This window comes from Lycium barbarum, chromosome 6 (genome assembly GCF_019175385.1).
Source record: "Lycium barbarum isolate Lr01 chromosome 6, ASM1917538v2, whole genome shotgun sequence".
In the NCBI taxonomy this organism is placed as follows: domain Eukaryota; kingdom Viridiplantae; phylum Streptophyta; class Magnoliopsida; order Solanales; family Solanaceae; genus Lycium; species Lycium barbarum.
Genome location: NC_083342.1, coordinates 99,211,480 through 99,283,568, shown reverse-complemented (window position 1 = coordinate 99,283,568; position 72,089 = coordinate 99,211,480). Strand labels below are relative to the sequence as shown.

The window sequence follows — 72,089 nt, the reverse complement described above, 5'->3', positions numbered from 1 at the left end:
CGACACGTGGCTAAGTCGTATTAGAGCACATGGCAGAAGGTGGAATGTTTCAAGTTGTCTAATTTAATTCGAGTAAGGAGCCTCAGAGACATCCGGAGTAAATCCACAAAGGCATAACACCAGCTCATTACTGGGAGAATAACGTTATATGACCGGTACGGATACAGAGCAAATGTTACGATTCAGCATTAAAACAATAGTTATTGCCCATTATTATTCATTATTAGGATGTAATCACATGTTAAGAGCTTATGTACTTGTACTATAAACGGAGCTTAACAGCCCAGGGAAAAGGCATCGAGTAAGAATCATTTTCTACTCATTATGTGCTATCCAGTCTTATAACTGGAGCTATTATTTGTTACATCGGAGGAAAGCCCACGAAGAATTTGCTCCAAGGATCCATAAAATCCTGGCTTATTTATTCAATTATAACTTATATAACCTTCAATATATTTTTACCTGACCGATTATAATAGTTATTACTGATTTTATTCCATCCATTTATAACAAAACAAATTATGAATCCTTTAAACCACAAATAAATTCATCTGTTCTTTTTTTTAGGGTAAACGGTTTGGCTCCCACCATGGGGCTAAGGATATAGTAATATTATTTTGTTGCTCTAACCATTATACTTATCACTTTTAAATCTCCGTTACCAGGTAAAAATTGAACATGACAAATACTGAAAATCAAGATTATGGAGTGTTGAACAATTCAAATACTCAAGAAAGAAATCAAACAGTGGGAGATGACCATACAAGGAACGAGCAAGTCCTAGAATCAGCTCACGGGTCCAAGCACACTGGAGATGACAACATTCCCAGCGATGATCATGAAGAAGAAGTGGTTTAAAAAGCGGATTCGGGAATAACAAATATACTAGAGTTGTTGGAAAAATAGCAAAAAGCCATTGCAGGTTTGCAACCAGGGAATAACTATACTACCCGGCGTTAATGTGGAGGCAGCGCACGGAAAGAGCAGTGGTGAAGCCCGAGACAATGTTGCAGCACCTGAGGTGATGTAGTACTTGGAAACTCTTTCTAGCCAGTTGGAGAAAAACGAGAAAGAATTGAACAACTGGTTGGATCGGTGTGAAAAGAGTTCAAGGCATTCAATTTCCGGATAGATCATATCCCGGGAGCCCCGCCAATGTTAAAGGGACCAGATTCAAAAAGATATGTGCAGCTTCCAGCACAAGACCTAAACTCATTCTAAAAATGTTTAAGATGCCGGATGCCTGGGACTACAGATCCTCAAAAGCACGTGACCTCATACACGTGTGTTGTTAAAGGAAACGACATGCAGCCAGATGAAATTGAGTCCGATTTGCTCAAGAAGTTTGGTAAAACCTTGTCAAAAGAGGCAATGACTTGGTATTCGTTGCTTCCAGAACACTCAATTCATTTATTGATGCCTTTATTAAAGCTCACGCCGGGACAAAGAAGGTGTCAGCAAGGAAGGCGGATATATTTAAGATTGCTCAAGGTGATGATGAATTGCTTTGAGAATTCGTTATCCGATTCTAGAAGGAGCGTATGTCATTACTGGCTGTCCCGGATAAATGGGCAGCAGAGGCATTTACTAAAGGTTCAAACCCTAGAAGTTCGAGCGCTTCATTGAAGTTGAAAGAAAACTTGTTGGAATTCCCTGCCACAACATGGGCGGACGTTCACAATACGTACGAGTAAAAAATTCAAGTGGAAGATGATCAGTTCGGATTGCCTGCTGGTACAACTTGCCAAAATCGCAATTACGATAAACCAAGAAGGAATGTTGATTCTGGTTCCAGATTTGGAAAAGAAAGATAGCAGCCTTATGGTCATTCAGAGAGGCCCCGTCTGGGGACAAATGGAAGTCGGGGTAACTAGATTGAGAGTACAAAAAGCGGTTCCGAAAACTGATAATTTGGGTTGAAAGTTACTTCGGTTAACAGTGTAGAGAACCCAAGCTTCATGGATTTTTGCTTCAACGTCGATGCAGCTGGTCCAGTTGTGGCTCTCGAAAAGATTGGCGATATAAGATGGCTGAACCCATATGAACGGATCCCAGTAGGAGAAATCCAAATTTATTTTGTGACTTTCACGGGACTCATTGGCATCGAACTGCATATTGTCGGCATCTTAGAGATGAGGTCGCTCGGTTGCTTAAGAATGGACATCTGAAAGAGTTCCTGGATGATAGAGCCAGGAACAATTATGGTAAAAACAAAGGTTCAGGCAGACATACTGATACAGACGAGCCAAGTCAGGTGCTCAACATGATAATGGGAGGAACCGAGATTGCAGGGCACCTTTCATGACTAAAAGAACTAAATTCTCTATAACACGGGAAAAAAGATCTCGAAATTTTATCCCAAATGAAGCAATTGTTTTTACCGATTAAGATGCGGATGGCGTTACTCTTCTGCATAATGACGCCCTGTTAATCTCTGTGATGATTATGGATTGCCTGGTTAAATGTATCCTGATCGACTCGGGAAGTTCAACAAATATCATTCGATGGAAAGTGGTGGACCAATTATCAATGCTGGATGGACTAACACCATCATCCCAGGTTCTCAATGGGTTTAACATGGCATGCGAAACAGTGAAAGGAGAGATTATACTGCCAATCAATGCAGGAGGAATTCTCAAACATACCAAGTTCTATGTCATTGATGGCGATACGAGTTATAATGAAATTTTTGGAAGTCCATGGATACACGATATGAAGGTTGTACCTTCAACATTACATTTGCTTCTCAAATTCCCAACACCGGATGGGAACAATCAGATTCAGGATTAGCAATCAACAACAAAAGAAATGTTTGCTATTGAGTCACGGGAGAAGGAATAACCAAAGCACGAAAAGATAGGAACATATTCGGCAAAAAGTGAAAGAAGGTAAAGATAAGTCAAAATAGCAATTACAACAGGTCAGGTCAATAGCTGCTTAGGTCGAGGATTCACAAGAAGGGGAAGTTACTGAGCTGAACATTGAGGAGTCTGAAGAGGTAGAAAATTATAGGGTTCCAAGGTCATTCGTAGTACTAGATAAATCAGACACTATGAAGTCCACCATAGTGGCGCTGGAGCAAGTTGTACTCTTTGACCAACAACTAGAAAGAAAGGTATACCTGGGCACTGGATTGTGTCCGAAGCTTAGGCTTAGTATTATTAAATTTCTTAAAGATAATTTTGATTGTTTTTCTTGGTCCCATTTAGATATGACAAGGATCTCGTCGGAAGTGACGACCCATAAGCTTAGCTTAGACCCAAGGTTCGCTCCGGTAAAGCAAAAGAGGACGCCCGTAGCTAATTACAAGAACAAGTTTGTTAAGGAAGAGGTAACTAAACTCTTAAATATAGGGTCTATTAGGGAAGTAACTTATCCTGACTGGTTAGCAAGTGTGGTAGTAGTACCTTAAAAAGGGAAATAAGATAAGGATGTGTATAGATTTTAAGGATTTGAATAAAGCATGTCCGAAAGATTCATTTCCTTTGTCGCACATTGATCGAATGGTTGATGCCACAGCAAGACATGATATACTAAGCTTTCTTGATGCTTATTCTGGATATAATCAGATAATGATGAACCCAGATGATCAAGAAAAAACTTCGTTTATAACTAAGTATGGTACTTATTGATATATTTGCATGCCTTTCCGTTTAAAAAATGCGGGGGCTAGTTTCAAACTGTGGAATTGAGGTCAATCCGAATAAAATAAAGGAATCCGAATAAAATAAAGGCAATAGAAGAGATCCAGGAAGTCTTGGAAGATGTAAAGGCGGTACAGAGATTAACCGGAATGTTGGTAGCCTTAAGCCGTTTTATATCTCGTTCCTCCAAAAAAAGTCACCGGTTTTTCTCGTTGCTGAAAAAAAAAAAGGATTTCGAATGGACACCGGAGTGCTAGCAAGCTTTAAGGGAGCTGAAGAAATATCTATTGAGCGCATCATTGTTGTCTAAACCTTTGGAGGGTGCGCAACTCCTAGTGTATTTGGTTGGGTCGAAGTAGCGGTCAGTGCCGTTTTGGTCCAAGAAGATAAAGGTACACAATTTCCTATTTATTACGTTAGCAGGGCATTATCAAGTGTCGAAACCAGGTATCCTCATCTTGAGAAATTAGCTTTAGCATTAATAACTACCGCTAGGAAATTGAGACCTTACTTCCAGTGTCATCCTATTTTGTGTTGTAACAACATATTCGTTAAGGAATATATTGCATAAACCTAAACTCTCGGGTAGGTTAGCAAAGTGGGTTGTTGAAATTAATGGTTATGACATAGGGTATAGGCCACGAATGGCTATAAAGTCCCAAGTGTTGGCTGATTTTAGCCCCGTAATGGTGCCTAAAGTAGAAAAAGAGTTGATAGTCTCTTTTGGGCATTACCTGGGGTCTAGAATTTATTCACAAACAAAGCAACCAATGTGAAAGGGACCGGATTGAGTATAGTTCTAAAAACTCCCAACGGGGATATAATTAGACATGCAATTAAAACTGTGCAGTTAACTAACAATGAAACCGAGTATGAGGAAATGATCATAGGTTTGGAGTTAGTTCGAAGCTTGGGGGACTGAGGTCATTGAGGACAAAAGTGATTACCTCTTGGTGGTCAATCAAGTGCATGGAATTTTTTATGTGAAAGATGACGAGATGCATAAATATTTGGATAAATTTCAAATACTGCTGCGCCGTTTCAACGAATGGACCCTGGAGCATGTTTCGCGGGAACGGAATGTAGAGACAGATACTCTGGAAAACTTGGGATCTTCAACTGACGCGGATGGAATCAGTTCGGGAAAGGTCGTGCAGTTGCTGAATTCGGTGTTGGATCCTAGCCATGATGAGGTAAATTCTACCAGCTTGACTTAGGATTGGCGAAATAAATATATATATTATCTTTGTGACGTCAAGATACCTGATGTCACGCCCCCAAATCTCACCCTAGACGTGACCGGCATCCGACGTCATGAACAACATCGGAAGAACCTAAAAGATGCAATAACAACATTTGAACCCGCCAAGTTCAATATTTGCCTCCAACAGTTTATAAAATAAACGTAACAAATCATGAATATATGAATTAAATCAGTGGAAGTCTTTATTCTTCAAATACTTAGTCAAACGTAATAACGTGCCCGAGAGTTAATCAATAACTCAACAACTACCCACAAGAATGTATACTATGGAGCTTCTAAGATAAAGGAATAATAGTTTGACTCGTCAGGACGCAGCCCGGAAAACTAATAATGAATAAACAAATAAATAGGGTATCCCACGAATGAATGTGTGGGCTCACCAAATTAGCAACAACAACTAGTCCTTCTTATGAGCCTGAAGTATCAAGAACCTGCTCTTCTCTGTTATCTAACATACCATAAAAAACAACAAAGGTACGCCTGAGTACTTCATACTAAGTGAGTGCCTCGGGGACAACAAGTAATATAAAAATAGAGTACAATAATACGTAAAGAAGTCAATTCTGAAAACCGTATGAAATCCATGTAAAAAAAGTTATTCAACTGGTGTATCTCAATAAGCATTATCAAAACCGATTAGGAAGCCTCTTGTCAATTACAACTGTCAAATATGCCTTTTAAATTGATCAAGATTGTCAACAACAGTGCCATGAAATAAGAATATCACACATGCCAATACATGCCCAAGAATCAAGCACATCGAAGGGGTGACCGTAGAGGTTCCCTTGTCACAGCGCACCACACCGGAATATGAAATTCAACGGTGGCTATCCTTCCTCTCGAATAGCTAGGCATAATCACACCGCAGGTAGCGAACCAGGAAGTGGCCACTCTTCCTCCCGGATGGCTAGGCATTATCACACTAGGATCCATAGTGGCTACCCTTCCTCCCGAGTAGCTAGGCCAAACACAACAACAAAGTTCATAGCATAAAAGTCGATTCACAATTTGTCTCAAAGTATGTCACACCATCAATTAGCATTAAAGTTCATTATTCCATATCGTAAAGATAAATCATTTCAATGAATGTCTTCAAAACGTTTACACTTCTTTAACCAAGATTTATATGTCATAATTCATCATGAAAACATTAATACCAATCCTTAGCCATCATTATTGATTATCTCTTATAGAGGAAAAACGATTATGATTTCATATACGTATATAGAGGATAATACAATTAAGGTTTAATGTAGGCTTGTCCCCTCACACACACCAACCATAATCAAGGCAAGGAATAGAGTTCAAAAGCCTGAAAAGTTCACCTTTTTATTCAATAAAGAACTTTTAAAAAGAGATATACATCCAAAACAAGTTTCCAAAAAGAGACATACCTTAATTCCCGCTCAAGCGTACTTCCCACAATCCAAAAATTATACTACAATAGTTTTAGATAGGAGAGATTAGAACTCTAACCTATTTCCACCCATAAACCCTTCTTACTAACGAAAGCTAGGGTTTTCATGACTCGAACGTGTTCTTGAACACTTCATGAATCAATCATGGATTCTAATCCTATAGGATAACCTACACTAGTCTAAACCCTTTCAATAACATCATAAAAGTCAAGGATCATACCTTATTGAAGGAATATTAACATCTCCTAACGTCCCTTTCTTCTTCTCTTTCTTGGTTTTCAAGAATCTAGGATTTTTGGAAGATGAACTAGTGTTAATTTGATGTTAGATTGATGTTGAAATGATGGGAATTTATCAAGAACATACCTTATATGTTTTGGGGATGTTTTAGGGTTGTTTCCTCTCAGAAAGTCGGCCAAAACGAAGTAGGAATGAATATAACGAAGTTAGGACTTTATAAAATTCGGGAAAAATCGCTTCAGGCATAAAATGGCCTGGTACGTCGCCTGGGGCGCCGCCCAAGGCAGCGCACACAGTGTATCCATTTCGACGGCGTCAAAATTTTGAGTTTCCTGAACATTTGGTCTAGGGCACCAATCGGGGCGCCGCGGACGCCTAATTTTCGCACTGCACAGATGATGCTCAGTAAAAAGGGCATAACTCCTAGCACAGAGCTCCGTTGGAGCTGGGAAACCTACTATTGGAAAGGTATTTCAAAGATGTAAAACTTTCATTAAAGAAGTTTTTCCAAATTCTCAATAATATTTCATGAAAAGCTCCCAGAAGACAGACCTACCAAAACTTAGCGAGATTAAGAGCCCTTAAGAACTTCACTAGGTGGTTTGACTTCAAAACAACTACCTTCCACCCGAATTCATCAAGAATGGATTCATATAGATAAAATATCATCTTAACACTAGATTTTTACACATCATACCTAGTTCAAGTTTACGGGGTGTTACACCTGATGATGCGAAAAAAATCCAGGGTAGTACGCATAAAAATGACTCGGTATTGCATGGTAGATGGAAAATTGTACAGAAGGTCCTTTTTACGATCCATTGACTAGATTCCTAGGACTAAGTGAAACAGATTATGTGATGAGAGAAGTGCATGAACGAGTCTATGGGAATCACTCGGGAGTAGACTTGTTAGTGAGAAAGTTGATACGAGTAGGATATTATTGGTCCCAGATGGAAGAGGATGCCAAAGTATTTGTTCATAAATACGACAAGAGTGTCAATGCCACGCTCCAATGATTAATCAGCCCACGGAACCCTTGGCCTTTTATGAAATGCAGGATGGATATTATGGGACCATTGCCTACAGCTCCTGGTCAAGTTAAATTCCATCTCATTATAACGGATTCTTTTTTCAAATGGGTAGAAGCGGGAGCTTATAAGAAGATAAGAGAAAGTGAAGTCATCGATTTCATCTATGACCACATCATTTGCCGGTTTTGAATTCCAAAGGAGATGGCCTGTGATAACGGGCCGGAGTTCGTTGGCAGAAAGGTGACAGAGTTCTTTGATGGGCTGTAGATTAAGCGGATAACATCAACTCCTTATCATCCAAATGCGAATGGACAAGCCGAGTCAACAAACAAGATAATCGTACAGAGTTTGAAGAAGCGGTTGGAGTTGGCAAAAGGAAAATGAAGGGAGTTGCTACCAGAAATATTACGGGCACACCGGACAACTACGAAGCTTAGTACAGGAGAAACTCTATTTTCTCTGGTGTATGGGGGCTGAAGCCTTGATACTAGTAGAAATAGGGGTGCCATCTCTAAGGTATACTTACACAAGTGAAGAAGAAAATAACAAAGCAACGCTGGTTAATTTGAACCAGTTATAGGAGCACAGAAAAATGGCTCTGATCAAGATCGTGGCTCAAAAGCAAAGGATGGGCAAGTATTATAATCGCCGGATGATAACGTCCAAATACACTCCTCAAAGAGAAAGTGTACACGGTCGTATGCAATATATTTACCCAACTATGAGTCGGGGTCGATCCCACAGGGAACAATATGCTAGGCGATTAAGAAAGTAAGGAACTTTCACCAACTACGCTAAAGCCAAACGATAAATAATATTTTGGGTTTTTGAGAAAATTATAACTAATGCGGAAATGTAAAATTACCTAGAAAGCGAGTAAAATGATCAATGGCCACAAGCATGGATAATAGGATATTACACTCAAGTAACGATCCAATGTATTTCACGATTTTACAACTAAGAACGGGTTTATGTCAATAGATAATGATTTCTAAAATCTCATTGAAAGTCTTCCAACCAAATCAATGAATTTCACTCTAAGCTTTTCCAAGCCTTAGAGTGTGATATTAGGCACAATCAATTTAACCTCAAGTAACTATCCTCTTCCGAGCTCAAGTTATTAGATGAGTTTAATGACCCAAATTCTTGTTAATTAATCTTTCCCAACCTAGATTTCCTTTTCCAAGCTCAATCTAAGTAAATGGGTGAGTCCTAGGGTTAGCTAATCCCTTTGGAAACATTCAAGAACGAGATTAATTAAATCAACAAAGACCCACTTCTATAGCAATAAGAATCATTCAATACATAAGCATAACAAGAGTTTCAAACCAAACTTTAATCAAGAATACTTTCATAAACGAGATTCAAGTCTAGAAATGAAATACTACACACTAAAATATTCAATACAAAACAAGGAGTTGAAGAAAGGTTTAAGAATTATCTCATTAAAGTGCTCCAATCTTCTCCTCCAATGGTGTAGGTGAAAACCCTAGCCTCCAAAACTTGCAAAATGACCAAAGATAGAAAATGTTTTGCCCTAGCCTCTCTTTTGTAGCTCCCCCCAATTTTTCCAAGTCCAAAAAATGTCAAAATCTGCCCCCATATTTCTGTTTTTGCAATTCTGCCCGTTTTTGCAAAACTGTCCACTTTTTGACAGTTTTGCAAATCTGTCCCGTTTTTGCAAAACTGTCCAGTTTTGACAGTTTTGCAAAAATGTCCAGTTTGACCTCTTTTTGACTTTCTTTTCACTTGGTATCTTCCGATCACTCATTTCAGCTACTTGGCTTGTTTTGCTCTATTTTGTTCCATTTTGGTCCATTTTGATCCATTTTGCTCTTTTATGCTCTTCGGGCATCTTTTCCTACAAAACAACATAAAAACACAAAAAGTAACAACAAAAGTGCTTAAGGAGTCACAAAAGCTTAAGGAATTAGCGTCGAATATCGCGTAATTTCACGACTCATCACCGGACCAAACTCAGGTATTTCCAAGTGGGAGATTTTGTCCTATGGAAGGTAACTCTTAATACCATCGACCAGAATGCAGGAAAGCTCAGACCAAATTGGGAAGGGCCTTACCCGGTAGCAAGCATAACGGGAAAAGTCTCATACCAATTGGAAACGGAGGATGGGACCAAATTGCCTAATAATTGGAACATCACTCATTCAAAGCGGCATTAATGCTGATAAAAGACACAAGATCCCATTCAATGAATTCTGAAAACACGTGTTGCACTCTTTTTTCCTCAGATCGATTTTTGTCCCAGAAAGGGTTTTTTCGGCAGCGTGTTATCTCTTTGAAATGATGGGAACTTGTTTTGGGAAATTGCACTGGGGACTACAAAGATGAGACGTTCATTATTCAAGTTCTCAATAATTTTTTAAACAGAGGGGACTATTGCCAATTGTTGATCTGGAGGAAAAAAATCATAATACCCGGAGAAAACTTGGCAGCCCCTTTAATGATCTTAGTTTCGGTTGTATTTGAAATTGTAAATTGCAATAAAAAGTTGTAAAGCCAATAAAAGACTACGATTTCGTGAAAAGGGGAAGCTCGATTACAGCTCGTTTTTTGCGCAAAAATAAAAATACCTGAAATGAATGGGAGACTTCCCATTTCATAAGCATAAATGCAAGATCCATGTTAGTAAGAACGATTCGGAAGAATTCAAAATTCCCATGCAGTTGAAGCCCATTCAGGCCAAACCAAAACATTGTAATCAACAATACTATTGTCTTAAATTTAGGCCCAACCATAAGGAAACAAAACGCGTACTTAAATTTTCGGGGATATACTACTCTCATCGAGATAAGTTGCATCAGAGATGGCAAGATTGTTTGGTGGGGGAGAAAGAGTTGGGCTCGAAGGCTCATTTTTTTCGGCCTCAGTATCTTCATCATTGTTTTAGGCATCTGCATATTCATCATCAAGATCATCGGAGTCAAAGTTCGGAGTTGGAGTCAACGCGGCCGAGGCTTTTATCTCAAGTCTTCGGCCTTCTTCAATTTTCTCATTAAGGTTGCCAACTCCCTGTTTGACTTGTTCAAGGGTGAATCTTCAAATGTTCTAAATAACGAATTTACCATGAAGAATGACCCGGGACTCTTGACCTTTATCAGAGGCATGAGCTTCGTCCCGCTGGAGAAGAGCTTCATCACATTCAGTTTGAATGACGTTGTTTTCTTTTATGCGAGCATCTCGTTCAGCTTTTAGCCTGTTTATCACCAAGGTTTGTTGATGTCTTTGCTCCTTCCACATAGCAAGTTGAAAACTGTGTTCATGCTCCATCGCAATCCTTTCACCATCAGCGGTTGAAAGCTCAGTGTTTAGTCTCCGGACTTCGACATCTAAGAAAGATTCATTCAGAATATTGAGCTGCAGAGCTCTATCCTGAGAATCAAATACAAATTGAAGCCTGACAAGATGTTCCTAGAGCCTATCGGCCTGCTGGCTGTAAGATTCCTTGTTTTTCCTCATTTGCTCGAGATCTTGGTTGGCTTTTTGCAGGGAAGCCTTCGTCTGTTTAAGCACAGCCTTCAAGGATGGGATGTCACCGGTCAGCTAGGAGTCCCTTCTGTTGAGCTCTAATTTATAGAATTCTATCTCGCGATTCTTGTCCTCCAGGTTGGCATTTAGTTTTTCAAAATCATCAATGCATCGCTTCAGACCTACACCACCTAGGACTAGGACTAAATAAAGAAAGAGGTACGCGGGTCAGGAATTGTCATTGAAAGAAAGCTAATAAAGCAGATAAACGAATTGGGAAAATCTTACTCGAGAAGAAGCATGTAAACCTTCATTAAAAAGACACTTCCATGACACTCCGACCATTTTGTCCTTGCCCGACTCCGAGACTAGAGAATTCAAATAGTTGGCAACACCAATAGGCCTCGAAAGAGGGCTAGTATCCTCACGACCGTTATAGAAAAGGTTCTCACTCGGTTCGGATTGACACTCGGAGCAGGTAGAATGCCTATCAAATAATCCTGGGACGAGGTATGATCTCATGGCGTATGAGCAGCTGGTCCGAGTGATAAAGGCCTTGTTGAGGAGATAGGTTCCAAAGATCTCGAAGGTTTGACTTGGGGACTTCTTGCAAAAGGGGTTTCACCAGTAGAAGCATCAGCCTCGAAGTAGTGATGAGTAAATAAACAGCCGGATGAACTTTCGGCGAAGATCTCGGCCTGTCCCTCTTGGCCACTATGGGATCATCCTCGGTTTCTTCATCATCATGAACAATGACAGTATTAGAAGCTAAGATGGGTGGAAGAGTCGAGATGTTACCAGCCTCGGAGGCAGTGTTTTCTTTGGAGTTCCTCATCTTTTGAGAGGAGTAAAAGAAGTCGGTGTAGTAGCAGCTATTTTTGATTTTTTGGAAAACCCAGGGGTCTTCTTCTTCTTTGCCTTCTGAATAGAAGAGGAATCCGCGACCACGGTAGCCTGGGCAATTCTCTAATTAGAAGTTGTAGGATCCAAGACGGGGTCCATTAGAATGACCCTCGGTAAGACAGTTCCTTTGAGAAGACCTGAATGGAATTTATAATAAAAGTGAAGGATAGTACTCAAAAAAGAAAGGAAGTTGGAGCGCATCTATTAGAGCTGAGACTCACTATGATTTTTGGGTTTCCACTGGTCGCGAGAAATCTCTTTCCAGGTCTGGGATCGCGGCTTGAGACATCGAGAAGAGCTTACACCAATTCAGGAAAGCGCAAATCGGTGGGTGGCTTGGTTTTGTTGGCTTTACAAGCTTGAGAAAGAAAAGAAGGTGAGTACACGTAAAGGCGAAATATAAAAAGGTGAGTGCTTACGTGTTGGATTCCACACTTCCGGGATGGGCATGTCCAACTCGTCGACGATCTTTGTTGTAGGAACAACAACAAATCTTTCTATCCATCCTCGATCATTATCATCGTCCAAACTGGTGATTAGTGAGGATCGACCACGCTTGGACACAATTATGACTCCACCCCTGAAAATTTTAGGGGCATAAACTCTAATGAAGTCGTCCAAAGTAAAAGGCTTATTTGTTTTATTAGCCAAAAATCGGATGCAGGCTACGACCCTCTAGACAGACGGACCAATTTGACCAAGGCAAACATTGCAACGTTTGCACATCTTGATAACCACCGATTTGATTGCCGGATCTAAACCAAATGTGAACAAATATATTTACACATTGGAAAGAAATGGTTTGTGTTTGGTAATGACATCTTCAGGATCAGGGATGATGATGTTAGAAAGGTGTCCCCATTTGCAGTCGGCACGAACCGTTTGGAGAGTGTCATTAGTGATAGAAGAGGGATAGTTATCAACCATTTCACCTTTATCACTTTGAGTATTTACTTTCTTGGAAGAAAATTCATCGTTGAAGTTGAAGGTAATAGGGATAAATGAATAAAACGACTCTTTCGCCGGAATTAGGGAATTATCGACACTGGCGTTATTGCCGCTGATCGGCGGTAATGAAGCCGATGAAGGAGAAGCAGCAGATGCAGATGAAGGTCTGGGTTTAGCCATATTTCTGGATGATTAATGTATAGATTCAAGTAAAATTGAAGATGAATAGGCTTTAACGTGAGAGCAAGAAGTATCTTTGTGATGAATGAAAGAAGCTTAAAAGAAGGGTAAATGAGATTAAGATAAACTTCTTGAAATTTTATCACACGGACTGTCATGATTACGAGTTGATTCAAAAAATCTGAACCGCCAAGTTTGGCCAATTCGGGCAGGACACGTGGGAAAAATGGCAAAATCAAAGAGACGTACATCACATCAGAAGTCAAAGGAAGTTTTTTCCCGACATTAAGTTGTGATATGTCTAGTAACGTTTCAATTCCACTCCCCGGGATCACTTATTTACACCGGAGAGTGGAGGGACTATATGTATACATGTCAAAATATAGCTCGACATGTGGCAAAATGGTATTAGAGCACGTGGCGGAAGATGGTGGAATGCTGCAAGTTGTCTCATTTAATTCGAATAAGGAGCCCCGGAGACATCCGCAGTAAATCCACAAAGGCAATAGCACAGGTTCATTAATGGGAGAATAACGTTATATGACCGTTCCGGATACGGAGCAAACTTTACAATTCAGTATTAAAGCAATATTTATTGCCCATTATTATACATTATTAGGATGTAATCACAGGTTTAGAGCTTATGTACTTGTACTATTAAAGGAGCTTAACAGTCCTAGGAAAAGACATCGAATAATAATCATTTTCTACTCATTCTGTGCTATTCAGTCTTTTCAATTAGCTATTTTGTTTGTACTTTAATACCGGAATAATTCTCATCTTTTTATAGCCATAGCTATTATTTGTTACACCGGAAGAAACCCCACGAAGTATTTGCTCCAAGGATCCATAAAATCCAGGCTTATTTATTCAATTATAGCTTATATAACCTTCAATATATTTTTACCTGACTAAATAAAAAATATAAACCCACTTTTTCATATTATATGATGAAAAGGGCCCTGTGTATTGTATTCATCAATCTAGAAAATATACGATAAGGTCTTAATGGAAGTCCTTTAGAGATGGTTGGAGGCTAGAGGTGTACTGGTGGTTTACACTAGGGCGATCAAGGACATGTATGATGGAGCCAATACTAAGGTTAGAACAGTGGGAGGAGACTCGGAGCACTTTCCAGTGCTGATGGGATTGTAGCAGGGATATGCTCTTAGCCCATTTTCATTTGCCTTGGTGATGGATGGACTGACACAGCAAATCCAAGGTGAGGTGCCATGATGTATGTTATTCGCAGATGACATTGCTCTGATCGACGAGACTCGAGGCAAAGTTAACGCGAAGTTGGAGGTTTAGAGGCAGACACTAGAGTCTAAAGGGTTTAGATTGAGTAGGACCAAGACATAATACTTGGAGTGCAAGTTCAGTAACGCAAGACATGAGGCTAGCGTGAAAGTGAGGCTTGGTACCCAGGTCATTCAAAAGAAAAATAATTTCAAGTATCTTGGGTCTATTATTCAAGATAATGAAGATATCGACGATGATGCCACACATCATATTGGGAAGTGTGGATGAAATGGAGGCTCGCGTCCTGAGTCTTGTGTGATAAGAAGGTGCCGCGAAAACTTAAAGGCAAGTTTTATAGAGTGGTGTTTAGACCAACTATGTTGTATGGGGCGTAGTGTTGGCCAGTCAAGAACTCTCACGTACAGAAGATGAAAGTTGCAGAAATGAGGATGTTGTAATGGATGTGTGGGCATACTAGGAGTGATAGGATTAGAAATGAAAATATCCGATACAAGGTGGGAGTGGCTTCGGTGGAGGATAAGATACGGGAAGCGAGATTGAGATGGTTCGGGCATGTGCAAAGGAGATGCACAGATGCCCCAGTGCGGAGGTATGTGATGTTGGCTATTGATGGTTTTAGGAGAGGCAGAGGTAGGCCGAAGAAGTATTGGGGAGAGGTGATTAGACAGAACATGGCCCAGGTCCAACTTACTGAGGACATGACTTTAGATAGGAGGTTATGCAGGACAGAGATTAGGGTAGAGAATTAGTAGTTGAGTGTCCTACTTATTATTTCATACTAGTAGTCGTAGTATTATTCTTGTAGTTCCTTATCTATAGATTTCTGTTGCTTTTTGTTGGTTGTTGTACTTCGATTAGCGTATTATTTTGTGGGAGTTTCAACTCCTTTCCGTTCAGTCAGCTTTATCCTACTTTCTATAGTATTTTGTCATGCCTTTTATACTGCTTTGAATGACTGGTTCTTGTGTCGAGGGTCTACCGGAAACAACCTCTCTACATCCCAAGATAGAGGTAAGGTCTGTGTACACTCTACCCTTCCCAGACCCCACTTTGTGGGATCTCAATGGAGATGTTGTTGTTGTTGTTTGTTGTTTCATATTATATGATGGTTTTAGTTTGGATACTTTTTAAAAATCACTCATATCTAGAAAATAAACGGTATTTTTATCAAATTGTCTTTAATTAAATAGTACTTGTTTAATTATTTTTATTATATTGTAAAAAATTACTTATTTAAAAAAAATTGAAAAGAAATTAACATCTTTTTAATAGGTAAAAATTTATTTATTTGAACTAAATTTAAAACATAAAAACACTATAGTATATAATATGGACCTCAGGTGTATTAATAACTTTCGACTTAGCTAAAGGTCAAGTCAATTACTCGGGTGGTCAAAGGTGGAAGATTGCTTCAAGATGATTATTTGCTTAAATGAAAAGAAAAAAAAAAAAAAAGGGCTCATATAAGTTTCCTGCTCAAAACATTGTCAATTCAATTTCTGAAAGGTTGACATCTATTTCATGTGAAATAATACGACAACCAAATTTATAATTGATAATAATATTTTGAGATTTTGAAATGACTGAACACGATGAAGATAAACGGGAAAGAGCAAAGGAAGAGGAGAAACAGCTGAATTAACTTAAATACTCGCACGTAGGGTGGTTATGGTCCGAATTGACTCAATTTTATTTAAAATTAACCCAAATCAATTAAGGCGATTTTTTAAACATTTCAACTAAATCAAACCATTATAATATAAATTCTATCGGTTTTCATTTTATTGATTTTATCGATTTGGTTTAGTTTTTACGATTTTTATGGGTTTTAAGAATGTATTTTATAATGCAAAGAAATTAAAACAGGTGAAGTACAAAAAAAAAAAAAAGAGATACAACAACAGTGACAGACACATAACCCAAAATGCAAGCAAATACTACATTAATTTGCCTCATCTTCATGACTCAAATTCAACAACAAAATTAGGATTTAATTCTGAACAAGATAAAGCAAATAAGCTGAAACAGCAATCTAATGACCAATAAACAGAGCAAAGGTAAACCACATTCTAGAGTAAAGAATAAGCATGCTCTCAAATAAATACTAATTTTCAGACATCAACTTGGAAATTAATGGACGAAAAGAGTTTAAATTGGGCCTTTAATGAGCAAAAGATTTCACTTGAACAAATTGTTGGGATATATACTATTAATCATGTGTTCGGATGTAATATTTTTATTATAGAACAATTATTTATTCAATTTTAATAAAGAGTTAAATAGATCATGTATTAGTATGTGTGTCCTTTACTTATATAGTAGATTATTTAGTGTATAGAGTTTAGCTTATACACAGAAGATTAAATCATCGGTTCTTATAAGTATAAAGTTTATGTTCACAATCTAAGATGGAAATTGGACAAAGCCATCGGTATGATTGTAGCACGAGATTAAATATGATGTATCTTCATTATGGGAACGGTATAGTTCCGCCTTCTTATGCTAGTACATTTTGTATGTATTGAACAGACCAAGTAGAGATAAGTGTTTTTGTACTGAATATATAAAACAAATTCTCTAGTTCATTAAATGTACTTATACTCTTAATCTTGATATAATTATTACGATCAATGTGATTTGTTCATTATTTTGATTTATTAAAAGGTAAGACTCAATTGCGGGTCTATGTATTCCTGGTAAATTGGATAATGGCAAAATACATTTGTGAAATAATAATTAGTTGATAGAATTCATGTTTCGACTTTGAGATTGATGATGCTCCTTTATGGATGCTTATAAGTTTTTATGTGAAAACTCTGCAGGTGGATTTTGTATCTGTCACATGAAATAAGTTAAGCGGAAGTATAAAAGATTTAATTAGTCAATGAATTCAATTGTTAGTAATTTAATTTAATTGATTGGTATCTGTAATCTTATGGGAGTTAAATAAGATTTAATAAAATATTTTGAAATTGAACTAAGGAGTGCAGTTACGTTTTTTTTGTGGAATAATTCATAATTTATTATGGTAGGATTAATTCAGATATTTCGAATTAATTCCATAATAGGAAGCCTCGTTAATTAAATTACGTGATCCCTGTTGTGTCCGAATAATTAGGAATTAAATGGAATCCAATTTTTTGATGGAAAAGGAAGACCTAGCAGGTTTGGGAAAGAAAAACCCTAAGACATGTGTCTATATAAAGAGTCTTATTCCATAAGAACTGGGCGGTGATTTTTCATAAGTTACTACACGTTCTTCCATGGGGAAATTCGCCGACACGAATTTCGCAGCTTTAAGCTATAAGTATCAATTTTATGTTTGATTAATATTTTGATTATGTGTTGTCTATATTACATGCAAATTCGCTACTGGCTATTTGCTTCTGCTGCGTATACCTGGATTCCATCAATTGGCATCAAGAGCCTGCTCGCATTTAAATAGATAACCTAGATGAAATATTTGTATGTGTGATTCTATACATGGATATGGTAATTTTTTTTTCAATTTGCTTTAATGTTTGAAGCATGAAAAATTAATAGTGGTGAGATGAACTTGGTGTGACGGCAAAATTAAGTTTAATCCTCGAATTGGAAAAAAAAAATGATATTTCTTTTGCCGTGTTAGAGTTCGGATCAGACCTAATTGATAAACAACAAAATTGTGCCGAACGGTGACCTTATTCCGGCGGCAAATTTTAGACGCGGGGTTTTAACCCTGGTTCTTGTGAAAACCTACAAGTATGTTTGCTTTTTCAAAATGGTTGCACATGGGCAGATGGTGGTTTGAACAAGTGGGTTTAATCCACTATAAGGTGTAAGGTTGATTGCCATGTTTTGTTTTGCATTTTTAGTACTACTAGTCTTTATAAACGTGCAGTTGCACGTTATTTTCAGTCAATCTCAATCATAATAAATTAGATAATATTATTTATTTAATTAACCTAAATTAAATTAATAAACATATACTAAAGTAACCTAACTAATATACTCTTTTATTTAATTGATTGTATGAGAATCTTCTTTTATAAATTCACAACCCATGATATTATTTAAAAATTAATTTGATGAATAAAGAAAATATGAATAAGTAAGAAAAATAATACAAATATACAACAAATATTACCTCTTTGTCCACAAATATCAACGGCATACGGGAACCATCACCTCTTGCGTTTTTATATCATATTATCGGTCTTCTTCCAATGATCAATACCTTCATTACCCATTGAACATCGGACTTTCTAAGATTATTTATAGGCACATATTCTTTCGTCAAATCTGATTCCATTGCTATTTTCAGAACAACTGTAATAACTACGAAGAAGTTTCAAAACCATATCTACTCTAAAAACAAATTAATATTTATTATCTAATACGATATCTAATAATTTCTAATGAGGAGAGGCAATTTGTACTGGCAATAGCTATTGACAGTTGCCAAAGCGGTAAAAGTATAATAGTGGAAAGAAATAATACCTTTCGAGAAGTATGCCAAAAAATTATGATGGAGAATGTGTGAAATAGTGGGGTTGTTATAGAAGATCAACCGAAATAGGATTAGGAAGTTAGTATAGTGGAGTTGTAAAACTCGGCTATTAGATATGTCAATTGAAATATGCTTAGTAATTAAAAATAAATATTAGTAAAGTCTGCATAAGATGGGTTAGTTGAAATAGGATTAGTAATGAGTTTTCAGGAAAAAACGGATTAGTAAATAGTAATGGTAAAGGTGGGTTAGTTGAAATAGGATTGGTAATGAGTTTAGTAACGGCTGGGAGTTTAATAGAATTAGGATTATTAGTAATGAAATGTTAATATTAATAGTAAGGGTATAAAACTCGTTCTATATTTGAAGGATATTTTGGTCAACCAACATTTATATTCATGTTTTTAAAATAATACTAGTTTCTACGAACGTACGTTGTACGTTAATAATCACACGTTAATATTCAGTCGATTAATAACTACACGTACATATATAGGCAATCAATAAGGATTTAGAAAAACAAAAACATAGTACAAAGGAGTATTTATTTTAATAAATTTGACTTTCTAACTTATAAAATATATATAGAATAAGATAATTAAGTTCCTAATCTACTTAAACAAATACTTAGTTCCTACTTCCTAGTTTAATTTTAGGATTATTTATTTTGCATCCACCTATTTAATGTTTATGTTTATTTGCTGACCGTATTTTGATATTGACTTGTTGAAGGGAGAATATTTTGTTGAGTGGTTCACGAAGTGATAAACCATGCTTAAAAAGTGGTAGATTGTATAAGAGGCAATGAGTTTTGAAATGTAAGTGTATTTTACTATTTGCAAATTGCAATTATGACTTACTTTTTCATATAATTTAGCATTTTAGATTACATGAGCAGACCAAATGTCTAAATTGGCATGCTCTTTTAGCCTATTAGGCATGCTTCGCGACAAAAAAAAAAAAAACGATTTAGAAAAAGGCCACGTCCGATATTTCTACTTCCTAGTAGTAATAGGATTGTCCCATAACTAGTCCACTACTAACGTGGATTTATAGTTTTAGGTTGTTAGGTTTAAGAAGTATGTCCAAAAGAAATAGAATTAAAATCGTTCAATATTTAAAGGATATTTTGGTCAATTAACATTTATATTCATACCTTTATAATAACTAGTCTCTACGAATGTGTGTTGCACATTATTTTCTATCAATTTTTCACAGACAAAAAAAATGTTAGGTAGTAGTATTCCTTGTAATAAGATAGATATTAATTAGTGTCTAATGAAGTAGAAAACAAAATTTGAGATATATTGATCCTTATCAATATTCCTTAGAAATGTAAAAGACAAAATAGTTATAAAATAAATAAGAAAATATGAATTTAACTAAAGTTTTGACTGATATCAATTTGGGTAGACTTCTAATACCAATCAAGTTTAACTTTCTTTTCTTAAAAAAAAAAAAGTCTTTACTTTAAATTTTAACCATTTGAGATATTGTGCCATATTTTTTTAATTTTTAACTATTTGAGATATTGTGCCACATTGCTATTTTATGGGATAATGACTTTACAATCAGTGATAATTACTTTGGTGATAAAATTATTAAGCCACCATGAGCAAAGATCGTTTGTTAAATAAATTTCATGAACAAAGTTGCATAGTATTAAAACATAGACACGGTAATAATTAAATCTAAGGTAACTTTTATTTAATAGGTAAAAGAGAATGAAAAAGTCTACGAAGAATTCATTCCTATTACAACTAAGATTCCTCAAGTTGTTTTCATTACAAATTTTGAGAAATATTAAATCTCAAATTCCTAGATATTAGACAATGTTTTGAATATTACAGTTTTATCTAATATAGAATGATTTTTAAAAGAAATAATTAAACTTTTACGATATAATAATCTTATACTATTATTTTTGTACAAACAAAATAGTTAACCAATTGAATAGTCTTTGTCTCTCTGAGTATGTTGAAGTGGAGGATTAATTCTAATTTTCGGACAATTATTGTTTTAGATGAACTTCTATCCATCCAAAACAATTATGCCCGGAAAGAATTATACCTAATACCAACTTTCTAGGGTCGGGTATGTGTAGTTTAAATCAGAAAAGAATTCCGTCCTTGGGTGATTTACAATTATATCCTTAAATTATACAAATATTTAAGGGCATAAAAGTCAATAAACATTTAGGGAATATTTTGGCCAACCAATATTTATATTCATACTTTTAAACTAACTAGTTTCTACGAACGTGCCTCGCACGTTAATACCATTTCAATTATTAGCATGTGCTTTGAATCAAAAGACCCTTTGTAAAATATAAGAATTATAATTAGATAGTATCTAAAGTGAATTTGCATATTAACCAACAACTCAGTTATGAGAAGTTTTGGTCCTTAAAATTATTATACATCATAGTGTTTCAATCCTACCGTGTTTAGTCCTAAATGCAGACGCTACATCAAATACATTTTGCAAATAAATTCAACACATAGTGTACTTCAATCTTGCAACTTGAATATGTAATAGAAGTTGATAAATTAAAACAAAAACAAACTGACAAATAAAAAAATTATTATTTGATAAATCCGAAAAGAAACAAATATGTTAGTTACTCATGAATGCAATAAATATTAAACCAAACTCAATTTAAAATTTACCCGTATCACATAAAATTATTTTGAGAGTTACGTTGACCAATAGTTTCTTTTGCAAATTAATATTATTGTATTACTAATAACGCTGATCTATATCTCAAGTTCAACATGGAGTTTTCAAAATCTTGATACAAATAATGCTAATCATCTTTTACTCAGATTCAAATATAACAAAACTCAAGCTTTGTCCAAATCAAAGTGACGACTTATAACTTGAGAAGGGGGCGGGTATTTAACATAATTTATATTTTACCTATCTAGTCATATTAATTCTTGCTATTAGAACCTATTAGCTTTCGTTAGTATTCTAAAATATTTGAAAATTTGAATTACTGAGATGTTTGAAAGGGCAACGATGATGTCTGTCTGTATTCTAATATGCTGATAGCACTATTTTAATTGAATTCAAAATCTTAAATATTACTATAATTTTCTTTATCATCAACTGTTAACCATATAAATTTTCAGTCTCATACGCCTTCGTCCTCATAGTATTGATATGGTCGTAAAATTCTCAATAATATGTAGGACACAAATTTAAACATAATAGCAAAAACTTTTTAATTAATTACTTTGGCGACCGAAATTCAGAAGTAGTATTTGTTTAACATTCTATTTTGAATGAGTGATATTTTTAGTTTACCAAAATATCCAATCAAAATATGGTAGAATTAGACTAAAAGAATATATAAGTCGACCAATATTTAAGAAATTTCCGTCGTTCAACATTGTTATTTAATTAAATTTCATTATAGAATTGTCTATAAAACTTCAGTAAATTCCAAAGTTCAATATTAAGCAAGTGATTTATATAAATTAAATCTTCTTAAAATTTTAAATTACTAAATATTAGGAGTTCTTTCCTAGTTTAAATAAAAAACTACTTAATTTTCCTAAATATTTTTAGGAGAAAAAAATATTCCAAATATTTAACGCGTGTCATTTAAAATAAAAAAAAAATATATATATATGGTATGAGTGTTGACATTATTTTATTAATCTAATGTATAAGTTATGGTGTAGAAATTAATATAGGCAAAAAGTTAGCGTTTGGTCATTTGAAATCAGAATATGATCTCAACTTTATTATTATTTTATTGAAGATGGTAATCAAATTATTAGTTTCTTAAACACAAAACACAAAGCGAGACTTCTGAGCTGTATATGCATGGTGCTCAATTTAATTGATTATAGCATTCAGCGGTACTAAAAAGATGATAATTTTGCTGCAATCTATGCTTAAAAGTCTGCTGCATATTGATTTCTGGGAAATTTAGTTTTTATGAGAGTTTAATTTAATCTATTAGAAGTTAGAACTGAGATCCTTCAAGTGAATGCTTTTGCCTCCAATATTTGATTCCATGTCATTCAACTTCAAAGTTCAAAGAGTACTTCTGTATATCTGCTACTACGTTATGGTCTCCTTTTAATGACAATTATGTCCTTTTTTAGTAGAAGTTAAAGTTATGAATTAAGGGTATAAATGTCGCTCAATATTTAAAAGATATTTTCGTCAACCAACATTTATATTCACGCTTTTAAAATAGTATAGATATAGATAGATATATTTTATACTTCTGATTGCAGTACATGGCCTTATTCTCTTATCGCATATGAATTTAGTAGTAATACTTAAGAGTTAAGACTAAGCGTTTTAAAATAGTATAGATATAGATAGATATATTTTATACTTCTGATTGCAGTACATGGCCTTATTCTCTTATCGCATATGAATTTAGTAGTAATACTTAAGAGTCAAGACTAAGCGTTTTATGATTAATAAATAATTACTATTAATGTGATTTATTTATTTGAAATCATTGAAATTTTTTAATGATTTTATATATGTGAATTATATTATTACATGGATTGAGAATTATGATTAACAAATATGACATACTAATACCTCCGGCAAATGACCTTACACCTTTGAAGCACAATATACTTCTCGTAAAACTTGGGTTTTAACTTTTGTCTTCTTAATTTTATTTTACTTTCAGGAAAAGAAATTCTATTTTACCTTAAATTTAAATGAACGAGGGAACAAATGTGCTAGACTTTTCTTTCTAATTAAGTATGTGTATATTTATCGGTTTGGTTCGATTTAGTTTAATTTTTCTTTTGTCTAACACCAAAACAAACTAAATGTTATTTGTTTTCTAAATTTTAAAGTCAAGCCAAATCAAACCGAGCTGATTTTCGGTTTATTAAGTCGATTTGATTGGGTTTATCGGTTCGGATCAATTTTTCGATTTCATTTGAACACCCCTACTCGCACGCTTAATTGTTTAAATTAAATATAGTTGGAGTGTGTGCGCACGAACCGTATATAGTCTATGTATAATTTATGACCAGCCAGCTAAGAAAAGCAAACACTGAATGGGCAATTCGCAGAATTGCCCTTCTTTTGGGGTGGTCTTTAAATTTTGCCCCTCATATTTGAAATCTTTAAATTTTGCCCTTCGGCTAAATCCAATGGGTTCCAGGTTCGAACTCCCACACAGTCAAAATTAAAAAAAAAAATCGCAAGGCCGAGTTTAAATTTCGCTATGCCCCCATCGGCATACACTTGTGAAGGAATTACCAAAGTTATGCCGGATCCGGCATACTTATGCCTTATGGGCAGACTTGGCATAAGTATGCCGGGTCCGACATAACTTTGGTAATTCCTTTACAAGTTTATGCCGGGTCCGGCATAAAAGTTTGCCCCTTAAAGTATGCCCCCACCGGCATAAACTTGTTAAGGAATTACCAAACTTATGTCGGACCCGGCATACTTATGCCTTATGGGCAGACTTGGCATAAGTATGCCGGGTCCGGCATAACTTTGGTAATTCCTTCACAAGTTTATGTCGGTGGGTGCATACTTTTAATGGGCAAACTTTTATAGTATGTCACATAAGGCGGAATTTTTCCTTAACGCATAACTAAAAGTTTGCCTTATAAGGCAAAGTACCTTAAGAAAAAGTTCTGCCTTATGGGGCATACTTTTGGTTATGCTTTAATTAAAAGTCTGCCCCATAAGGCATAGTTCCTTAAGGAAAAGTTTTGCCCCATAAGGCATAACTAAACTATGCCTTAAGGAAAAGTTATGCCCCCTCCGGCATAACTTTAGTTTTTCCTTAAGGACTTTATGCCGGATCCGGCATACACTTCCCCCAGCCCTGCCTTGCGAAATTATTTTTTTATTTTATGCCTGAGCGGGGGTTCGAACCCAGAACCTCAGGTATCCAAGCGAAGGGCAAAATTTAAAGACCACAAATATGAGGGGCAAAATTTAAAGACCACCCTAAAAGAAGGGCAATCCGTGCAAAAAAATGACACGGAATCAGGCCAACTATTTATGTAAGGCTGTATAGATTTCTATCTCTAACTATGGCTTATACAAACCTAATAACGTGCTTATGGTTCCCCGAGAGTGCTTAACACTCAAAAGTTGAGTTCGAAAAATAATATGAATGTTTGGAAGTGGATTGGACCAAATTGCAAATAATCTGACCTTGGAAATAATTTGGACATTTTTATGAAAAACAACAGCTAGCATTCCAATGGTTGAAAGTTGGACGTTGTGACGCTTCAAAAATATTTGCTGGCAGCCTTGAGCACCACCATCACATCGGACAAAAGTTAAGCGTTGCGACTGGCAAATCCTGAAGCTAGCGTTGTAATTACATAAATTCGAGGTTCTAAGATCATGTCCACATTTTATTTGGAAGAAATTGAGAGAGAAGAACAACCCCCAAGCCCTACCAAATACAAGCGAATTATAAGGTTAGAGTTCCACAATAATCTTTAGGATTAGATTCATGAGATTAACACAATTCTTGACAAGAAATAACATTAGATCTTCATTGATTTCAAGCGAACCATCGCCAAGGTTGAGAAGTGATTTTGGCGGTTTCTTTCATAAGGTAAGTTCTTCAATCCAACCTCAATTATAGCGATGAAGTAAGATTATGAAGGGTGGGATTGGGTAGAAATTGTTATTAAAAATAGAATCTCATAAACCCTACAAAGATCGAACCTTGACCTAGGTTTCTTGAAGGTTGAAAGATGTATTAATTATGGCAGTTGTTGATGATGTCATGTGATCAAGTAAATTCGATGTAGATTTCAAGTATTTCAATGGGTGATAATTGGTTGTAGCATATGTTTGCCTGAGAGAAAATATTGAGGTAGAGTTAATGTCTTTACTAAAGTTCTTTTCTCACAATTAGCATGCATCCAAGGTATAGAAATGTCGGAATGAGTTGATGTGTGTTTCGATTGGAACAAGAGAGCATACATTATCCATGAAATTTTATGAATGTGTTTAGATGATGAATTCTCATATTGTGCTTTACCCAGAATTTCTTTATATTTTATGTCATGATAAGTAGAAAGTATGTTCAAGAATTAAAAGAAATATTTCTCTTTACACTTATTGTAACGATCCATTTGTAAATAAGAATAGTGTAGGAGTTAGGGTTGTGTCGAAGCGAATTTGGAAAGGGTTATGTCGGTGGAGTGCACGTGGGTCTAATTCAACAAATAAGTGAACACGTGAGGCGCATGTGGCCACTTAAATGAACGAATGGGATTAATAGCCTGTTTGGGTAGCTTATTTTCCTCTCAAAAGTACTTATTTTTTCAATAAGTACTTATTTTAAAAAAAGTGAGGTGTTTGGCCAAGATTTTGGGATAAAATAAGTGCTTTTAGGGAGTAGCAGAAGCAGTTTTTCAGAAGCTAAATAAAATAGCTTTTGCCCAAAAGCACTTTTTTGAAAAGTACTTTTGAGAAAAATACACTTACAAGCACTTTTTAAAAGTTTGGTCAAACACTAATTGCTGCTTAAAAGTACTTTTTAAATTAATTGGCCAAACACAAACTGCTTTTAGTCAAAAGTATTTTTTTGAAAAGTACTTTTGAAAAAAAGTACTTTTTAAAATAAGTTGTTTTTATAAGCTTGGCCAAACAGGCTATAAGTACAGCCGTCTTGATGTAACGGCTCCGTTGTATTGGACAGTTAAGGAGGTTGTTATATCGAACCCTGCAGGGAGCAAAATATTTTAGCGAATTTCTGATACACAATTCTTATCTCTCTCATAGCCTGTTTGGCCAAACTTATTTTTCCCCCAAAAGTACTTATTTTTTCAATAAGTGCTTATTTGAAAAAAAGTGAGGTGTTTGGCCAAGCTTTTGGGAGAAAATAAGTGTTTTTGGGGAGTAGCAGAAACAGTTTTTCAGAAGCTAAAAAAAACTGTTTTTGCCCAAAAGCACTTTTTTTAAAAGTATTTTTGAGAAAAATACAAATAGAAACACTTTTTAAAAGCTTGGTCAAATACTAATTGTTGTTCAAAAGTGTTTTTTTAATTAATTGGCCAAACACAAACTGCTTTTCGCCAAAAGTGTTTTTTTGAAAAGTATTTTTTTTTAGCTTAGCCAAACAGACTATCAAATTCTTCTTCTTCCTACCTAATTCTACTTCATCTTCCTCACAAATCACAATCATTCTCTTCTTTTATCACGAGTATTCCGCCATTGAAGATTGTCCCAAGTTTGTAGTTCTTAAGTTGTTGCATTATAACAGTGTTAAGCTTGTAACCTTCCAATATTATCAATAAAATTTTCATTTCTTTCGTTTACATTGTGTTTGTGATCAATTCAATTCGAATCATTACATTTATATTGTGTTCTGAAGACTATAATGATTTATAAACTATTATGTGACATGTTAAAAGAACAAAATCTGATTCAAGAGATAAAATAATAGTTATAGAAAATAATTTGATCCAAGAGAACACAAAAATGTTTTAGAAAGAATTTCAAAAGAGAGTTAGACCAAAAAGGTCACAAAAAGCTTCTTTTCTTCTTCTTTTTTTTTTTCTTTCCAAATAAGTTAATTGTTGAGAGTTTCCTTAGATTCCTGAGAAAGTTTCATAGTCATAGTTGGTTATGATTAACTCCAAAACTACTCATCAGAGTAGGAGATTAGTGTACTATTGATTTGTGCACTATGACAGAAATGCCCTGGTAAGACATAGAACGCGAGCATAGTAGAACCTTAAACGGTTCAGCACCACAAGAACATGGTCCAGTCGATCGTGTTGGGGTCAACCCCATGCTGATTAAATGGTCACTATAACAAAAATAGGGAATGTCATAATCGAATGGTACTCCCCGTGTTTCTATATAAAATTTTAGAATTTTTTTTAAATGCTTTTATGACTTAAATTGCTATTAGACTAATAATTCGTTTGCATTCATGTTTTCTTTTGAGCCCTGCTCCAGTGTTAGTGAAAGGATCATGAAACTAAGTAAGTATCGATGTGGTGCGCTAACATTCCATTTACTTGGCATCTATATTAGCTTATGTCAATGTAGGTACAAGATTTGTAGACGAGCAAGTTACAAGCCAAGAATTGCCTCGCTCCGCTTCGTTTCGTAGAGTATTCATAGATCCCTCATTTATGTATTATTTGTTTCTTTTAGGAATTAGCCGAAAAGTCTGTCCTTTAAAACCGGCAGTTGCTTGTTTGAGACAATGCTAGTCAGATTATAGTTTCCATGTTTGTATTAAGTTTGGCACAAAATAAGAACGATATTATTTTCAAAAAAGTGATTCATTTTCAGGGGGAAAAAAACAGTTTAAGTTTATTCATTATTTTATCGTATTATATTTTACATTTATTTAAGAACCGCATTGGGTTTCAAGTGTTTCGTGTTTAAGAAGAGATAGAAATACCAAGAAAATTCGATCAGTCAAGTCAAAACTGGTTTGGTGCCTGTTATAGCAGCCCATGGTTCTTTGGAAATTCTCAATAAGTTAATTGTCCAAGTAATTTCCAGGGGGAGGGCGAATAAGTGTTGTTTTTATGCATCAAATGATAGACCTTTATATTTTCAGAAAAAGACTACTCTTGAACAAAATAAAAAGGAAATAACTAGTTTCAATGGTGCTAACATGAACCAAAATTTTAAAATTCTCCAGTGGAAGAACATTTCAGTCTGCCTAGGGAGTAGCTTTCTCAAAGGAATTTCCAGATCATTATAATTGTTTATCAAACAATTCTTACTGTTCAATTCAATTAACAAGATGGTGCGTAATCTTGCATTACATCGTAACATTTGGAGTATTCATACCTGCATTTTTGAAAAGATGTTAAGAAACATAATGAACTGAAAACATACTAAAATGATGAATTTGCAAGCTCAACTAGCTAATGAATGCAAGAAAAAAAGATCTAGAAGTATAATGCAGGATAAAAAGATTGAAGTTAACCAGACAATAACCGTCTACCTAATCATATAACATTCAAAACCAGAATTGTAGATTTGACCCTTCACTCCACTGAGCACAATTAGTACTGTGTTCGACCAACTTATACCTAGAAGACAGTTATCAGCTACTTCTTTGAGCAAGCAACTCATGTTAGCATGAAGAATGTCCATTCCTAAGAAAGTAGAATGTCTTAATCTTATCAACTCCACATGTTTCCCTCTTTTGTCAAGCAGGGGATTATGCAAACGAAATGAATCTGTGAAAAGAGTGATCCTAATCCAGGCAAAAGATCCATCATCATCAATATTCACAACACTAGAAACTAGCTTTCAACAGCATTATATAAAGGAAACCACAAGTAGCAGTTTTTTAGCTCATGCAAGAATGTCCATCCAAGTATCTCAGCACTATGGAGGAACATAAGCAGCTAAATACCAACCCTTCAGAATGTCTATGGAACAGATAGAAAGATTGTCAAATAAAGAAAATACGGAGGAGCTTGAATTCGATTAATATTTCAAGAGACTAAGAGATCATGGTGATGAAAAAAATTCCCCGGTAAAACAAATCTATACATCATAACTTTAATACATCAAGGGCTTTACAAGTCACATGATTCATCAAGGTACTGACAAGTTTGGCCTGAGGGAAGATACTACTCATAACTATTAATTCTGGAGACTGATTTTTGGAGCCGCCTTTGCATACCTGGTAAAGTTGCTACCAGGAGATCACGGGTTCGATCCGTGAAAACAGCCACTTGCAGAAATGCAGGGTAAGACTGCGTACAATAGACCCTTGTGGTCTGTCCCTTCCCCAGGACCGCGCATAGCGGGAGCTTAGTGCACCAGGCTGCCCTTTACTGATTTTTGGAGACGCAAGCTGTTTTGAGAGAGAATTTGCAGCTTTGCTAGGTCGGTCGTCATGCCATTTGCATGCAAATGCCAGATATTGAAGTTTCACCCCTCTGGTGGATCTTTCCGTGTTTATTTGATCAAACCCCACACAAGGAAGAGGTTCCAAATAGAAAAGCTGATTTTGCAATGTACTGCTATGGTCCTTATCCAATGCTACATGGTCCTTGGGAATGTGTAAGTAGTATCTTGTGAGGGATGAATCAGATTCCGCACTTATTGGTTTGGATTCCTCGGGTACCAAGAAAGTGTGGTTTTTCACTTGACCTGCCAAGGGTCTATGGGAAACAGCTCTCTACCCCACAAAGGTATGGGTAAGGTTGCATACACCTTGCCCTCCCCAGACCTCACTTGTGAGATTACACTGGGTATGTGGTTGTTATTGTTGTTGTTGGCAGAAAGGGAGCAACAGGTGAGAACTTGGAGGGGAAAAAAAGGCGGATTACATATTGTCAACTGGTGCTTCATGTGCAAAGTGTTCAAGTGAAGCTGTGGACCTCCTCCTCTTACTTTGTTTGGTGGCGACTTGCTTGTGGAGTGAGATTTTTAAGATGGTTAGGGCTGCATTGAGCGATGCCGGGCACAGTGAAGGAGCAGGTTCCACTGAAAAATTAGAAGAAGAAAGAGAAGTCAGAGAGCCTGGGACATTGCCCCACTAGCACTCACGTGGGTTGTCGAAGGAGATTAGGAGAACTTTCCACGGAATAGAGAACGAGTATGTATATTTGAGGAAAACCCTCTCATTCCTTGTTTCTTTTTGGTGCACTCTTGAGGTTTCAATTTGAATAAAAGATTGGGTGTTATTCATGGAGAATCATATTATGTAGATTCTCTACTTTTTGGTATACAACTTGTGTACCAAAACTTTTCCCATTATTTAGTAAAATTACTTATAGGAAAAGATCAACTTACTGGAGCGGTTGAGATTCATTGTGATGGCAGCAACTCAGAAATTAACAGGGTTATATAAGGTATATAGGCAGTACAGCACACTCAAATTCATTTAACCAGAATATGAACAGCGGGCCAACTCATTTCTTCTTTTGCGAACCCGAAAAAGGTTGCATGTATATTTGACTCATGAAATACCTTAGATTTTGGGAGATTTGTTGTTATTGGGTGGAGTAAACGATTTTACAGAACAAAAGGCACTAGCACCGGTTGTTTCACTTGGGAGTTTACTTGATTGTCTGGAAGTTCGTGTTTGTTGAAGTGGAAACAACAGCATGGTTTTGCTAGATACAATTTAGAAAACTGCATCTGTACTTTTTTTCTTTTTCCTTTCAGTGATTTAGGTAAGTCCGCTGGCTGTATTTTGATTTCAGTTGACAACAGTAATAAATAATATTTTTAATATAAGTCAGAAGTTTGTTAACATAGGTAATCCTCATTTTTCATCATCAATAATCACAGATGCAACGTGATAATGGCATCATAGTAATGAGATAACTAAAATTCGTCCGCAAAATGAACAATAAGCTGTACCTTTAAGGGTTTTATCATAGTTTTCCAGCTGCGTCATAAAACCAGCATTGGGAGAAACAACTGGTCTTCTACTCTTGACAAGCTGAAAAGCTTCGGAGTGGCTCATACCATGCTTTTTCATCAGATAAGCGATGACTATGGTTGCACTGCAAAAGCATAGAACAATAAATCATAAAAGATTCTCTGATATAAAACAGAAATCTCACTATACAAAAGGAACACCAGGAAAAGAAAACAAGATAAATTTTAAGTTCTTTCTCAGTTTCCTTTTTCACTGTTGTTCTTGAAGTGTCGATTGAAGATTAGAGAAAATGACACAGTCATGGTATAAGAAGGAAATAGGTAAGTTTAACATGACATAAAAAGTATATTACAAAGAGCTAGCTGATTCAAGTCATATAAAGACATAAACAATTTTACTGAAGCCAACCTAAGATCCAGACCACATGATAAAAAGGCCTGCCCGGTGCACTAAGCTCTCGCTATGCGCGGGGTTCAGGGAAGGGGCGGACCACAATGGTCTATTGTACGCAGCCTTACCCTGCATTTCTGCAAGAGGCTGTTTCCACGGCTCAAACCCATGACCCCTTGGTCACATTGCGGCAACTTTACCAGTGGCTCCCCTTCAAATATCCAGACCACATAATATCAACTAAAAAAGGGCAAGAAGCAGATTGATGAATATGAATAGAATGCCATATGGGTAAAGAAGTTTCATATTAAAATTTCATCCATTAACCAAATTGATACCAAGAAAACCACACATAATCCTGTTTATATTGTACTTGTAATAAAGAAGTCGAGCTGAAGGTATTGCATGCCATGAAGGATATAATTACTATTGCTACGAGGGATTTGATAGAGATCAGATGATCAAGTAACAGGAGAGTCTCGCGACAACAAAGAAACTTGTGCAGTTAACTTTTAAAGAAGCCTAAAAATGTTCAACTTCAGCACTGCAATAGTGACTCACTAAATCTTCCACTTCACCAGGTCTATGTTGAAGTACCCTACACAGTTAAGTAATGTCATAAACATAGACTGTTGCATCAAAAGAAACATAAATGAGCATAATTTTTAAAACATTGACGATAACAATTCATCCTTTCAAAGTTCTAATTTTGGAAGCATTACACCTCTATATTAGAATTCGGAAGAAGAGCACAAAACATGCATGGAAGCTGGAGAAACTTGCATATCCAGATTAAAGATTCTAGAGTTCAGCGTGAATACAAATGTCAAAAAATTATATCATAGGCACTTTGCTGATCCAGGACGAATGTTGTCCTGCCCACCCCCTTTCCAAAGCAAAAGTTGTGGTTGGAAGCTAGCTCCATAATATTGCCTTAGTTTACAGTATCAAGCTGAAGACGGAATATTAAGGTTTCTATTGTTGACTTACAAGGTTGTTATTCTTTTAATTATATGTAGCAAATTAGCAAAGCAAGCTGGAGAGCAGCTACTTTGGCTTAAATTTAGTACAAACTTATTAAGAGCCGGTATAGTTTTAAGCACCCCTCTTTTATATTGCTTTCCCTCATATGAAACCATGATTTCAAGATCCAGGCAAAGATGCTTGAAATCACCTTCTGGATTTTCCTGCAAAGCAATGCACCAACACACCGCCACCCTGTCCTTTTGCTTCTTCAATGAAATCGAAGCATTCCTCAAAGTAATGTGAAATATTTGCATCAACTCTGTCATGTACTGCCCCAAATATGCAAGAAGTTGAAAATATTAATAAATCATTCAGCAATCTCATTAAAAGAGAAATCTAGGCGTCAGTTTATCTTCACTTAATTGGAATGTTATAAATCCATTTTTTTTTTCTTGATAAGGCAAATTGGATAGTTTTAATCTTTACTAGGCAGATGAAGATGAAGGTGAAGCAAAATTATAATTAGGCATTGTCATAAGGAAGAAATTTGACAAAATAGTTGGTACGGGAGGTAAAATGGCATAGTTCCAACTTCCAAGAAGGCTCTGGTAGGAAAAGTTGTACATTATGTTGCTATACAAGAGTTCTCTGCTTCTCCAAATTAGATAGTAAACCAGAAATTTTACTTAATCTTATGTAGGACCACTACAAACAAAACTAAGGGTGGTTTGGCAATAAGAGAAGTGATTGACAAAAGACGGGAAACAGGAAGGAAAGAACAGTACAGCAGCAGCACTAATGTGCACAACGTAGGGTGTGGTATGGTATTTCCTGTTCTCTTATTTCTATTCAAGTATACTTGTTGCTAAATATTCTTACATAACGTAAGGAATGGATCATACATTACTCATTGACTTATACAATCTGAGGATACAGATGTTCTTACCACGTGCATATATTCTAGACACTTTCAAAACAATTCACTTATATTAAACAAAGTAAGAAACTTCCTACCAGCAAGGACTTTGTACACAAACTCATTTGGATAAGGAGGATTTAATTCTCTGGCAATCGTCAAAATATGAGTTAGATTCAATCTTTTGAGGGCATCTTTATTGTTGGCAGCTCCTAAAGACCCCAAATAGAGACCCTAACAAATATACGGAAACTAATAAGTATAGATGAAAAATTAAAGTAGAATGGCTAGGTTTCATGCTTTAGTACCTCTTCAATCATACAAGGATCCTTATCTTCTCTAATGATTTTTGCTACAGACATTGCACGCATTAGAGCTTCAATTTGCCCACGATGAAATTCCAGAGCTTGAGCCATATTTGGTTTCTTCCTTGAAATAGCTTGAACTTTCTGAAAATGTTAGGACTTCTGGAATATTTGGCATAAAAGTTTTCTATTATAAAATTGGTAACTGTATATAAATAGAGAAGAAAATCAGGATTCAAGACGCACTTGCAAAAAAGTAGACTGAATTATTGCACACCCCAATACCTTCTTCCAATGATAGCTCAAGAACTTTATATTAGAAATTCCTGCATCATAAAACCTAGTAATTTTCTTTAATCCGAGCTCCACATTGGCATTTTAAGGAAAAAAGCTAAAACAGCTCCAGTTTGATCTTTGAAGAATCACCCATTCAAGTTGCACTACATTATATAGTAAAGGTCATATCATTTTTGTTTCAAATTGTATAGGGATTTGGAATCAAATTCCAAAGAGCGCTTCTATTAGATATACTTCTTTGAAGGGCTCTATAAGTAAGAAATCATGAGGTGAAGTTCTATTAGATATACTTCTTTGAAGGGCTCTATAAATAAGAAATCATGAGGTGAAGTTCTATTTTCAATCAGTTAATTACCAGTTCCAACTGAAAAATAGAGATACGACTTAAAAGTTGAAGACAAGAGGGCACGTTAAGGGAACAGTGTAACTCAACTTTATCAGTACCCACAAAGTTACAGGTTCAATTTCAAACTATGGAGCAGCCAAAATGTAATGAATGAGCCCAGTGCTAGATTATGATAACACACACTCCAAATGAATACAAAGTGAACTTCAAATTATATAATTGTAAAATGTGCTGATCCATTAATTTAGTTCAATTTATTTGGACAGTCCTATATCAAATTTTTACCATACCCAAAGAAAAGAACGTTGATTCAGCAGAGAACTACATTAACGAGTTGTTTACTTAGTTAAATTTGATTCCATGGTTTGATTACAAATGGTCACTCCGAATTAAGACTTAAGAGTAACCAATCAGTGAAAAAAGAATATAAACTACTGATACGTGTTATTTTTGGACCGTCTCTAAAAAGCCAAGTAATTTTTATTTTTTTTTATTTTTGGGATGATATGGGAACCGCAGCCGCTACCATATAACAGTATGGTCAAGTAATTTGTGAACAACAAAATCAAATTGTATCTTAATTTGTCCCTACACCCTTTAACCAATTGCACCATATAACAGAATATCCATCCTAATTCAATTTTGCTTCAAATACCTGCAGCTCCTTTCCCATTCTTCTAACACCAACATGCTAGAAAGTAAAAGCATAGCTAACTATATTGGTCTTTCTTCAAACAACAACTCCATTAGGGATTCTTGAATTTGCAGTCAGTGATTCAAGCTGCCTTATTTTGCAGTATGGCTTTTAGTTACTGTTCAAATCTTAACCAAATACCTAAAGATTTAGAAAGCCAGTTTGAAAATTTTTCCTCTCTGCCCTATTCAATTCCAACTCTAAGTTAGCGTTTGGCTATAGATTTTGGATCATATTTGAAAATTTATCTTCTTTGGTCATGAGATTTGATCAGATTTTGAAAATTTGTCTTCAAAATACTTTCAAGTTCCAAAAACCGGTTCAGACTAGTCCAATTTTATATTAATATTTCATGGACCAAACATCTGCATGGAATATTAATATAAAATTTCAAAAACTCGGCCTCATTTAACTAATTTCATTTTCGGGAAAACTAAAAAAAGTTGGAAATCCATATTACATGGGTGAAAAATGAATTGGGTATTTCTGAGAATGGAACAATTATCAAGTAGATTAATGCATACAGCTAAAATAAGACAGAAACGAAAAGGAATATTATTCCAGTGAAGATCTTACCTCTGTTATGGCTTCTCCTATTTTGCAGAAAAATAATACACTAAAGACAAAACAGAGCTCTGTTAGTATTTTATAATTGGTGTTTGGGGCGAATAAAATATTATAAGTGGGCGTTTGGACATAAAAAAATTGTGAAGTTTGAGAAAAAGTTGGAAAATGATATTTGAAAATTGGAACTGTGTTTGAATATATGAATATAATTTGAAAAAATATTAAAAAATTTATGAGTGATTTGGATTGAAAAATATGAAAACGGATATTTAAAGCTTTTCACACTCAGAAAAACTGTACCAATTGTATGTCTAAAAACGAATCGGTATAAAATTCAGAAAATAAAGTGAAAATTATTCATGGTCAAATAGGTTCACTAAGGCCAATTAAGTGGGATGGTTACGTTTTTACCCATAGTGACAGTTTTCGTATTATTGAAAGTAATTACTATAACAATCAAGATTTTTTTAATTGATTTTCTAGTATATATGTTTTATATAATAATATTTTGTTATATCAATAAAAAAATATTAGGACGAACGATATTGTCATAAGGAGATTGGATTGTATTAGAGATCATAATAGAAAAGTAAAATTAAATCTCATATAACTTTTACAAGTGTCAAATTATTTTTTAACATGAAAACACATACTAGCATGGCTCCGGTAGACATTCAATAATGAAAAGAATAATATTATAATTCAATAAGAAGTAAGTATTAAACAACATTACTCCATGATTAAACAACATTACTCCATGACTCAAGTTTGAGCTTTTAGCTGAAACAATGTAGGTTAAATTTTGTAGATGCAGAATGAGTCGAAGATCATCATCAATGATGAACTTATGATGTAGAGCTAAATTAGATTTATTCATTGAAACACGCAGACATACTCCTTCCTAAAAATACTAATCCAAAAACTAGAGTAAGGTCTATGCCGTATGTTTAATGATAACCAATTGAGTTAATGATTTGGGAAAGACTAATGATTTAGGAAAGATTCCACAGATTGATCTATTTCCTCTCCCAGAATAAGATATACTCTAATCTCATTCGATTGATTGCTTGTCTGGACGGTAATCATGTTTTCTCCATTGTTAGGCATATTATGTTTCCAACCCATAAGTTTTAGATGACTTTTTCCTTTTTCTAAAACTCATGTTGAATAACAGAGCTACATAAATTCAAATGGATGAAATAGTTTTGGTAGCTCTACGAAAGAAAAAGAAAAGAAATGGAATCAAAATAAAAAAGAGAGAAAACAAAGAAAGCGACAAAAGTCGAAAGTTGAAACATGCTATGTTTAAACACAATTCTCTTCTACACAGCTCCAGAATGTGAAAATAGGGATGACAAACGTTAAGCTGCAGTTGCGGGACAAACCCACATAAATCCACAAATACTTCAACCTGCCCCTCTTCACTCTGCCCTTCATAGTATAATTTGTTGTTTTCAACCCGTCAACTTTTTCTTTTTAATTTTTTTCTGAATATATGAAAACTAGTGAACATGCTCGTGCGAAAAACATTTTATTAAATCCATAAAATATTTTTACTATTATTTGATATGATGAATAACCATAAATTAGTTTACATGTACTTTTTGTTCTTTCCGTTCTCCTCATAAATAATTGTATAGTTCGATACTTCGATGTGTTCAAATATTTTTCTTAACAAGAACCATTTTGAGATCTTTAGTTGTAGATATACCATTATTCTTTTATCTTTCCAAAAGAAATTACAAAAATATTATTTATATCTGTTTACGTAAGTTTTGAAACGTAACTCCATCTCTATTTTATGAATATTATATTTTTATTTCTCACACAATTAACTATTTGATTTTTCAGTGGTAAAAGTAGATAAATATTTGAAATTTTCCCTTAAAAGAAAGAAATTTGTACTTCTATACCCTTCTCATATTTTACCAGATCACAAAAAGAAAAATAAATTGAAAAAACATACAAAGGCTACTATAACTTTTGTTTTCCAAACAGTATACCACTCTGTAGGATAGGACCTACATAAAATGATTAGAGAAATTAGAACATGAATAAATAATCGGAAAAGGTCCAAAAATACCCTTGACCTATTCAAAAAGGCTCATAAATACCCTTCTTCCACCTTTTGGTCTAAAAATACCTTTAAGGTTTGTTTTTTGCTCAAATATACCCCTCAAACTAACAAAGTTAAAGTTAACTCTTTTAAAAAGCCAAATGGCATTTTGTGATTGGACACATATATTATTTAATTTAAAAATTAAAAAATATGAACAAAACTGTTTTTTTTTTTCATTTCGTGAATTAATCAACGAAATATGTTTTTTTTTTTTGCATTTCGTGAATAAAAAAACGAAATAGGAAATTATAATTTTTTTTTGCATTTCGTGTATTAAAAAATGAAATAGGATAAAAAATTAATTTTGTTCATATAAAAACGAAATTGGAAAATATATTTTGTCCAATTTTCCAATTTCGTTTTTATATGAACGAAAATAATTTTTTTTTATCCTATTTCGTTTTTTAATACACGAAATGCAAAAAAAAAAAATTATAATTTCCTATTTCGTTTTTTTATTCACGAAATGCAAAAAAAAAAACATATTTCGTTGATTAATTCACGAAATGCAAAAAAAAAAAAACAGTTTCGTTCATATTTTTTAATTTTTAATTTTTAATTTTTAAGTTGCCACACAATTTTTTTTAAAAAAAAATATGTAAATTACGGAATTTTATTATTGGCAATTTTTTTTTAAATCTGGAATTTTAAATTACTGGCAATTTATTATTGGCATCTTTTTTTTAAATCTTGATTTTTTTTTAAATTACGAAATTTTATTATTGACCAATTACAAATTGTCATTTGGCTTTTTAAAAGAGTTAATTTTAACTTGTTAGTTTGAGGGGTATATTTGAGCCAAAAACAAACCTTAAGGGTATTTTTAGACCTAAAAGGTGGATGGAAGGGTATTTTTAGACCAAAAGATAGAAGGAGGGTATTTATAAGCCTTTTTGAATAGGTCAAGGGTATTTTTGGACCTTTTCCGATAAATAATTAATGTTATCAATTTATAATTAAAAAAAATTAATCAAATAAACAGTTTAAAACAGAGAAATTTAATTTGTAAAAGTTATGTTCTTGAGATAGTCCATGCGGCAAATATTTTCATTCTCCAACTGATTAGCATAAAATTCTTGTCGGAGATATTCAAGTATTTAATTTACATATAATAATACATAATGAACGAAGTTATTTTTATAAGTACAATAGGTTACTTCTTTGTATTTTTATATTTACATTTTACTTTATTTTGAAACAAAGGGACAAAATTATAATATTTTCTTTTAGTATCCACAGTTTGAATTCTACTATGAACGAGTCCTTCAAAATTACTATTATATAGAAGCACAGTTAGTGCACTTTTTCGTCGTCCGTTTGTGGGCCCTACCATAAAAAATTTATGGGTCCACATACATTAAACAACAAAAAAAAAAAATTGGAAAAACACCCACATCAAAAACAAAGAGGAAGAAACACTAGATTTCAATAACCAAGAATTAAAAAACAAAATATGAAATACAAACCCATAAATAGGGAAGATGGAGAGGAGAAGGAGAAGGACCAAAAGGACCAGCAGCGGCAACATCCAATAAACTCTAAATTCAGTACATGCAGCTTTACTTCAACCCAAACACCTAATAAATCAGCAAAATCGAAAGAAAAATCAAACCAATCGAATGGAAAATCGGCAAATAAGATCTAAAATCAAAACAAAAAATCCAAACATTCTCGTGGGAGAACGTACGATAACATTGGAAAAAAACTTAAACATGAATATTGGAAGAAGGAGAAATTGAAAAGAAATAAAAGAAGAAAAGAAAGAGGTCGTGGGTACAGAGGGTACATTGTGAGGCCTTCCAAGTTCCATGAATATGAACAATAAGCTCACTTTTTAGAGCACTAACAGAAGAGGAGTACGTGTGGTTTGCTAAAAAATAAAGAGCAATACACGTGTTTAATAGAAATAGGTCAAAGATATGTACTAAATAGATGGGCCAAACATAAAAGTACCATTCATATTACTTTTGGTACCATAAATGAATGCAGTGTTCGTCCCACCCAAGTCTCATATATATATATAAATCGTGTTTTGAACATAGTATTTCATATTGACAAAATCAAGCAATATTAAAAAAAATGAATCTCATATTAAAAAACAAACAATGTCAAAAAAAAAATGCAGACTTTGTATTCGTAACAAACACTAATATAATAAAGTTTTAGATGCGAAGCACAAACTACAATGTTATATTAATCGTGTTTTGAACATAGTATATATATATATATATATATATATATATATATATATATATATATATATATATATATAGTGCAAATTAATAATATATATATGCATAAAAATAGTGCAAATTAATAATGTCAAAAAAAAAGTGCACTCCATATTAAAAAATCAAACAATATTCATGTAATTTTCAAAGTATCTCATTAAGTCAATAATGATGGATTTATTGCCACGTGCGTATCAATCCATTAGTGGGAGCAAATGAAATTGCTTTTCTTCAAAAGATTAAGTAGTCAAACCATACAATTTTCTTTCTTTTTTTATATTAGCCTGAGATCTAATCTAGATATTAAACTGTTGTATCTGCTATTCCGGCACGTCATTTATTTGTTATGTTTACTAAAATAAATATACTTAAAATATTTATATTTTAAAATAAGATAGAATTTAATTATTTTTTTATTTTTATTCTTACTCTAATAAATGTGAAAAGACATTAATGAATTTAAAAAAATATATCAAATGGAGATCAAATAATGAATAAGGTAAATTAGTCAAATTATAATTCGCATGTGGAACCCGCGAGTCGCATCCTGTGTCGCAGATGCTGCACCTCGGCTGATTTATGGGATATTGATGCTCTATCCAGTTTTATGTGATTTAGAAGTGATCGGAAGAAACCAGGTGAAAAGAAAGTCAAAAAGAGGTCAAACTGGACATTTTTGCAAAACTGTCAAAACTGGACAGATTTGCAAAACTGAAACTTTGGGGTTTATTTTGTCATTTTTTGGACTTGGAAAAATCTGGGCATAAAAGAGAGGCTTAGGGCAACAAAACATTTTCATCTTTGGTCATTTTGCAAGTTTTGGAGGCTAGGGTTTCACCTACACCATTGGAGGAGAAGATTGGAACACTTTAATGAGATAATTCTTAAACCTTTCTTCAATTCCTTGTTTTGTATTGAATATTTTAGTATGTAGTATTTCATTTCTATACTTGAACCTTGTGTATGAAAATATTCTTGATTAAAGTTTGGATTGAAACTCTTGTTTTGCTTATGTATTGAATGCTTCTTATTGCTATTGAAGTGGGTCTTTGTTGATTTAATTAATCTCGTTCTTGAATGTTTCCAAAGGGATTAGCTAACCCTAGGACTCACCCATTTACTTAGATTGAGCTTGGAAGAGGAAATCTAGGTTGGGAAAGATTAATTAACAAGAATTTGGGTCATTAAACTTATCTAATAACTTGAGCTCGGAAGAGGATAGTTACTTGAGATTAAATTGATTGTACCTAATATCACACTCTAAGGCTTGGAAAAGCTTAGAGTGAAATTCATTGATTTGGTTGGAAGACTTTCAATGAGATTTTAGATATCATTATCTATCAACACAAACCCGCTCTTAGTTGTAAAATCGTAAAATACGTTGGACCGTTACTTGAGTGTAATTTCCTTTGTATCCAAACTTGTGGCCATTGATCATTTTACTCGCTTTCTAGGTTAGTTTACATTTCCGTATTAGTTATAATTCTCTCAAAAACCCAAAATATTATCCATCATTTGGCTTTAGCGTAGTTGGTGAAAGTTCCTTACTTTCTTAATCGCCTAGCATATTGTTCCCTGTGGGATCGACCCCGACTCATAGTTGGGTAAATATATTACATACGACCGTGTACACTTTCTCTTTGAGGAGTGTATTTGGACGTTATCAGTTTTCTTAAAAAACCATACAAAAGACAACATGACAAGAAAAATGAGCTAAACCAAGAATATTTACCAAAAATTAAAAAATAGTATTTCTTCGTTTAAATAGAAAATCAATTTCTACTTTGTTTCGTTTTAAACATGTAAAATTAATTTAATAATTTAAATTAGAATTATCCAAATCAAAATTTGATAAAAAATAATAACTATTTTACACCTTTAAATTAATCGAATTAAAATTGAAAGCAGCAACTAATGCTTAAATATTGCTATTATTTTATCTCACAGAGAGAAAAATAGTTTCCTTTAAAACAAGTCTTCTCTTTTAAAAAATATTAATAAATTTGCCGATTTTGTATTCGTAGCAAACATTAATATAATAAAATTTTAGATACGGAGCACAAACTACAATGTTATATTAATCGTGTTTTGAACATAATATATATATATATATATATATATATATATATATATATATATATATATATATATTTTCTACCCTTTAGAAGAGTCAGTTTAAGAGACACTTTTTCGTCGTCAGTCTGTGGGCCCCGACGAACACATGCTTCAGTTTTTGAACTATGTGCTACATTTAACGTACCAATAAATTCCTCATTACTTTTCATTCCCTTCTCTTTTAATTAAAATAAATTCCCTTGATGTCCCACCCTAAAAGCTAAGACCTATTCGTAGCTTTCTGTATAATTCTAGAATCACCTCAACTTTACCTTTTCTCATCTTCCATTCCATCGCCATGTCTATACAATTCTCTTAGATTTTACTGGTAGTGGATGCTCATTAACAACTAATGATATTAACAACAACTAAAAAAAAAAAATGTGGGTCCATATATATTAAACAACAACTAATATTAAAAAAAAAATGTGGCTCCATATTAAACACCAACCAAAGAAAAAAAGTGGAACCCACTACATCCAAACTCACGGGAAAAAAAAAGTGGATCCCATATTAACAAAATCAAGCAATATTAAAAAAAAAGTGAATCCTATATTAAAAAAAAACAATGTTAAGAAAAAAATATTTAGAAAATCAAATAATTAAATCAATAATGATGGACTCATTGCCACATGCGTATCAACCCATTAGTGAGAGCAAATGAAATTATTGTACAACAACATACTTAAAATACTTATATATTAAAATAAGATAGAATTTAATTACTTTTTTATTTTTTCCTTACTCTAATAAATGTGAAAAGAGATTAATGTCATAAAAGAAAAAATAATATTAAATGGGATCAAATAATTAATAAGGTAAATTAGTGAAATTATAATTCTAATTGACGTTTCCTTAAAAAACCGCGTAAAAAACAACATGACAAGTAAAATGAGTTAAACAAAAAATATTTACTAAAAATTAGAAAATAGAAGTTCTTCATGGCCCCATATTAAACACCAACCATTATTTAAAAAAAAAAAGTGAAACCCACCACATCCAAACTCACGGGAAAAAAAAGACCCCATATTAACAAAATCAAGCAATATTAAAAAAAAAAGTGAATCTCATATTAAAAAAACAAACAATGTTAAAAAAAAAAGTGCTTAGAAAATCAAACAATTAAATCAATAATGATGGATTCATTGTCACATGCGTATCAACTCATTAGTGAGAGGAAATGAAATTATTGTACAACAACATACTTAAAATACTTATATATTAAAATAAGATAGAATTTAATTACTTTTTCATTTTTTTCCTTACTCTAATAAATGTGAAAAGAGATTAATGTCATAAAAGAAAAAATAATATTAAATGGAGATCAAATAATTAATAAGGTAAATTAGTGAAATTATATTTCTAATTGACGTTTGCTTAAAAAATAGTGTAAAAAATAACATGACAAGTAAAATGAGTTAAACAAAAAATATTTACTAAAAATTAAAAAATAGAAGTTCTTCATTTAAATATAAAATCAAATTTCTACTTTGTTTCATTTCATTTTAAACATGTAAAATTAATATAATAATTTGAATTAGAATTATCCAAATCAAAATTTGATAAAAAAATTATATGCATTACTTTACTATTACTACTATATAGAAGAGCCGATTTATAGAGGCAAGATCGTCGTCCGTGTTCGGTCCTACTTTTTTATTTAAGGGCAAAAAAATGACTTTTTATACTTTATATTACCAGCTCTTCTAAAAAGTAGATAGAAATACTTTATTATATTTCTATTTTCTACTATATAGAAGCATCGGTTTACCCATGCTTCGTCGACAGTCACTCTTAAAAAAAAAAAAAGGTGGACCCCACCCTCTCCAAACTCATGAAAAAAAAAGTGCACCCCACCCTCTTCAAACTAATGAATAAAAGTGGACCCCATATTAAAAAAAGAACGTGCACCCATATATTAAAAAATCAAACAATATTCATGTAATTCCCAAAGTATTCCCATCAAGTCAATAATAGTGGATTCATTGTCACATGCATATTAACCCATTAGTGAGAGCAAATGAAATTATTGCACAACAAAAAACATGGGCCCCATATTATTACTTTTCTTCAAAATATTTAATTGTTGTATTTGCTAATGTGAAAAGAGATTAATATCAAATGACGATCAAATAATGAATAAGGTAAATTAGTCAAATTATAATTCTAATTTACGTTTCCTTAAAAACCATGCAAAAGACAACATGACAAGTAAAATGAGTTAAACCGAGAATATTTACCAAAAATTAAAAAATAGGATTTCTTCGTTTAAATAGAAAATTAATTTCTACTTTGTTTCGTTTTAAACATGTAAAATTAATTTAATAATTTGAATTAGAATTATCCAAATCAAAATTTGATAAAAAATAATAATTTTTTTACACTTTTAAATTAATTGAATTAAAATTGAAAGTATCAACTGATGCTTAAATATTGCTCAAAGAGAGGAAAATAGTTTTCTTTTAAACAAGTCTTATCTTTTAAAAAGTATTAATAAATTTTCGTAGCAAACACGAATAAAATAAAGTTTTAGATACGGAGCACAAACTACAATGTTATATTAATCGTATTTTGAACATATATATATATATATACTATCACTATCTAAACACAACTACATAGACAAAGATACACTATAATCCGAAGTGTTGGGCCCGTGCGCAGCACGGGCATGGGCCATCTAGTTTTAACTATAATTTCTACTATTAAGAAGAGCCGGTTGGGGCTCACTTTCTCGTCGTCCGTTTCCAATTTAATAAAAAAAAAATTGTGGGCCCCACCCGTAGATATTAAAAAACAACAACTAATATAAAAAAAATTGTGGGCCCCATAATTCTAATATATATATATATATATATATATATATATATATATATATATATATATATATATATATCCTGTCCAATTTAATTAAAAAAATTATGGGCCCCATATATATTAAGCAACAACTAATATTAAAAAAATAGTGCAAATGAATAATGTCAAAACAAAAGTGCACCCCGTATTAAAAAATCAAACAATGTTCATGTAATTTTCAAAGTATCTCATTAAGTCAATAATGATGGATTCATTGCCACGTGCGTATTCGTAGCAAACACTAATATAATAAAGTTTTAAATACGGAGCACAAACTACAATATTATATTAATCGTGTTTTGAACATAGTATCCATATTGACAAAATCAAACAATATATATAAAAAAAAAAAAATGAACCCCATATTAAAAAAAATTATAATATTAAAAAAAAGTGATGGTTTTGTATTCGTAGCAAACACTAATATAATAAAGTTTTAGATACGGAGCACAAACTACAATGTTATATTAATCGTGTTTTGAACATAGTATATATATATATATATATATATATATATATTATCTGCATAAAAATAGTACAAACTAATAATGTCCAAAAAAAAAGTGCACCCCATAAAGGGTGGACCTCATACTAAACAACATCAAGCAATATATATATATATATATATATATATAAAGTGGAACCCACCATCTCCAAACTCACTGTAAAAAAAGTGGACCCCATATTAACAAAATCAAGCAATATTAAAAAAAAAAAAAAAAAAAACCCCATATTAAAAAAAAATAATGTAAAAAAAAAAGTGCAAACTTTGTATTCGTAGTAAACACTAATATACTAAAGTTTTAGATACGGAGTACAAACTACAATGTTATATTAATCGTGTTTTGAACATAGTGTATATATATATATATATATATATATATATATATATATATGCATAAAAATAGTGCAAATTAATAATGTCCAAAAAAAAAAGTGCGCTCCATATTAAAAAATCAAACAATATTCATATAATTTCCAAAGTATCTCATTAAGTCAATAATGATGGATTCATTGCCACGTGCGTATCAATCCATTAGTGGGAGCAAATGAAATTTCTTTTCTTCAAAAAGTTAAGTAGTCAAACCATACAGTTTTCTTTCTTTTTTTATATTAGCCTGAGATCTAATCTAGATATTAAACTGTTGTATTTGCTATTCCGCCATGTCATTTATTTTTTATGTTCACTAAAATAAATATACTTAAAATATTCATATTTTAAAATAAGATAGAATTTAATTAATATTTTATTTTTATTCTTACTCTAATAAATGTGAAAAGAGATTAATGTCGTAAAAAAAAAAAAATATCAAATGGAGATCAAATAATGAATAAGGTAAATTAGTCAAATTATAATTCTAATCGACGTTTTCTTAAAAAACCATGCAAAAGACAACATGACAAGTAAAATGAGCTAAACTGAGAATATTTACCAAAAATTAAAAAATAGTATTTCTTCGTTTAAATAGAAAATCAATTTCTACTTTGTTTCGTTTTAAACATGTAAAATTAATTTAATAATTTGAATTAGAACTATCCAAATCAAACTTTGATAAAAAATAATAAGTATTTTACACCTTTAAATTAATCGAATTAAAATTGAAAGTATCAACTGATGCTTAAATATTGCTATTGTTTTATCTCAAAGAGAAAAAAATAGTTTCCTTTTAAACAAGTCTTCTCTTTTAAAAAATATTAATAAATTTGCTGATTTTGTATTCGTAGCAAACATTAATATAATAAAATTTTAGATACGGAGCAGAAACTACAATGTTATATTAATCGTGTTTTGAACATAATATATATATATATATATAATCACTATTCAAAGACAACTACATACACATAGATGCACTATAATCTAAAGTGTTGGGCCCGTGCGCAGCATGGGCATAGGCCGTCTAGTAAATATAGAAGCGTGGGTTGGGAATATGGATCGTCGACATGGTCCTCATGTGTTAAAAAAAAATCAGGCATTATTCATGTAATGCCCAAAGTATCCCCCATTAAGTCAATAATAGTGGATTCATTGCCACGTGCGTATCAACCAATTAGTGGGAGCAAATGAAATCATTGTACAACAAAAACATGAACCCCATATTATTGCTTTTCTTCAAAAAGTTAAGTAGTCAAACCATACAATTTCCTTTCTTTTCTTATATTACCCTGAGATCTAATCTAGATAATAACTGTTGTATTTGCTATTCCGTCGTGTCATTTATTTGTTATGTTTACTAAAATAAATATACTTAAAATATTTGTATTTTAAAATAAGATAGAATTTAATTACTTTTTCATTTTTATTCTTACTCTAATAAATGTGAAAAGAGATTAATGTCGTAAAAGAAAAAATAACATTAAATGGAGATCAAATAATAAATAAGGTAAATCAGTCAAATTATAATTACTTTTTCTTAAAAAAACGTGCAAAAGACAACACGACAAGTAAAATGAGCTAAGTGGAGTACTTGAAATTAGATTAAACTAAAAGTATTCACCAAAAATTAAAAAATAGTAGTTCTTCGTTTAAACAAAAAATTAAATTTCTACTTTGTTTCATTTTAAACATGTAAAATTAATTTAATAATTTGAACTAATGTAAGTTTGATTTAATTTTAGAATTATCCAAATCAAAATTTGATAAAAAATAATATGTATTGTTTAGGTCCAATCTACATACATTAACAATAGAATATTTTACACCTTTAAATTAATCGAATTAAAATTCAAGTTATCAACTGATGCTTAAATATTGCTATTGTTTTGTCTCAAAGAGGGGAAAATAGTTTCCTTCTAAACAAGTTTTCTCTTTTAAAAAGCATTAATAAATCACATAAAAATATCATCTTGAATAATTTGAGTTTTTGCAAAGTTTATATTCGTAGTAAACATTAATATGATAAATTTTTGGATACGGAGCACAAACTGTAGTATTATATTAATCGTGTTTTGAACATACAACTTATTAGTAATATAAGTAAAAATATTCAAGCGGATTTTTATTTAAAAAGCTGACAAAATAATGAATAAATAATTGCAATTATGAGAAATTATATAAACAATTAACATTGATAAGAACAAATTTTGAAATAAAAGAAAAATATATGGGTAAAAAAATTAATTTGATGTGTAACTATATAACATAAACTTTAGTAGAATTTAAATTAAATTTTAAAGAAAATACATTTATGATGTGAGACTACACGATAATATTTTTACTAAATTGATATAAATGATAAAAGTACTTATTAACAATATATCATTGTAATTATGAAAGAATAATAGAAGCAAATATTTTGTCATGCTAACAACTTTTCTGTTATATGTCGAGATAAATTACGCATTTGAATTATGCGCTGAACTTTCTAATTTTTATTTGTGAGTGGTAAATAAGAAATGATTAATCTTCAAGAGAATAATGTATAATGACTCATGGTTGTTGTATAAAATACAATTCAATTTAAGAAGCAAATATATATCTTTGCAAACCAAATAAATTTATAGCATTAGGCGATAGTAAAAAGCAGATAGAATATTAGATTCTTAGTGCTTTACAACTTAAGAAATGAATGTTCTCATAATTAAAAAATAATAAGTTATGTTACTTTATTAAATTATATTAAAGTTTTGGTTAGGGCCAGTAGAATGTTGGCCAAAACACTATACACGTTTTTGGTAAACAACTTTTAATATTTTAATTTTTATTAAATAGGCAAAATAGTAGCAGTAATTTTAACTTTTCTCTATATCAAATTAATCTAAAATTTGTATTCAACCATATGAGCACGGGCTTTAGATTATCTAGTACATTTAAAAGATTTGGTAAAAGTAGAACACACCTGGATTGCGTGCATATTGATAAGTTAGTATTTTACTAACTTATCTATTCTTTAATCTTAGATTTTTGCTATGTTTGAGTAATAAATATTACATTTGATGTTGTTTACTTCCATTTTATAGATTTTATGTGATTTCGAAATGATCGAGAAGAAACCATGTGAAAACAAGTCAAAAAAAGGCCAAATTGAAGAAATGAGAAAAAATGGCTAGAAGTGCAAAAACCGTACAGTTTTGTAAATCTGAAAATATGGTGCTGTTTTTGGTCTTATTTTTTATTGGAAAGATTGGGGAATTATAAAAGCAAGACTTGGGGTAAAACTACTTTCATCTTTGGCCATTCATACAAGTCTTGGAGAGCTAGGGTTTTTGCACCCACACTTGGAGATTGAAGATTCGAAGACTTGGAGATTGAAGATTTGAAGACTTTGATAAAAAGAATCTTAATCCTCTACTCATTTATTCAATTCTTTGTTATATATTGACTATTTAAGTGCATAGTATTTCATTCCAATGCTTGAAACTTGTTTATAGAAATATATGTTGTTAACGTTTCGGATTGAAACTCTTGTTATGCTTATGTACTGAATGATTTTTATCTCTAATGAATTGGGTCTTTGTTTCTTTAATTAATCTTGTTCTTTAATATTTCTTAAGGGATAAGCTAACCCTATGACTTGCCCATTTACTTCGATTTACGTTCGAAATAGGAAAATTGAGGTTGGGAAAGATTAATTATCAAGGATTTGGGGCTTTAAACCCCATCTAATAACTTGAGCTAAGAACAGGAAAGTTAACTTTATAGATTCAATTGGTAGTGCTTAAAATCACACTCTAAAGCTTGGAAAAGTTTAGAGTAAAATTCATTGATTTGGTTGGAAGACTTTCAATGAGATTTTAGAAAGTATTATTTATTAACATAAACTCGCTCTTAGTTGTAAAATCGTGAAATGCATTGGATCGTTACTTGAGACTAATTTCCCTTGTATCCATGCTTGTGGTCATTGATCATTTTACTTACTTTCTAGGTTAGTTTATATTTCCGTATTAGTTAAATCGTTTCAAAATCAAAATATTATCAAGTGTTTGGCTTAGCATAAAAAGTGATAATTTCTTACTTGCTTGATCGCCTAGTATATTGCTCCCTGTGAGATTAGACCCCGACTCATAATTGGGTAAATTATATTGCATACGACCGTGTACATTTTCTCTTTGAACAGTAAATTTGGACGTTATCACACGTATCCATTCCTAATCTCATATAGGAGCTACTGCATAGTGATCTACAAAATTCTGTGGTACATTTTCAATTAGGTGATTTTGTGATTGCTACAAAATTATTATTATTATTAATAATAGTTGCTCTCTTAAATGATAAATTTCAAGTACCGTATCAGAATTTATCGAATCAAACCGAACTTTGAAATTTCGATATTTGGTATCTACTTTTAATTTTGGATTATAGAATTATCGAAATCAAATTTTAAAAATGCCCAACCGAATACCGAACGGTCACCTTACCTACAGTACCTTTCCCTTTTTCTCTATTCGTTCGTTATTCATTCATTTCTTCACTTTTTATCCCTTTTTCCTTCTTTTTGACCCCCTATAGTCATTACTTAACTCCAAAACACTAGAAACTGTTATTCCTATTTAAATAACCAGGTTAATTCCTCTTTTTCTCCTCCGAATTTTTTGCAGAAAACCTATAAATTTTCTCTTTTCTTTAAATAGCTTCTACCATTTCGTTATTTCCATCACCCACCCAATAAATAAAATATAGCTTCTAAAAAAATGAGGGACCAATGTACACAATTAAAAGGAGAATTAGCTTAAAGACCGGAGAACCAAGTAAGAAACCGTATAAAGATGTGACTACTCTAGTCATCTTCATCTTAAATAGTTTATTGAACTAATTTTTCTTAGATTTGTTACTAATTCTTGAATTGACGTTAAAACACACGTACTGCCTATCCTCTTTCAAGTGATATAACGTTTTAAGTTCTCTCGTTGTAGTTGTGTTTTACCCATTAGTAGAAATGAGTAAAAATGAGCTTTGATTTTGATAGTTGCAAACCTGCAATTTTCGATATCATTGAAGGACCCATTGTAGTATTTTTCGAATTTAGTATATAGTGAAAACTTATTGGTTAAGACAAAACAAAATCAGAAAAACTTGTGCAAATATTGCTAAATTATTGTTTGTAATAGAAATATATAGAAGCAGCCAATGTGTTACCTAGTTTCAATCATGAATTTTCCCCCTGTTTCTTTTCATGTGCTCCTTTTGAATTTTGAACTTAACTCATTGACCGGTGCGGCAATGTGGTTTCACCAAGTGAATGGTCACAAAGATTACATGGCTGACTTTGTTCTTTCACTCCTTTGATATATAATTTTGGATAACTAGATTTGTTTATAACATTACTGGAGTTTCGACGTGTATAACATGATTTAGCTGAATTTAATGGAATCTTTCAAAAGAAAAAAAGTTATTGTGCTTTGTAACATTCCAGTTTCGAACAATAGACAAAGTTCTGAAGGGTGCTTTAATTGATAAAGAATCCCTCAAGCAAGATATGGTTTAATCAAGGAAAAGGGAATGTTTTTCTTCCGGAGAGATGTTTGATGCAAACTTTCTCATAAGCTAAAAAAATCCCTTAGGTCATTTGTAGCCGAAGAGACGTAAATATTGCATATGTTACCACTTTAATTGGTAACATAAATACTCATCATTACCACCGTAACTTTATTTGCTTTTCCATTGGGGCAATTCTGCTAATTGCCCTTCTTTTGGGGTGGTCTTTAACTTTTGCCCCTCAAATTGGTGGTCTTTAATTTTTGCCCTTCACCTAAAATCTATGGATTTCGGGTTCGAATCCCCGCTTAATCAAAAAATTTAAAAAAAATCTCAAGGCAGAGTTTGAATTTCACTCTGTCCCCTACGACAGACTTTTAGTTATGCTTAACTAAAAGTCTGCAGGAGGGGGCAGACTTTGCCTTGAGGCATATATTTTATTTTATTTTACTTTTAAGGTAAACTTTTAGCCATGTCTTAAGAAAAAGTTCCGCCTTATAGGCATACTTTTAGTTATGTCTTAACTAAAAGTGTGCCCTATAAGACATAACTAAAAGTATGCTCCATAAGGCGGAACTTTTCCTTAAGGCATAACTAAAAGTTTGCCTTATAGGGCAAAGTCTATGCCTTAAGGAAAAATTCTGCCTCATGGGGCATACTTTTTGTTATGCCTTAACTAAAAGTCTACCTCATAAGGCATAACTAAACTATGCCTTAAGGAAAAGTTTTGTCTTATGGGACAGACTTTTAGTTATGCCGAATCCGGCATAACATTAGTTTTTCCTTAAGGAGTGTGTGCCGGATCCGGCATACACGCCCCCTAGCCTTGCGAAATTATTTTTTTATTTTATGGTTGAGCGGGGGTTCAAACCCAGAACCTCAGATATTCGCCCACCTTTCCAAGCGAAGGGCAAAACTTAAAGACCACAAATATGAGGGGCAAAATTTAAAGACCACCCCGAAAGAAGGGCAATCCGCGCAAAAAAATGTTTCCATTATTGTAGTTGTTACTGGAAAAAGCCCACGTTCTTCTATTATTGCCAAATTTTGTTTTAGCTATTATTATTATTAATTTTTTTTTTTTTTTTTTTGGTAACTAAACAGTTGTATTAATCACCAAGTGAACATTACATAACTATAGCCATATTTACACAATAGGCTATTTCCAAAGAAAGATGACTACAAATCCTAGCAGCTAGCTGAACATATAGAAATCAAAATTGGAGCTGATCTACAATTTCTCAGTCCAGTAGCTGCTCTAACACTGCAAATATAAGCGACATCTTTAGCTATCGCAAGCCAATCTCTTCTTCTTTTTTCAAATATCCCCTGATTCCTTTCTATCCACAATGCATAAATAGTCTCAATGTAGACCATCTTGAATAGTCGAGCTGCCTGAGATTTGCCTTTAACTTTACAGATTGCCCATTGAATATGTTGTCCCCAATCAGTATTCAGAAACTGAGGCTGTTGAATCCAATTCATCACTTTGTACCACACTTTCACAGAGAATTCACAATGAAGGAACAAGTGATCTCTGGTCTCATTATGAGTTTGACAGAGAACACATTGTTGGTCTATACTCATTTCCCATTTGGTCAGTCTATCTACAGTCAATAATATGTCTTGAACATATAGCCATATTGTGAATTGTGCCTCTTGCCTTGCTGTATTATCAATGATCAAACTCTTCCAAGGGATTCTAGGTCTGTCACCAATCAGCTGCAAATATATCTGTTTACGGACACTATTGCTAACTGTAGGGCTGATCTGCACTTGATGTAACACTGCTCTTGCTTCCATAAGCTTTCTAGTCATCCAGAGGCTTGTTGGGGAATGGGAGCAGTAAAGAAGGGTTGATCCTTTGTATAGAAAGCATGTTGTCCAAAGTTTATCTTGTTTGTTGGCCAAATCCCAGCAGGTTTTAACTAGTGCAGCCTTGTTCCATAAATGAATGTTGATCATATTAAGCACTCCTGTTGTTCTGGGTGAGCACACTCTGTCCTAAGCTACTAGACTTTTCTTAGTGATGACATTTTTCCCTGACCAGATGTATGATCTACAATAGGCATCAATAGTCTTCAACACTTTAGAAGTAATAACAAACAGTTGTGCCCAGTAAGCTTGTATTCCAAACAACACAGATTGTACAAATTGCACTCTTCCTGCATGAGATAACTTCTTTGCTGTCCATGATGTAATTATGGCTACAATTTTCTTAATCAAAGGCATTCATTGCACTAGAGGTTGTTTCTTAGTGGACAATGGAATGCCTAAGTACTTGAATGGTAAGTCCTCTATTGTAAAGCCAAGATGCCGAACAATCAGAGATCTCTCTTGGGTTGCCACTCCTCCAAAATAGACACAATTCTTTCCTATATTTGCTTGAAGACCTGATGCAATAAAGAAAATGTTGAAGCAATGATGCAAAGCATAAATGAAAGGTAGATCACCTCTAGAGAATAACACGAGATCATTTGCAAAACACATATGTGTTATTCCTAGCTTCTTACACTTTGGGTGATATATGAAGTCCTTCTTCCCCTTTAGATCACATAGCAACCTACTTAAATATTCCATTGCAGTGGCAAATAGATATGGAGATATAGGATCACGCTGCCTAAGACCCTTCTTAGCATCAAATGGGGCAGATGGTTCACCATTAACTACAATTGAGTAATGCACAATTTAACACACTCCATGAGCCAATCTATAAACTGTTTTGGAAATCCAAGGCATAGTAGCATCTGCTCTAAGTATGGCCACTCCACTGAGTTGTAGGCTTTTTTCAAGTCAATTTTCAGCATACATCTGGGGGATACATGTTTTCTATTATAACCTTTCACCAAATCCTGTGCTAGGAACATATTATCTGCAATTTTCCTGCCTGGAGTAAATCCTGATTGAGCCTGACTAATAACAACAAACATAACAACTTGTATTCTAGCTTCTAATACCTTTACTATTAGTTTATAAATGATAGTACAACAGGATCTAGGCCTATATTCCTTCACATTGGTAGGATTAGCAGTCTTTGGTAACAATGTGATAGAAGTACAATTAAAGGCCTTGTACAATTTACATGTGGTGAAAAACTGTTGAACTGCTGCAATGATATCCTTCTTGATGATAGGCCCTGCTCTTTTATAAAAGCAAGCATTGTATCCATCAGCACCTGGAGCTTTATCTTCTCCTATGGAGCTCAACCCTTTGTATATTTCTTCCTCCGTGACCCCTTTACATAGATCCACTCTTTGCTGATATGATAAAACAGGACCATTTCTCATCACCACTCTGTTTACTGTTGGTAGGAAATTCTTTTCTGTACCCATCAGTGATTTATAGAAGTCCACAATTTCTAGTCTGATCTCATCTTGCTCTATCAGCTTTGAACCTGCCAATGACTGCAATTCCAATATTTGTTTCCCATGGACCCTCTTTTTGATTATAGCAGAGAAATACTTGGAGTTTGCATCACCTAGTTTAATCCATTGGGCCCTAGACTTTTGTTTTAGAGCATTTTCTTCAATCAATGACCATTTTTCCAGGTTAAGTAAGTAGTTCTTTTCCATATCCAACAAGTTATTAGTATAGTGGGTCTACATCTGCTCTTGTATACTTTGTAATTCCTGTCTAGTGGAAATGATCCTTTGAGATATGTTGACACCCAATTTTGTCCCTCCTTTATTCCAATTTAATTCCTTGGGCTTCTAAATTTATTAATGAGCTAAATACTTTATTTTAACCACTATTTTTATTGCTACTACTATTAACATTGTAATCCCTCTTATTATTTTCATCTTCACTATTTTACTATCAACATCACTAACATTACTTTATCACAATTTTTAATGGTTCGTCATCATTTCATTTTCGGATTTGTACTCGTTAAATTAATTATAAGTCAATACTTTATTAAGTCCTTTATTTTCTACATATTAATCACTAATTGTCATCACATAATACATATTATACAAGTTAATCACTTAGAAGTTGTAGAAGTTAATTACTAAAAAGCCCAAAAGGAATTAAATAGAAGAAGAAAATACCCAACAATTTCAGCTATTTGAAGTCCATTCTTACGAGCCCAATTCGTGTATCTGCAGCCCTTATTTTTTTTTCAACTCACCAGCCCACTATTTCTAACCCGACGAGCCGACCCGCATTATTTTAAACTCATATTAGGGTTCTCTCTATCCTTTCTTTTTCTCATCAGCCGCAGCTCGTCTCTTTGACCTCTTTCCTCTTTCAACAAAGCTCCATTTTCCTCAACAATGGCAGGTTTTAAAACTATCCCATTTTCGTGCAATACGTTCTGCTCTCCTCTTCTATTTTAAACAAATAGCCAAGCTTCTTTCTCTCTAACTCAGACCGTGCCCCTCCAATTTAGAGTAAGTTGCTCACTTTTTCACCTTTTCTCTCCTCCTCTCTTTGTCACGAGATTTGGTCAACAATACATATCACAAGAAGCCAAGAATAACTTTTGCAGAGGTCTGAGCACAAGAGATCCGTTCACGGGTCTAATTCAACTTTGAAATCCCGCTCAAAATCATTAACCCTAGCACTCTTCTTCCACCTATAAATACATCTCTAACTCCTAAGCCGAAAAAGTTTTTTCTTTCTTTCTTTCTTTTGAACATCGGGGAAATACCACCACACGAAAACAATCTGCTCATTTTTAACCCTAGAAATCTTTAATTTCTAGAGTTCCTCCTTCTATCTCGGTTAAAGTTTAGCTGCGAGAGCGATTTAGAACTCATTTGTGTCAAGTTCGGGTCTGTTCATAACGGGAGAGTAGATTCGAGGTCTCGACGTCCTAGTTTGCTGCACCCGAAGAAGGTCTATAAATTTCTTATCTCTTTTAATTCTTTTGTAGCTTTTATGTAATAGTTAAACACTAGTTATGTGACTAGCTTGGATTGATTCTGTGTTTATTATTCTGTCTTAGTAGAATGTGTGATATTACATGATGATAGGTAGTTGTATTATTACTATTAGTTTCAAGTGGAGTGCATAATGCATTCAAATCTAGTTTTGGTTTTGTTGATTAGTTCACTGTTTAGATCTGAGTATGGGTTTAGTTCGTTAATTATATGATTAGCATGTCTATTAGTTAATCTTTAGTCAAGTATATGTCCACCTACATGATACTTTAACACTATGCTTAGTCTTTAAATACCTGTTATATGGTTTAAATAGGATTGATGTACAACCTGTAATAGACACTTATGTATGGTTTATGGCCCTGCTTCTTAAATTACCTGGATTTATCCACATGTTTGATTAATTTAGTGATATTAATGAATTAAAATAAGTATATATATGTTAGGCGTGTGTGGATTTGTACGTTGTATAAGCTCAGAAATGTGTGAAAGAGCATATTGTTCCTGTTTCTTCCTGGGTACTGTCCATTTGGAAATTGTCTAACTATGTGAATGAGTAGTTTGATGAATATTGTGCCAACCTTAGTACCCTGTTCAGTTGAAACTGCTGAAAATACTTAGATATTTAAATAACATGTTTGATGATTCACTTAATCTGTATGTGACTCAGAGTTGTTATTTGGTAGCACAAAGTCATATCTAAGTATATATGTATCTGGTTCTCGGTCAATAGAGTTGGCATTTCAAAATGATATTTGCTTCAAAGTGTTTAGTTGTCTTTGTATGTCTACATTGTTAAAATTTGATGATAAGCTGCATGTAGGTTTGTGTGAGTCTATCCAGACCTAAGACTATGCCCAGTTGAGATTAAATGACATATAATCTGATTTATAAACTGACCAGGACCTTTGAATGCTCCCTCCTTAGTGATTTTGTCCAAAAACTATAAGGCTGGCACCTTTAACTTGCTGCTGGCCCTAGTGTTGTCAAATCTCAGAATAGGTTCAAAAGAGTCTGAAGCATTTAAAAGCTCAGTTTTAGCAACTTTAAACCTATACAAGTGACCTGCCGAGTCTGGTGATGATATTTGAAGTTTTTTTATTGATGAAACATGCTAGCTGTGTGCTATTTGATCATTTCTTAATAAGTTGGATTTGTTTGTACTCACCTGAGGACATTGTATAAATTGGATGAATATACGCTCTTCTGGAATACTTGTCTGGATCTGTATGAAGGGAGGGATTTGTTATGACCCGTGTTTTCACACGTTTGGAAATACTTGAATTATATTGGATTCTTGAGATATAAGATCAATTTGATATTTTGTTGTACATAAGGGTTATGCATGAAAGATTAGAGTCATGAAAGTGTGGGACAAGGCTAAGGGTAATTTTGGAATTTTGGAAATTAGTTTCGGGAATTACAACGTGGACTATAAGTCATTGGGCCAAAAATAATGGAATGAAATTTAAGGCCCAATGCATTGGAGTGGCCGGCCATGGTGGCCCAAGCCCAAAAATTTGTACTAAATTTCCATGGATTAATTAACTTAAGGCCATGATCCAAGCCCATTACTTGGTCATGTGCTTGGTCATGTGACCAAGTCTTTAAATGATAGACATTAGAAGACTTAAGGCATTAAGAGACTTAGAAAAAAATAAGCAAGAAAGAAGTCAAGAACAAGAGAAAAAAAAGGGGGGTTTCGGGTTTGGCTTAGGAGAATAGCCATAAAAAATATTGTTCCAAAAATTTATTTCTTGTTGTTTTCCTACTAAGTCAAGGTTCCTTTGTAACTTGGTATAGTTGGTTTGGAGTGGGGAGCATCCAATTCACCAAAGTGATCATATATCCAAGTGAAGAAAACTTGAAGAAAAGGTAAGAATTTCTACCTTTTATTTGTGTTATGAAGTTTTGATTGTGTTGTAGTTTATGGAAATGTGTTGATTGTATGAAGAAATGGAAGTTTGCAAAGTGGGTATGTAGTATATATGTATGGCCGTGTATATACATGTTGTATAGCCAAAAATGTATAGAATTCATGTTGTATTCTAGTTGTGAATGTGATGGAAATTATGTTGAGAATGAAAGTGGAATAAATTTGATTGAATGGAGAAAAATAGCATATGGCCGTGTGGTATATTGGACTTGGGAATGAAATGGATTAAGTTTGTTTAGAGTATTGGAGTGTTGTTGTAATGCTTGATATGTAAATGAAGTTAGAATGATATAAGTTTGTATTGAATTGGAATGTAGAAACTTATGTCGTTTTAGTATGATTTTTCCGACATTAAGGAAATGAAGTTGTTTGGTTGTTAGTTGTGATGACCATTGATGAATTTGAAAGTTGAAAACTTGTTATGAAGTTGTATGCCAAAGATTTGATGTTTTGCATAAGTTATGATTTTGGCGGAAGATTGTATATCATGTATATCGCGTGTATATCTTAAGGAAAACGATATGAAATGTTTCTAGAACTATATGGTGATGATCATGATGGTTGTTGAATATGAAATTATTGATCTTAGTTGAAAGTTGGGTTGAATTGAAGATTATGTCAACTTGTGAGAAAAATGACTAGTTGAAGGATATTTGTGTTTTTAATGTTCATTGTTGATATTGTTGTTGTCGTTTGGGTTGTTGTTGATGATTTATAGCCGAGTTGAATTCTCGGGGTGTCATATGTATAGGGGAAGTGCTGCCGAAATTTCGGTAGCCAAATATGCTTAAAGTTGAAATAATGGCATTAATAATTCACAATTGGTAAACTTGACCAATTGCAGTTTTTCGACGAAACGGGAAGTGAGTTTGGAAAGGCTTAAGGAGCGCGAAAGGTATGTAAAGCAAACCCAATTCTTCCCTTGGCATGCCCTTAGTGTATTAGGGTCGGATCCGGGCCTCGAAGGACCTCTTGGCCCTCGGAATCCGCAAGACAAAATTTCAGTTTTTCCTTCAGTAGAATTGAACCATTTTGATACGCTTTTTCTGAAATTATGCAATTGTGCTCTAAGTTACTCAGAAAGTCATAGAATGTCTGTATAACCTTCGTAGATGATATTATATGTTTAGAGGGCACAATTTGAGCCCGCCGCCTTATTTGTTCTGAGGCGGGCCCACTATTTACGTTTTTGCCCCTAATGTGTTAAAGCTTCCTTTTTAAGCGATTTTTGAAAGAAATGTTTTAATTACCCTACTAATCGCTTAACGAATATTATATTAAATATTCTGTTAAATATTATAAATTATTTTGACACTCGGAATGACTTCGGGAAAGTTATACTTCTGTAATTTATTATGATATCCGAAATACATTTATTATGATTCCGTCCGACCCCATTGGATTTGTTTGTCTTTGATACGCTTCATCGAGTCTTTGAAAACATTTATTATATTTTTAAATTGCATTAGTCTCTCACTACTCCATTCGTGGATGTCCCAATGTTTCCCACACTGAGCCCGGGCCAGGATATGTTGTCAAGCGTAATTCTCTGCATTGTTCGCCGCGCCCCGATGTGAGGGGGCAGGTATACGCGTACATGGGTCTGTGGAGTATGATGTGCCATGTCCGCCTATTCTGATCTGATCCGCTATGGCCATTCTGATATGACATTTTATGATACGGGGCCACACCCCCTTTTCTGATTCCTCTGTATTGTGGCACAAGTGTCGGGAGGGTGACCACGTTCTGTCTGCCGAGTCCCGTGGCAGGGATCGGATATGATGTGACATATGTTTCTGTACACATTCTGTCTAATTTGGAAATATGCATTTGACACTCTGGATTTTGTACCCATTTTCTGTAATCATTATGATTTGACTTCTGTGATTCCGCTTTACATATTCAGTACATATTTCGTACTGACCCCCTTTCTTCGGGGGCTGCGTTTTCATGCCGCGCAGGTACGGACGACAGGTTTGCTGATCCGCACGTTTAGGATCCCATTTCTGCTATTTTGGGGCGCTCTCTTCTACAGAGCCCATCTTTTGGTACAGTCTGTCACTGCTATCTGGATATGTACTTTGTTCAGGGTATGACGGGGCCCTGTCCCGTCTTATGATTATGATATGTTCTGTAGAGGTCTGTGGATACATCTGTATGGGTTCTGTACATATGTTTGGGATGTTTTGGTTTTATGACAGCCTTATCGGCTTCTGTGTGCCAAGTCTGCTTTTCTGCTAAATTCTGTAGCATCCACTAATGTTGCTATTATATTACATTATTTTGATAATATGCTAAATTGGGTATCGGGTACATATAGGTGCCCAGCTAGGGCACTGGTCGCGGCCCACGGAGTTGGGTCGTGACAGGATTACTGCGGCTTACTTGTATGCCTAAAAGAAATGTCACAGTCCTGTCTTATTTGATTGAATGCTGACTGTTTTATGCCTAAAATTGTTCATGGCTGTTGGTTAGAATACTGTCTATTTGCACCCCCATTCTGCCTAACTGCTAAAAAGGATCCAACATGAATAAGGAAGTATGTAGAAAGATTATCATTTCCCTTATTTCTGAACTGCCTCATAAAATGTAGTAGTGAAAATATAGGGTCAAATCTGTAAGGCATCTCGTGTTTCTGCCTGTCCAATTTTTTTTTTACGTCCTTACATTGCAAGTGTGTTGTTGTTTGATTATGTTCATGTATGTATATGACCAGTATACCGTAGTTGATTCATTTATGGGGATATTAGTTGGTCATTATGGATTAAGCTTGAACCCTCCCCGATGTTAGCCATGCCTGAGATTCATGAAATCCCTTGGAACTTGTGCAACATCGGGAAGACGGGGGCGAAAGCATTCCAATATTAACCTTCTAAGTATCCTTATGAATGTGTATATGCGAAGTATACTCAAATATACATAACATATCTATAAGTCACTTGTTTGTTTGGAATATTGAAACTGCTCTGTTATGTTGGTTGCCAATTATAAAATCTTGTATATTATAGAATCATGCCACCGCTCTAATCCTACTTTTCTTTTCTTTTCTTTTGCATGATACACCGGAGCCGAAGAGTTTCATTTGAGACTCAACGACACCTCTTACGGGGTCAGCACGATATTCACCGTTCATGATCTCTTACGTTGCCTAAGCAAGGCCTATTACAGAATATTTCTATCGCTTGTGAAAGTCGAGGATTTTATCCTTTTTTTGTTACCATCTGTTCTTATTCGTTGGCGTTGTTACGATTTTCTACGTAAGTAACTTCTATTTGATATTCGTGCGACTGATTGCTAAGACCTAAGTTACTATGATTTATAACCAAACTTCATTTAAAGTTCTACTTTAATTAATAATGAACAAGTTACTGTAGGTTTGGAATTTGCCTAAATGTTTTCACTAAAATATTTATCTTACTAATTAGTCTTCCTTTTCCTGACAAATCTAATCCCTCTGAAGATTCACCTTAAAGTTTTTTACTTCAAAGTCCCTTTCACGAAAAAACTTGGCATTTTTATAAAATCGAAGGGCCATAGTCAACGTCATCTTCAAATAGAAAGATATATTTTTGTAAGTCGCGATAGGGCCCTTCTTAAACGAAATTGATACAAATGTTTCCTTTCTTTGAGCATATTTAGTTAGTTATAGCCCTCTCAACACCTAGATTTTCAGCGTTTTTTTTTTTAACATTTACACTTGGCCTTTTAATCGACTCTAAGTCCGGTCAGTTAACCATTGTTAATGGATCTTAAAGGATGCCTAATACTTTCCCTTTAGATTAGTTGAACCCTTACCCAGATCTTTTGGTTTCATAGACATTAAAACGGAGTTAACTTTAAACAATGACTTTAATTAAATTTAGGTGTCCTAATTCACCATAATAATTAGGTGGCGACTCCCTAACTTTAGTTAACCCCGGAATTATCAGAATGTTGTAAACCATTTTGACTCCAGTTAAAATGGGGTATAAAAGCTTGGAGACTCCGCTGGGGATTCACTTAGGTTCTAACCATAACGGACTTAGTTTTAAAATTAGGATTTTTGTGCTAACTTAATTACTTTACTTGCTTTAAACTGTTTCACATGCTATAAATTGCTTGCGTGATATATTGTTTTGTTTGATATAAATTGTTTATGTGTTACTTGTTTTGATAAATTGTCATTCCGTTTCACTTTCCTCCACTCCTGAAAAATTCACACACTTAAAGCGGTTTCGCGGTCCGCGGCCGTGCACTATTAAATCACCCTCTAGTTGGATCGATCTTGTGGATTTAGTCGATCGGCGGTGCAGTCGATGTTATACCCCATTTAAACGGGTTAAAATAGAGTACAACATATTGGTGATTCCTATTTATTTTATTTTAAGGAGTCGCCACCTAATTAATTTAATGATGAATTAGGACACCTAATTTATTAACTAAGGTAAAGCCTAACTAAACCTCCGTTAATGGTCTGCTTAATTAGCGTGATTCTAGGTAAGGGTTCTAGATTATCCTAAAGGGAAGGGGTTAGGCATCCTTTAGAATCCGTTAACTACGGTTAACCAGTCAAACTTAGATTAATTAATTAGGGCTGAAGATGCAAATATTAAATTTAAGAAAATAGCTTGTAAATGTTGCTAAGGTTTTAAAGGAAAATGTAATGATGCTATTTAAAATAATACTTAAGGCTTTAAATGGAAATACAATAATGCTATTTAAAATAAAATTTGTAGAAGATATAATGATTTGCATAAAAGAAAGACTTTAAATGCTATTTAAAATAAGACTTATAAATGTTGCTAAGACTTTAAATGAAAAAATAATGCTATTTAAAATAAGACTTGCAGAAAATATAATAGTTTGCATATAAGTAATAGCTTTTAAGAGAAGACTTAGCAAATCTGAACTTTGGATAAAATTATGTTATATGAATATGGCGATGTAGAAAATCTAGACTTATTTTTTATAAATAGGATGCAAAAGGAAGTGAGTTTTTTTTTTATTAACATTATTTAACTATATTCATCTAAAAAAATATGTATAATTGGATAAATCTTGAAAAATTGTTTATAGAATATACTTGAGTTCATATTTGCGTATTAGTGACGTTTTTAAATTTCTAAGACATCAAGAATAGATCATGATTCCTTTAGCTCAAAATATGTAGTCATGCTATTTTGAAAATCAATTATTCTAATGAAAATATAAATATTATAGATGCTATAAATAATTTTAACATAAAAAGGGAATGAAACCTATGGGACTAATAGTGAGTTTCTCTCTTAAATTAACTATCCATCATACTAACCCACTAATTCCGCTAAGGTTCATTCTAGCTAAGAAAACAAACCAAGTAAAATATTAGTTGCACAATACAAATTAAATGCACAAAGTAAGGAGCAAATAAAATTAAATGGGCTCAGCCCATTTTTAGGACTGCTGCGATCTGCTGCTGTTGGGCTTTGGCCCAGTAATCTTTTTTTTTTTTAATATAGATTGTTGTGGATGGGCTGACACATGAGAGATTGCGTTGGGCTTTTAGCCCAACACCGAATACGGGAGAAGACGAGTCTCTCGGACTCGTATGCGATGGTCATGCATAAAATGAAACGAAAAGGATTGGTATATAATCAACGAATGAGGTTAAACATGTAAAATATAAACTCAAAACAGATAAGTAGATTATGTATATACTGTGTATATTTAAGTATATCTCATGTATACACATTCATAAGGATGTATAGAAGGTTAATATTGGAAAGGTTTCGCCCCCGTCTTCCCGATGTTGCACAAGTTCCAAGGGATTTCATGAATCCTAGGCATTTCTAACACAGGGGAAGGTTCAAGCTTAATCCATAATGACCCGTTAATCTCCTTATAAATGTATTTACAAAGATATACCAGTTATATACATACATATACCTAATCAAACAGAACATTCTTGCAATGTAAGAATCGTAAGGATCGAATAAACAAAACATAAACAGACTCTACAGATCTGATCCTACACTCCTGAATTTTCACGAGACAGTTCAGGGACAAGGAGATAGCAACCTAATGTTCCATAGAATATTTACTAAGTATAGCAATCTATGAACAGCTTGATAACTTTTAATCACAGTGGACTGCCTCTAGTTAGTGTGTTAACAACTTCCAAACAAGCGTTACTTCAATGTGTGCAGCAGCCCTTTCAGATTTTCTTTAAACAGATGAACATTTAAACTAAGTGATTTAGCTTTTTAGTGAAAGTCTTGACATAGGCAGGAAAGACAAAGTAGACCTAGATCAGACCCATATTTATCCCAAAATCCATAAGTAAACACCTACTGATTTGTAAAACAAGTTGACAGACTCATTTTTCATATTATCACATTTATAAGCATAGACACAATCAGACATAACATCCTTTAATCATACTTGCGAATCATCAAGTGCATCGCAAACGAGATTCAGACCACATCCCGCCAGTCAAACCTTATAAACACGGAAGAAGACTACTTAGCATGTCACTTACAATAACTAATTGATTTGAATTTAACTAACACAAGGACAGATTAATACACAGGTTATTTCATACTCTTAAGCTAACCACATGATTGCTTCACCGATTCATACTAGATTGGCTAGGTCATATTGGACTAGATTTAACTCAATTAAACTAACATGAACAACTATAAACAACAAGTGATTATACATGCTTAACTGATCATCAACCAAATTAACTGGGAATGAAACCTAAATAAATCTATAAAACTTACTGGATTGAATTATTAATATACAAATGAACAGTATTCAAACTAAACTAAACATGCTAATAGCCTAAACTAAGTAATAACAGCCGCATCCAACAAGATCCAAACTGAGCTAAAACATAAAAATGACTAATCTAACAACAATAACTAAGCTAAACATCAAACTAAACCATATGAGCATATAAACCTACGAAACTAAAAATGAAGGGAAAGGAATGGGATTTACCTTCTTCGGGTGCAGCGAAGTGAGGCTTCGAATCTCCGAACTACCTCGAAACACCACAACTCCGAGCTCTCAGGCACTTAGATTCGAACAAATACCAAAGGCAAAAACAGAATAGGATTTAATATTTTGAGACGATATCAATAAAATTAAAAACTAGTATTTTTAAAGGGGAATTTGAGCAGTTAAAGACTTGTATTTTTGGGGTATTCAAGGCGGCTCAAACCTGTTTTTCTTTAGGGGAATTTCGGCGACCAAAAAAATCTCCTTAAAAATGACCCCAGAAAGGATTATTTATATCAATCAACTAGGGTTTATGCTGGGGTTCTAAAACGAGAATTGGGCGGGATTTCTGGTCAAATACTTTTCAAATCAAACGTTAGGGTTCTGTCGTCGATCAGAAAACCCAGAAGAAGAAAACAAAAACCATCAAAACTTGTACCCAAAAAATGAAAAAGGGACTGATAAGAAAAATGATGGGTTCATGAACGAACAAAACTCATTAATGATGATTCAGGTTGAAAATCAGAAAAGAGGGGAAGAAAACAAACTTACCCCCTTTCAACGGTTGAATTTGGGTGGGGAAAGGGACAAGCATTAATCGCCTTTCCCGTAATGGCCATGCACGGCCTGATAGAGGTGAAAGAGATCTGCAATTTTGTTGTTTTGGTCGAGAAGCGTGGAAGAGAGAGAAGGGAGGGGTGCGGCGCATCTGAGATGAGAGGAAAACCTAATTGTTTTCCTTTTTGTTAAACAGGCGGGTCGGGTCGGGTCGCCGGGTAGTGGAGTTAATGGACTGGGTCAGTTCTTCTAGTGGGCTGGGTTATTGGGTTAAAATAATGGGCTGAATTGAATATTTGTTTTGGGCTGGGTCGACTGAAGAATTAAACGTGGGCTGGGTAGTGAGTTTGGTATTAAAATGTGGGCTAATCACAATGGGCTGGTCCGAAAGTGATTATAAATTGATTGGGGCGGATGGGCTAAAATATATATTTGCTTCTTATGCTATTTTGGGCTTCTAAATTTGCATAAAAGATCTATTTTAATTAAAATATTACCTATTATAAAGCATGTATTTATCAGTGCTCGGATAAAAAATAAAATTATATGACGTCGTAATGGTCGTGTGATAATATTAGTAAATAAACGCTATTATTTAACTGCGCAAAATAGATGCGATGCGTGTGCATAAGGTGGTAAAATTGCTGAAATGGTTACAATGCAAATTATAATAATACTGGTAATAATGATAATAAAATAATAATAATAATGATAATAATAATAATAATAATAATAATAGTAGTAGTAACGGTAGTAAAATAAAAATAATAACAGCAGTGACTACAATAGGATAATGAAACACCGGTATTAATAAAAGCTAATAATTGTAGTAAAGTGTAAATAATTATTTTTAAAGTTGCCCAACAATACTAGAAGCGTAAATAGATATTTTGGAGGAAGGCGGGACAAAATTGGGTGTCAACAGTCGACAGCCACGGACTTTCCACTCCCAAGTTGTCCACTTGGTAGAGCCTTGTATCATAGGAAACCAACTCTTAGTCAACCTAGAGTAGAGCTAAACCAACACCCTTTATTAGGAGCATACATTTCATGACCTAGGAGGTTTAATACCCTTGGTGTATTAAGTCCATTAGATGACTTTACCCAAACGTCCAAGTGGGTTCATGACCCCAAGTGACACTAATCATACTTTATGTGCATGTTTGAAGGATAATTGTGCCTAAATATTGACTATTTGCTCTAACTAATTAAACTTTAGGAGGGAGGGAATGACTAACGTTTCTATGACAGGTATGGATTCTACATTGGAGTATGTCCATGATCAACAATTGACGAGAACCAAGGACATCGCAAAATGGAGCTAGAAATTTAGACATAAGAAATTGTATTTACTTTACTTAGATTAGGAAACGTTTTATGTTTTATTCATTTGATATGTAATAAATATTACATTACTTCTGTACTTTATTTTGGGAAATAGAATTTGTTTAATTAGCCAAGAGAAATGGGATGACGTATTATGGCACATTTTACCCTTCAAACAAACGTTAGGCCTACCTCTGGCACAAAGAGGTCACATGCGTATTAGGACGCGTTATTGTTGTTTGATATACTTGGTTACATTTGCTTGACAACTTGTTCGTTTTTATTTGATGAATTATTTGCTACATGACTTATTTAACTCTACGTGATCATGACTTTACTTAGATATGTTAATATGAGACTAACATCATTTGCATTTTATGTTTCTTTTTCTTACTATGTTTCTTTTTATTTTTTATTATTCCCAAAAGAGTTGATTCGTGTTGACATCCGAGCTGGTCGACCATCCTTACTTCATAAGATCAAAGACATCAGCATTACCTCGACGTAGTTGGGCTATCCAAGGAAGGAAAACTACTATGTCTAATCCAGCAGCATCTATTTCAACTGGTTTGGAAAACATCGTGATCTCTAGTGACCCCCTCGAGGCTTCCGAATGTAGAACTACTATTCAACACGATGAACATATCGCCCGCCTGACTCAAGAGATTGAGGATCTACGTGGAGAACTGAATCGGGTTAGGGACTTGACCAATTTGTCTATCACACTCCAAAGTCCACCTCCCGAACCTAGAAATGTCACACCAAACCCACCTCGTTTGCCATCACTTGAATCTCCAGTTCTTGAACATTTCCCTCCACAAAATAATGCACCTACCAACAGCAACTTACTTTCAATCACCCCCGCAAATCCACCAAATCCATCATCTGTCTATACTCCTCCACAAAGCCAATCACCTACCTACACTACCTATGCTACTCCTAATCCACCACCCGCCAACCCACCAAGTCAATCACTATTTCATACTCCTTGTGTTCCTTTATCTACTAACACTAATCCACCACCTACAACTACTCCTCTAAACCCACCAAACCAACTACCTATAAATACCACTTATAACACACCACCTCCAGTCCAAAACACTCCCACCATCCAAACTTATCCAACCCAGCATATACAAGGGGCACATTTTGTCACTCCTAAAGCGCAATATGGTCCTCCAGTATATGCAGCAGAAACACAAGCCTTCACCAACCCAGTAACGGTCAGGTTCCAACCCGAGGTGGATCAATACGAGGAAATGGAAAAGGATGCAAAAGCAAGGGCAGATGATATATTGTAAAAAGAAATCCACAGTCTCAAAGAAGCAATGAGAAGCCTTCAAGTTGCTAGGGGAAGCAAGAGTGTAGAATATGAAGATCTGTGTGTTCAGCCTGACGTTGATTTGCCCGTAGGCTACAAACCGCCGAAATTTGATACATTTAATGGAACAGGAGACCCTCATACGCATTTAAGGGCTTATTATGACAAACTGGTTGGAGTAGGTAGAGATCAAAATATAAGGATGAAGCTATTCATAAGAAGCTTATCTGGTGAGGCTCTTCCTTGGTATACGCAACAAGATTTCCGTAAATGGCGCGGTTGGAGTGATATGGCACAAGACTTCATGGACCGATTCAGTTTCAATACCGATATCACACCAGATAGAGTCTACATGACTAAGGTAACTAAGAAGTCAACTGAGTCGTCTGTGAGTATGCACTGCATTGGAGGTCAGAAGCAGCCAGGGTTCAACCCCCGATGAGTGATAGAGAAATGACTGCTACCTTCATTGAATGCCAAGCTGGTATATATTATGAGAAAATGATAGGCATGATGGGGCAAAAATTCACAGAAGTTGTCAGAATGGGAGAAGCCTTAGAAGAAGGAATCATATCGGGAAAAATTCAGGATCTTACTGCTTTGCAAGCTGTAAGCAAAGCTATTCAATCTGGCTCTATCAACGGGACCAAAAAGAAGAAAGAAGATGTAGCTGTAGTCATGAATATCCAAGGACGTAAGCCGAGCCAAGCCGTTACATACCTTAACCATCCACATCAACCTTTCTACGCTTACCAATATGTTGAACCCTACCAAGCTCCACTAACTCCTTACCCTGTCTACAACACCCAAGCAAACTACTACCAACCCCGAGCACCTCCTCATCAAAACCCACGTCCATATCAATCCGTTCAAGCTCCAACTTACCAAAATCGACCACATGCTACAACTAAAGCCCGTTCAAACCCTGAAATCGAAAATAACCGTAATTACACTCGATTCGCTGAACCCAGGGCTCAATTATTCGAAAGACTGATAGCAGCAGGCGTGATACAACCAATTGAAGGGAAAATTCCCGATCCTATTCCAAGATGGTTTGATGGCTCCAAGCGTTGTGAATATCATTCTGGAGTTGCTGGGCACAACACTGAGGATTGCTATGGTCTTAAAAACAAAATCGAAGCCTTGATTAAGGAAGAAGCGATCCAATTTACTGGAGCTCGGCCCAATGTGGACAACAACCCTTTACCTACTCACGAAATGCCAACGTGAACATGATAACTGTTGAGGAAGATAGGGATTTGAAAGAAGCCATTGTGCCAATTGGAAAGATGAAAAAGGGCATGTCATCAACTTTTGTTGCTCCCGTGGGAACAGTACAAAGACAAGCGCCAACGAAGATTGCTTCTACAACTACTCACAACACCAAGACACCGACCATCTGGGGTGCCGAACCAGGAGAGACTTTGAAGAATTGGACTCTTACTCCGTCCTTGGTCGCCGGGAGTCTTTGTAGATGGAACATGTAGTGAACTTTTGAAATAGCATGATTTTAAAAATTGAGGCTTGAATCGTGCCCCAAAACTTTTGTTGCTTTGCCTCATCTTTTGGAAGCTTAATTGCAAAATCTATGAATGCATTTCTGATTTTCCTTAACTGTCTATTATTTGTTATTTTATTTAGTATATAAATTATTAAATCTACCAATTTTATGATTGTGACACGAATGAATAAAGTTTATGTGCCAAACACGATTATGAAGAACCGGAAGACAACATATATCTCGAGAGAGTAACAAAGAAATTAGAGGACAAGACAAGATTCCACTTGGAAGAAATTGAAATAGCCGATAGATAATGATATAAGCATGAAGGCTATCAATTCGAGAAGAAATCGAAGGACGACATTAGATTAGATTGCCTAGTTTGCAACTTTTCCTTTAATGTAATTACGAACTACGCTGACCTGATTCCCGTGGTGGGATACGTAGGCAGCCCACATAAAGTTCGGTTGCATTATAGCAGAAAATCCAAAGATCCTTATTATTTATACGTAAGGAGAACTACGCCTGACCTGATTCCCTCGGTGGGATACGTAGGCTATCGATATACGGTTTAGTCATATTTAGGTAGAAATCCAACAAACCTTTTGCCATTTAGGTAACGGAACTATGCTTACCTAATTCCCTTGGTGGGATACGTAGGCAATCCATGTCGGGTTCGGTCCCTTTATTAGAAAAAAAAACTCAAACCATTTTATGTACCCTACGAACTACGTTCTGACCTGATTCCCTTGGCGGGATACGTAGGCAACCTATATAAGGTTCGGTCACGCCATAACATAAGTTTAGTATATCCTTCTGAGTCAAAACTGGGGCAGATTTTGAAAGATATAGACAAGAGAATGGTTGGACTTCGACAAGATTAAGGCTACCAGACAGGAAGTATTATAGACAAATGACGTTTCAATTGTTTCAGAAGTGTCACAATCTAAAAGTTGGCAAAAATTTTTTTGCAACTTACATACATATAGTTACACATATATCTTTCCTTATATACATATACTTACATATATATCTTTCAAATGAAACACTCACTTTTAATTGTTTTCACTACTATTCATCTACCGAGGCTCGAACGGAGATCACAAAATCCAAACAAACAAGACGAATGGAGCACCAACAACGTCAAGCTTTGAGTCAACACGAATCAACTTCCCCCTCCAAAACTAAGAATTTTTCTTTGAGTGCAGGAATTAAAAGACCGCGAGACCAACGGTTAAGCCTATCAATCATGTCCGAAAAGCATCATTTGGCCCATTATGGCCTCGCCTTAAAAGCCAAACGACTTTATTTCCAACTTTATCTCTAATTTTATTTTTATCACAATAACTTTATGACTTTATTAACAAATACGCATGTTTTTGTATGTCGAGATTGAAGGCGAATTAAATCAGGATTACGTGTCATTAATTTGGCCTATCACGATATCATCAACATCATCAGCCAAACGGCTACACTATTACTTTACTCTCTACTTTATCATTTACTTTACCAACTTTAACGACTTCACCCTGAACTTTACAGGAATCATCATTAAGTCTCCGAAGACAACCGGAGGCATCATTTGGCTATACAGCCTCATCTGCATAAGCCAAACGGCTACACTATTGCTTTACTCTCTACTTTATCATTTACTTTACCAACTTTAACGACTTTACCCTGAACTGTACAGGAATTATCATCAAGTCTCCGAAGACAACCGGAGGCATCATTTGGCTATACAACCTCATCTGCATAAGCCAAACGGCTACACTTTTACTTTACTCTCTACTTTATTACTTTACTTTATCATCCACTTTACCTACTTTAATGACTTTACCTTAAATTCCACAGACATCATTTATCATCGAGACCCGGAAGACAGCCGGAGGCCTTATTATTATCATTAAAGTCTCCAAATACAACTGGAGATATTATTACATCTTCGGCATAAACATCACGCATTCATTCAAGTCCCTGAAGACAATCAGAGACAACATTTGGCCACACGGCCTCATTATAAGCCACACGGCTTCATCCTTATTCTCACACTCATATTTATTATCATTTACACTCTTTATAAGTTTTACACTTTCAACTTTACCCCAGACTTTATTAAGGATTTTGACATGAATTTCAGTTTTGACAGAAAATACAATCCACATACAGAGA

General features: G+C 34.1%; 2 protein-coding genes across 18 annotated transcripts; both read right to left on the bottom strand.

The window, feature by feature from the left end:
• Positions 1 to 28,437: 28,437 nt before the first annotated feature.
• Positions 28,438 to 39,681, bottom strand: LOC132644994 (dual specificity protein phosphatase 1-like). Of its 17 annotated transcripts, none has more exons than XM_060361699.1 (9): positions 36,752 to 37,110; positions 35,709 to 35,750; positions 34,042 to 34,121; positions 33,799 to 33,939; positions 32,783 to 32,903; positions 32,170 to 32,206; positions 31,197 to 31,342; positions 29,506 to 30,314; positions 28,438 to 28,658 (listed from the first exon to the last, which is right to left on the bottom strand). In XM_060361699.1, the coding sequence occupies exons 1-8, from the start codon at positions 36,822 to 36,824 to the stop codon at positions 30,154 to 30,156; spliced, it is 801 nt and encodes a 266-aa protein (XP_060217682.1). In that variant the 5' UTR covers positions 36,825 to 37,110; the 3' UTR covers positions 28,438 to 28,658; positions 29,506 to 30,153. The 17 variants fall into 17 exon arrangements, with proteins under 17 accessions (XP_060217682.1, XP_060217686.1, XP_060217678.1 ...); XM_060361703.1 differs by lacking the exon at positions 29,506 to 30,314 and adding an exon at positions 33,589 to 33,724 and having other exon boundaries at positions 36,752 to 36,949; XM_060361695.1 differs by lacking the exon at positions 32,170 to 32,206 and adding an exon at positions 33,589 to 33,724 and having other exon boundaries at positions 36,752 to 36,944.
• A 12,942-nt stretch (positions 39,682 to 52,623) lies between these two features.
• Positions 52,624 to 53,253, bottom strand: LOC132644250 (uncharacterized). Its single transcript, XM_060360830.1, has one exon. The coding sequence runs from the start codon at positions 53,251 to 53,253 to the stop codon at positions 52,624 to 52,626; it is 630 nt and encodes a 209-aa protein (XP_060216813.1).
• Between the last annotated feature and the right edge of the window lie 18,836 nt (positions 53,254 to 72,089).

Coding starts and splice junctions, on each gene's coding strand:
- LOC132644994 (XM_060361695.1), bottom strand. CDS start 36,824: ATGGGTTGGAAACATAATATGCCTAACAATGGAGAAAACATGATTACC. Junction 34,122..35,708: donor TAGGAGAAGCCATAACAGAG/GTAAGATCTTCA, acceptor TTTATGATGCAG/GAATTTCTAATATAAAGTTC. Junction 33,940..34,041: donor TTCAGTCTACTTTTTTGCAA/GTGCGTCTTGAA, acceptor TAACATTTTCAG/AAAGTTCAAGCTATTTCAAG.
- LOC132644250 (XM_060360830.1), bottom strand. CDS start 53,253: ATGACTAGAAAGCTTATGGAAGCAAGAGCAGTGTTACATCAAGTGCAG.